Here is a 72,089-nt window from a genome sequence, read left to right as displayed (position 1 = left end):
TTACATAATAATTTTTTATTTATTAAATAACCACTCATTTCTGCTCAACCACACTGTCCAAAGCTATTCTACTCTTACGTTGTCCCATAGTGGTGTGGAACATCTAATATGCACTCTAAGTAGTAGCTCTTTCCAGGTGAAGTCCCTACCTAGGACTAGGTGCAAGCACTCATGTAAAAGCCTCAACACCTCGTTACATTGACAAATGCAAGTAATGAACATATGAGCTAGTGATTTAACCTCCTTAATGCATCTAGGATATAATCCACTTCTAATGCCAATTCTAGAGGCTCTTTCATTAGTCCACAAGGCTTTGTGCATTATTAACCATAGAGAGATGAAATTTTGGAGAACTTGAAACCCCACTGTTTGCTATTCCATAGTATATGCCATCTCTCATTCAGCATGCAATGAAGGATACGGCCTTGGTAGGGCAACCAGGGGATGGGGAGTAGATTACGTTGGGTTTTCGACGAAACGTCTAATAAAAAAGGGAGCCTTGTTCTACAGCATTAGAGCAATATTTGGGTTCCATAGCTCAATTCGGCTCTAAACAAGTTACTCATTCCTTCTATCTAGACAAAATTTTATTTTCAGCTTGTTGGGAAGGAGCCATATTTGATAACCTCTCCCCATAATACCTTTTTAAAGTAGATGATAATATCTTGTGTACTATTAGATTTCAATGCATGCATTATTTAGAATTTATACGATATTGCATTTGAATAGACCAATGTAATGCTTCTATAAGACATTTTGCATGATATGATTTTATTAAATCTATGATACATGGCAATCTTGTTATTTTTGTGATTGTTTGGTTATGCATTTTCTTTAATCATGTATATTATAGATGCAGACTTTCCTTGCTTTCGATGCCTAAGATTCTATATTTGAAATTAAATCTCACAATGTGAGAAGAATGAAATTCTAAGGTAAATTTTTTTTATGTTTGACCTTTGAGGTACTAGCGAGAAAATGTTTGTAGGGTCCAACATATCCCCTTGGTTACCAAAACATAAAGAGTTGATGGGTGTTAGCATTTAAAATATTTTTTGTGTGTCTACAAGTGGGTGTATAGTTTGAAAAGGGTTTATTTTCAAAGAAACTTTCAAGGTGAATATAGGGAGTGAATAGGTGGAATCATCTTAGGTGTTGATACATCCTATATATGACCAATCATATAGTGGAATCATCTTTGGTGTTGATGCATCCTATATATGGCCAATCATAGAATTTGACACCCTATTAGATATCCACTACATCACTTTGCTAGCTCTCTCATGCCACGACTTTAAACCCAGCTCCTTCTAGTCACTTAAAATAAACTCCCAGCATCCTTTTCCCATGAGGAAGTTTCTCATCGTGAACTTCTATGCTTGTCGCGAGGAAAGAGAATCATCAAGGAGTTAGAAGTGGCTGGGATGGAGACTAACTTTCAGGCATTTTGGAAATGACAGAGAGATCTCTATATTTTTATTTCTTCCCTAGGCTTTGGAAAGAAACGAATGTAACTAAGGATATAGATAATGCATCGTCCTCCAAATGCCTCATGTATAGGTACATCTCTTCATCACCACATCAGTAGCACCATCTTCATTGGCTACTTGTAGATGCTAATTTGGTATATGTGTTTATATTTGTTGATGCATGATACTCCTTGATAGATGGATAAGGTCCTTGTGTAGATTGGGTACTTTGGAGAGTATTCCTGTTAAAAAACATGGGTATCCCAAACATGTGCATGGCTATGGTGAGAGTGAATTAATCATAGACTAATTATAAGGTATGGTGAGGGTGAATTAATTCTACACTAATTATAATGTGATTACTACTAAGCTAAGGTGGATGATACCTAAGTGTAATCATAATGGTGAATAAACTTTTAGACTTAAGCAGCTTGCTTCATTCTTCATTGCTTGAAAATGATCCCTTTTATATGAGGTGGTACATAGGTTGCCTGGGCTCACTTTCTCGGGGATAAATCCAGCTTACTCATGTGACTTCTTTCTAGGTTTGGTACATGTTTGGGCTTACTCATACTCACTCCCTACCTTTCTTGTGCTTAGTGGCACCACATTTCTCAACACCTTCCCTTGGTGCCATATTCTTAGGCTATTGCAAGGTTGTTGGATGTGAGGTTTACAAATACTTCACCCCCCTTAATTTAGGTGGTAGGTAGATTAGATTGGCAGTTGGACTTGGACATGGGATATCTCCCTCGTGGGTGCTTGACTAGCTACTCTGAGGTGGTTAGAAGTGTTTACATTTGCATCACTTTCCCTAGGTACTCACTGGCTACTCTTAGATAGTAAAGCGTGCTTACAAACACATATATTTTTTCACTCATTTGGTGGCTAACAACATATAGATTGATTAGGTTAGGATAGTGGGCAGTAGCTCCTTTGTTGTTGCTTGAGATCTCCTTGATTTTGCTTGATGAACATCCCTTGTTGCTTCCTTGGCTCTCAATCTTTTGCTCTTGGCTTTGACTCCAGCTTTTGACTGCTTATCCTTGCTTGTCTTTGTGTCGAGCTTTTAGCATTGTCTTCTTCATTATGCCTTTGGTGTAGACTTTGCCTTTGCCACTTGATTTTGATGCTTCTGCTTGGTGCTTTGATTCTTCTTTCTTAAGTGCTATTTATGCTTCATTGCAAATGCTTTCATGTGTGGGTGCCATTGGAGAGTATATCCAAAGCATGCTCGCCCTAAAAGAGTTTATTGAATAGATTATTGCTAGGGTTCCTTGGTTCTTTTATGCATAGCTCGAAAGCATGATGTAATGGATGATCCTCCTTTTTCTGTTTTGTTAACATAATAGAATTGCCTTTTCTTTTCTTTTTTGAGGTCTCATGAACCATAAAAACAGTACATAAATTAAACTAAGTTCAAAGTATATTTATCTTATTTAGATGGAGATAGTCTCCATTTGGTGTGGGAAAGAAGGACAAAACCCCATGTAGTAGATGTCCTTAGCTGAAGCAAAACTCGTGTTAGCAAGTCATTGTGAAGAGTAGAAGGCAACCAAAAAGGATCAAGGGTGGTAGATGCATCATGGCACCCATTCCTACTTCTTGAATGTGCATGTAGCGACAATAAGAACACGAGACGTGGGCGCTTCAATGCTACTCAGATCGCCCACAACAAACTTGACACTGGTTGCAATGTTGAGATAAATATCGAATCCACATGCATCTTGCATGTACACGCAGTCGGCAGCATGAGGGATGTCACTCAAGAACCTTGTAACACGAGTGTCGGTGCATGCTACCCCATCCTACACATCAATGAGTCCCTAAGCATACACATCAATGAGTCCCTAAGCATGAAGAACCTTGTCACTTGTCAGTGGACAAGTTCTCAGTTAACAAGTAGAGATGTGTCGTCCTAGATTCCATGCTTTCCAACACTTCAATGGTTGCCATAACATTGATTCTTCTCAATCATGTGCTCAATTTGAAAGCTTTTAGAAAACATTTCGAAACGAGTGTACAAAGCACTCACTCGGAGTCCTAGCTTCGATATCCATAACCCTTGGCATATTGTAAGAATTAATACGAGTTCCAAGCTTCGATATCCATAGCCCTTAGCATATTTGTATGGTCCCTGGCTGTACGCAAGGAATCTAATTGTAACCTTAGTTTAAACTTCAATTCTTTTTTTTCAGGAGGTATACGAAAGCATCCAAATATAGAAAAATAAGATCTAAGTGGAAGCAGATCAAGGCATTATTCCCTCCCCCTTGTTGGGTGTTGGACTCACACACTCACACACACAAACCTGCACATTAGGGTTAGGTGCAGGGTAGAGAAGCTCACACACAGAAATGAGAGAGAGAGAGAGAGCCAAAAGTGTGGTATCCACAAAATGCAAGTCAACCCTTGCATGTGTGCCCACATGGAAAAAAGTGCCCTTGGTTAAGCCCTGTTCACACATAGCACTACCATAAGTGAGCATATGCCTACAAATCTCCCCTGTAGTGGAAGTGTGAACCTGTACAAGGTAGCAGATCACTCTCTGTATGAGAGTAAGCCCAAAGCTTTGTGGAAAGCTTCAAACTTTTCTCGAGGTAAAGCCTTTGTGAATAGATCTGCAACATTATCCTGTGTAGGGCAATAAGATAAACTGATCTCCCCTGCATGTAGCCTCTCTCTGACATAGTGATAATGAATCTCTATGTGCTTAGTACGTGCATGAAATACTGGATTTCGTGCCACGGCCATAGCACTCTGGCTATCAGTGAGAATGGTGGTGGGTGTCTGCTGACACTCACGAAGATCAGCCAATAGTCTCCTCAACCATACACAATCTACTGTAGCTGTAAAGACTGCCCTGTACTCAGCCTCACAAGTAGATGTAGCAACAGTGGGTTGCTTTTTACTTAACCAAGATATGCATGAGCTGCCAAGAAAAAAACAATTCCCACTGGTGGATTGCCTGGTATCGTAATCACCAGCCCAATCTGAATCACTGTATGCATAAAGCTGCAAGCTGCCCCCCCTGGGATAGAACAAACCAAGATGCAGGGTACCCTTAAGATAACGAAAAATGCGTTTGACTGCTTGCCAATGCTTTGTGCCTGGACTGTGCATGAATTTGCTCAACAAAGACACCTCAAAAGATATGTCTGGCCTCGTGTTACACAAGTAAATGAGGCATCCCACTGCTTGGCTATAAAGGCCGGCCTCAAAAGGCTCTCCAATATCATGCATAGTAAGCCGTACACCTGATTCTACTGGAGTAGAAATGGGCTTACATTCATCCATGTGAAACCTTTTTAGCAAACTTTTTATGTACTTAGTTTGCTGCATAACAATGCCATCATCTGTATGCATAAACTGTATGCCGAGATAGTAGTGTAAAGGCCCCAAATCTGACATATCAAATTCAGCTTTCAAATCAGCTTTGAAATCTGAAATTTGTGCTTTGCTTGTACCTGTAATGAGCATGTCATCTACATACAAGATGACTATGAGAATATCGGCATCAGTTTTCTTCACATACAATGTGCTTTCAGCTGGACTATTCTCATAACCTTGGCTGGTTAGATGAGCATGTATCTTATCATACCAAGCTCTTGGAGCTTGCTTTAACCCATACAATGCTTTGTGCAACCTGCATACTTTATGTTCCTCACCAGGAACTACAAAACCAATGGGCTGATTTACATATACTTCCTCCTGTAAATCCCCATTCAAGAATGCAGTTTTGATATCCAACTGATGCACTTTCCATCCTTTATGGGCAGCCAATGCAATCACTGATCTTATTGTGGTCATTCTTGAAGTAGGAGCAAAAGTTCCTTCATAATCTATTCCCTTTTTCTGGGAGTAGCCTTTAGCCACAAGTCTTGCTTTGTACCTGTCAATAGTACCATCAGACTTTCTTTTGACTTTGTACACCCACTTTGTGGCAATTACATGCTTGCCTTTAGGCAAGCATTGCCTTTAGGCAATTCCACAAGATCCCATGTATTATTCTTCATGATAGAAGAAATTTCAGCTTGCATAGCTTGCAACCAATGCTCATTCTCATGTGCTTCTTCATAAGAAGAAGGCTCTTCTGAATCAAAGAGACCACCCATTGCGAATGCAGACTCCTCACGATGTACATTCAAGGCATGGCTGGAACTAGCCCTTGTTCTACCTGTGAGTGGAGCTGCAAGTTTGCTTTCTTGCAAAGTTTTCAGCAACCATCTTGGCACTGACTTGGCTGTGTCTATGGCTGTTTGCTCTTCCCTGACAAGATCTTCCACTTCTTCCACAGAAGGGGGCTGAATGGCTGGCTGGTCCACATGTTCTATATGTGGATTTTCTTGTGTAGGGGCTTGCTGATCTGAATCCCCCCTAATTGCTATGGGTAAAAGTCCATCAAACATGTCATGTATGCCTGTATCATTGCTTTTATACAAGATGACCATGGGCTGTTCTGAATTTTCAGCAAATACCACATCTCTACTCACAAAAAGCCTTCGTGTAGTTGGATTATAAAGACGGTATCCTTTGGTTTCATTGCTGTAGCCCACAAAAATACATTTAATTGCTTTGTCATCAAGCTTTGTTCGGAGTTGTTCTGGCGCATGTGCATATGCCAAACACCCAAATGTACGCATATAATCCACTGTTGGCTTTCGGCTATACCAAGCCTCAAATGGTGTTATGGTTTTCAAAGCTTTTGTTGGACACCTGTTCAACACATGAGTTGCACACATTATAGCTTCCATCCAGAATTTGTGAGGCAACTTTTGTGCTTTCACCATGCATCTTGCCATCTCCATGAGAGATCTATTTTTCCTCTCAGCTACACCATTCTGCTGCGGTGTATAAGGCACAGTACATTGGTGTTTGATGCCCTTTTGAAGCATATAATCTTTGAATGCATTTGACATGTATTCTCCACCTCTATCTGAGCGAAGTGTTTGGACTTTACATGCACACATATTTTCAGCCATTGCTACAAAGTGTCGAAAGTATGTAAACACATCTTCTTTCGCTTTCAAAGGGTAAGCCCAAGCAAACCTGGAGTAGTCATCAATGAATGTGACGAAGTAAAGATGCCCCCCTATGGATGGTGTCCGCATTGGACCACATACATCACTATGTATGAGCTGTAATTTACTTTCAGCTCTAACAGCTCCATCTTCGGGGAATGGTTTCCGATGCATCTTTCCCAAAATACACCCCTCACATACATGTCTTGGCGGAGACTCAAGAGGCGGCATATTATCAACCATATGATGCTTCTGCAAAAGCATCAAACTTTGAAAATTTACATGCCCAAAACGAGCATGCCATAGCTCTGCATCATGCATAGCAGGAGTGTGGGCAGCCACTGTATTTGCATCATAAGTGCGCTTGTCATAGCTGTCCAGCTTATACAAGCCTTTGTATCGTGTTCCAGAAGTGACTATTTCATAACCCTTTGATGGGTCTTTTACCAAACACTTCCCATCTTCAAATTCAACCTTTAAACCTTGGTCGTTTATGGCTGAGACGGAGAGCAGATTTTTCTTTATCCCTGGAACATACAATACATTTTTCATACATATATTGGCACCATTGGCTGCAATTAAGTATGACATTACCAATTCCCTTTACTGGATATGTGGTATGATCTGCACATGATACAGTGCGGCCATTTGAAGCATAAACCAAGTGCTGAAATACATCTTTGCATGAAGTGATGTGGCTCGAAGCACCACTATCAAAATACCATGATGCATTCTTTCTGTCAGATGCAATGCAAGACATATCAGTGTCTGAAGCACCTGGTGTGTCACTAGTGCATGTGACCAAAAAAGTGTACTCTTCCTGGATTACATTAGCTGATTGATGTGCTTTGTCATCCGAAGAGTCTGCTACTGCATTGCCTGCTTCTTTCTTTTTCTCTTTTGCAATTCTTTTTCTACATTCACTGATGTAGTGTCCAGGCTTATGGCAGTAGTGACATTTGCCCTTCTTTTTGGGCTTGTTTGCATCCCCTTTGTCAGACTTTTCACCACTAGAAGAGGGCTGTCCATGACCAGCCTTGCTAGACTGTTGTCCCCCATGCTTAAAGCTCTTTGCTTTACCCTTATCCTTGGCTGTAAATGCCTTTTCTCCACCACGGTTGCTCGATATGTTTGCTCTTGTTTGCTCTTCCTGCAAGAGTAAACCCACGAGCTCTTCAAAAGTGACGGGATCACCACCTCCTCTCATCGAGAGGTTGAGAGAGGTGTGAAAGCCCAAGTAGGAAGGCGGTAAAGAATGAAGAGTGTTGGTGACCATCTGTCTGTCTGGGATAACCTCATCAATGTTGAGCAATTGTTCCTGCAAATCTTTCACTTTGGTGAGATGATCTGCCATGGAGTCACCCTCATCCATAGAAAGAAGATCCAATTGCCTCTTCAAGTAGGCAACTCTTGCCTTGTTGCGTACCTGATACATTGCTTCCAATGTGTCCCATGCAAGCTTCGATGTCTTGCATGAACGAATGTGCGGAATAATAGTCCTTTTTACTGAAAGGGCTATCAATGACATGGCCTGTGCATCTCTAGAGTCCCATCTCTTTTGCTCTTGTGTGGGAGCAGGATCTGCATCAGGAGCTCTTTGAGCACCTCCCCTTTGAGGCGTGGCTGGCTGAATGGTATGTGGGCGTGTGTCATCACCACACACGATGCCCCAAAGCCCTTTGGCTACCAGCAAATTACGGATCATAAAACTCCAGAGGGAGTAATTAGATCCATCCAGCTTGTCCTCCTGGGTGAGCACACCAAATACATCTGTAGCATTCTGTGCCATGTCAACAAAATATATCTACAAGCAAACCAAGCACAATGTGCACTGCCAGGCAACCAAATGTCCTGCGCAAATGTATGCCTGCAAACCAAAGCAAGTGTAAACCTGCACCAAATTGTCCAATTACACTCAATGTGTATACATACGCGACAAATCCCAGCTGTAATGCCCAATTACATGCTCCAATCAGAAAATCCCCAATTTGTATGCACTCCAATCGCTTCAATGTGCATCTAATTGGCCAATTTTCACAAAAGCCCCAAATTTCTGCAAATGTATGAGCTCCAATTTGCCAATTTTGACCTCAATTTTGAAAACCCCCAAATTTCTGCAAATAAGAGAGGTTCAATTTGCTGATTTTGACCTCAATTTCAAAAACCCCCAAATTGCAGGCAAAGCAGCATGCCCAATTTTCAATTTGTCCTGAAATTGGTAAATTCCCCAAATTCCACCTGCAATTTCTTTTCAATCTGATTGCACAGTATTTATTGTCTGCAAAATCGACATATGACCTGCACTGCAATGGCTGCAGATTTTGTATTTGGGTTTGATAAAAAATTTTGACAGAGAAATACCTTCAGGTTTGCAGAGTGGCTGGGAGCACACAGTCGAGTGGCCTCCTAGGCACACGGAGGTAGCTGGATGGTGGATGGCTGAGGGCAGCCGCCCGATGGGGAGCTTGGGTTGAAACGTATGGAGGTGATGGCAGAGGCGAAGGCGAGCTGCACCAGGCAGGCAACGAGCTAGTCGCTGGAGTTGATACCAAATGTTGGTGTCTGGCGAGCAGCAAAAGGAGGGAGCAGCACGCGCTGGAGTCGCTTGTCGAGCAGGCGGTGCAAAGGCGACGGGGCTCCCGTTGCTTGTGTCGAGCGAACAGGTCAGAAGCGGAAGCCACTTTAGTTGCTGGCGGGAGCGAGTCGGAACGGGATGGCAGCGGGCGATTGGGCCGGAACCGATGGGCGACGTCGACTGGAATGAAGACGGCGGACGGCAGGAGAGACGGAGCGCAGGGCGCTGCTGGGCACGCTGGTGTCGGACGCGCTGGCTCGAACGGAGGAGATGACGTGGGCGCCGTGGGTAACGGAACAGAAACGGCAAGTTCGAGACGGAGCGTAGGTGAGCGCCGTGGAAACGGATCTGATGCGAGCACCTGGCCCCGACGGTGCCCAGATGTGTGACGGAGCTGGGCGGCGCTGATGGTGGGTCGCCGGCTGGAGGGCGGTGCCGCCCGCGAGGCTGGGCGGAGGTGGTGGGCTCCCCACTAGTGCCGCCCGAAACTGGTGGCTGGACGGAGGAGCTCCGACGGAATCCGACGGACGGAAAAACGCAGGCGACGAAATTTTGCAGCCTGCGGACGGAATTTCGCAGAAATTTTTCCAGTAGCAGTTTTCCAAGGCCAGCAGCTCCCAGCTCTGATACCAAATGTTGGGTGTTGGACTCACACACTCACACACACAAACCTGCACATTAGGGTTAGGTGCAAGGTAGAGAAGCTCACACACAGAAATGAGAGAGAGAGAGAGAGCCAAAAGTGTGGTATCCACAAAATGCAAGTCAACCCTTGCATGTGTGCCACATCCATATAATATAGAAGTACAAAATATTATATGTTAGAGTGTCCTTTCACACTTGATGTCCAAGGGGAAAAACCACATGGGAAAAAGTGCCCTTGGTTAAGCCCTGTTCACACAGCACTACCATAAGTGAGCATATGCCTACACCCCTCTCTCTCTCTCTCTCTCTCTCTCGTATGGAGCGTGATGGCTACTCCTGTCTGTCTGTCAATGTGTTCTCTCTTTCATCTTTACCTAACACGGCATGTCCCAACAAAATGCCTCACTTCCTACATAACACTAATAACAAGCAGCATACACAATCCTTTGTTCAAAAAGAAACTCTATATAAAATCCTCCCTACATAGAAACTGGTTTTCTTTTTCTCTCTTGCCTATTTCTACATGCAATAGAATGCTTAGATGGTTGTGCATTTGGCTTCTCAATGTACATTTCAAAGGTATTATTACATGGTCATGATCTTCATATAAAAGTATTTTACCTTTTTTTTTCACCAATAAGGTGATAGCACAACACAAGTGGTGCAGGTATTTGCCTGGAACCAAGAGGTCTTGGTTCAAAACCCCCCTTGGTGCTTCCTTGGCATCATCGACGACAGGCAGATAATTAAGCGCCTGCCGGGGGGGTGGAAATTCAGTAACTACGTGAGGATCTTCGACCTAATGCTAGCTGGAAAAAAAATACAATTTTTTTTATTATTAACATGGGCCGACCAACATGACTGAATGTGATTGTATTATTTGAGAAAATATGCTTATGCTGCCCAGGTAGATATCAAACAGAAAAGAAAAAAGCTTTCCCATCCAACAACGAATTAATGACAATGCCATGTCTGATTTCTTTAAAAACAAAAGCAAGTAACAGTATATGAACAAACATTCAAGGTATGCATTCTGAGGAGCATCTTGCAAAATAAAACATTGCAACAATTAAATGAGTTATGATCATATAAAGAACTAAACAACGTGCTGCACAAAAGGTTTTTCATACATCCTACTCATTGTGCTTCTTCTATCACTTGATAATAAATGCTTTTTCTTCCCTTGCTTTGCTATACCAAAGAGGGCACGCATGCAAAAACATCACTACACATTTTCAATGTGATTCACATGTATAACCCTACTTGTATAGGAATAGCATGAACAACCAACAAACAACAGTCTTAAAATGAGTGTTTAGAGACACCACACCAAATAGCTAACTTCCAGTAAAACTTTGGTGCATCCAAATGCATAACCTTCCACACCTTTCATGCATTCAAATACTTCGAAAAAGATAATTTGGTTGTGAAATGTCTTGTAATGGGATTTCGGCTTTCACGTAGCTCACTAGCTGATTAGTAGGGTTTAATTCTTTTGGGTGTTCTCTCTTATTGGACCACAAATTTGGCCTAACATACCCATGAAAGCTTGGTGGGTTGGCAGGAGTAAGTAGACGAGGCAATCATATGCTTGGGAAGTAAAAAGAGATTGATGCCTTGGTGTTGCATTGGTGTTGACCGAAGCTTGTGCCCATAAGCATAGCAACCAAATACATTCATCTCAACTAAAAGAAATCTGATTTCATTTAATGAAAGAGAATGGATCCAACTAAAGAGGTCTAGACTACAGATGATTTCCTTTAGAAATTAAGGTTGACTGGCCATCTATTCCTGTAGGTTGATTTACACAATGCATCATCCCAACCTCCCCCCCCAGCGCACACGCGCACACAAAAAAAAAAAAAAGAACCCAACAAATTGTTGAAAAACCTGAATCCATATCACACAAGTTCCGAGCCAATGATGAGAGGACCCTTCACAGAATTCATTCAGAGGTGAATGTAGGCCTTCACAAATTTTATATACAGTGGCAGTCAGATCAGAGAGAGCCTCAAGATAACAAGCCAAAAACGAGTTGTTTCAATGAAGCCTATTGATTTCTTTTATAAAATAAAATAAAATGGAAGCATGGTCTCCACATTTGCTGTTACTGTTTTCTCAGCTCCATCCACAGATCAAAAGGCCTCTAACGTGAAGCTCCAATGACAGGCCTCTCATGAAGTCACTTCAGCACTGCATATTGGACAAACCTGCCAAAGTATCCGAATATCAAAAAAAAGAAGGGGGGGGGGGGGGGGGGGGGGGAACTATGCAAGCTGATATGCAAACTGACATGGCAGATAAAATTTAAAATGACTGTAAGGCCAGATTCACAGTCATCGCCCACCGCTGCAGGCAAACATGGCACCAGCAGACTGTTCAGAACCACAACTCTTTAACGATCTGCTTTAATCAAAGCAATCAATCGTGCTAGTATATGAGTGAATCTTTGCAACACTGCACCGACGGGAGGTATTTTGCATTTCAGCATCCGTAACTTGGCAAATTGCTAGGCCACTTTACTTCGTGTCCACACTGCTTGTTGTAAATGCAGTCAACAGACCAAGTTGGCCAATAACTTTTTGGCAGCGCCACACTTTCCTGAGGCTTTCACCCCTTTCTGACCCAGCCTAAGCTTACATGGCAGAAAAATGACTCTCTAAGCTGTATAATAGGGTTACAGACATTTGTGTGAGTCCTACCTTGTTGATCTGAAGCCAGTTCTTGATACAATCAGCATGATAGTGGTGTTTGCATGGTAAGGTTGACAACACATCACCATCCTCGTACTCGAAACGGCAAATGACACACCTGCCCCAACCAAAGCATACGGTCAATTTCTTGCATGAACAAAACCATCAATCAGCCTCTTAAAGCAGCACCTACAAATACTCTCAGCTTATACTGTCCCATGATCACATCCATTCAGAAATGAACACACCATGCACTACCCCTAGACAACTTACGGGTCTTCCATACTGGTGCTTGAGCCACCATCTTGGACGAATTTTGAGTAAGGGAGGGCAGCAATAACATCTGGTCTTAGCCCCCTGCTGTGCGTTCCAACTGCTTCTCCCAATGCCACCAGTTCCTGCAGACCATACAAAGGACCAAAATTAAACTCACCTCTTGCAAGATGCAGGCCTTCTTTCTTGGCACCCTCCTAAGAGCAAGCATATCTGCATTCCTTTTTCACCGTGACAATCGAGACCCAAATAAACTATCCATTGAGGAACATAAAAAAAGTTCACCTCATAAGACATGTTATCAGGATCTACATCCTGCCAGGAATCCTGCATTGCAATATGAAATGGTCATACAACAATATGACCTCAACAGAAAGCATGAAAAACATACACAGGACAAGGTAAAGTTCAAAATAACCTGGGACCCATAGCTCTCATCCTCGTCATCTCCATCAGCTGTACCATTGGTTGATTTTTTCACCCCCAAGAAATATGCAGTCAAAATTTAAAAAACCCACCAAAAAATCTCTCCAACTGTACCATCGACCAATTTTTTTCTTCAAGAAGCCACGACATATGCAGTCAAAACTTAAAAAACAGCCAAAAATGATAAGCAAACAAGTAGACAAAAGACAGCAGAACATGTTTGGCCTGCGAATTAGTTTTCAAATCCCAATCCAAAAACCTCATGCTCGCCTCTCTTGGACAGAGTCAAGCAAGGCGAGCTTGCAGGCCAGCTGGAGCTGAACCAAGAGAGGGACTCCTAGAAAGCCAGAGGTTAAACACCTCAAGGCTTTTACCAAATAATGACGGGCTGGGAACATTGACAGACCCTACCAAAGGCACTTATGCCCTTCATTAAAAGGAAGCTGTTAAGGATTTTCTTCCCCCCGTTGTTCAAGGAGGATAATACCCATTTCAATTCGAAGAAGACTTTTCTCTTTGTTAAGCAGCATTGTGCTAACATTTTCTCAACTCCCAGCTTTGTTGGAAATCCTGTTCACTAAGGAAGAGTTCCTGTCACCATTTGGCCACCCAATTGGTCCACCCGTGCTTTCTTATCATGTATGTACAGTGTCCATGGCAGTTGTTTATGCCGGGGATTGATGCCACTCATGTGATACTGTGGACTTGGCTTTCCGTTAGGACTTGTGCCTCTGTGTACATGCCCGGAAATGCTTGGTGGATTGGTGTTCCATTGGGTCTAGCACCTCGTGTACTTGCCTGGAGCATGTCTATTTTGGTATAGTCTCATGAACGGGGATTGTCCATACCAATGCTACATTGCATAGCATCTTTATGTGCTTGCTTGCAATTGAAATTGCATGCTGTTTTCATGCTTGTTTGACCAATGTGTAGTTCCGTGTAAGGGGACGCCCGCTCGCGAACCGTGAATGTGAAACTGTCTGTTGACATGGTTATGTGGCATGTGACAGGTGGTAAGTATTGGTCATAAACCTAGCCCTAGGAGTTACACTAATTTATAAGTGAGTGTGTACACACTTCATTAAGTTTTGGGCGACCAAAACTCACTTATAAATTATGACCAGCCTAATGTTCACACACACTGATATCCCGAGGTGGACATAACCCAATGTCCACCGCCTAGACCTTATCCCCTATGTACAAAGAAAGTAACCAGCCATGTGTCCACTCTAGCTTGCTCCGCAAAGCACCTCCCTGCCACCTTCACTAGACAACTCACCACCTCACTCCCTCTCCTCTCTAGAGATTGGCGCCTCCTTCATAAGGGCTGTTGAGCTGCATTTTTTGCACTTTCTCCTTCCCAACTCCATTTCCAAGCTTGCTAAGGTGTTTCTCAAGCTTCCAAGCATGTTTCCGGATGCTAATCACTCTCCTACACACTCCCAATGACTAAAATTCAACAAAACAACTCTCTTTATTGCTGTAATTTCTGGTCTTTTTGCTGAAAACCCTAATTTCAGCCCTCCTTTCTCAAGTTGAACCATAGGGGAAGCTTTCCCAAGGTTACTTTCATCCTCTTGAAGACTTTTGTTATGAAGAAATGCGACAAATCGAAGATCTCATCATTCCAAGGACTTCCATCGCAAAGACTTCCGCTGTCATTGACTTTACTAGCAATTGGTAAGCTTTTATACTTAAATATGGAAGCAAGTAGCAGGAGGGAGGAACCAGATTACAAGATCATATACCCTGTGTAGTATTCTCTTGTCCTACATGCTCTCTTGCAGATTGTTGCTGCCATCATGTGTTGGTGGAACAATAGAGAGCAGATGGTAGGGAACATGGGCACTTGAGAGGGTAGTGTGGATTGCAAGTCTACATCGACAACCACTTTTTGCAATACTGTATTCATATGCATTGGTATGGAAATCTGGTCAAAAATGCCCATGACACTATGTACTTGATTCTCCCAAGATCAATACACTTTATTTGAGGGAGAGGTCGGCCGTTCCGGCTCATTGTGTGTCTCTTGTCAATTCAACAAATTGCTTCTTGTATTTGAGCAAGTGTCCATCAAATCTTAGCGTATTTAAGTGTATTGATTAGCATTGTGTTCATCCAAGTTACATTGGTATCAGAGCATAGGGTTCTCTTTCACTTCTATCGTGGGAGACGATCACCGTAAACACTAGCTATCTCTACACTTAGAACATTATGGACAGCCATACAATGAATGTTGGAGATGCTAACGCAAGAGGCAGGGACAATGAAATGCATGCCTCCAATGCTTTACAGGATAAGCAAACTCGTATGGTGCACAATAGGGAACATGAATTTGTGGGACAGCCATCCCGTGGCAAAGAGAAGATGCAAGAAGAAGAGTCCATAGTCTTGAAGGCTGAACTTACTCGTATGCAGGCTCTTCTCCATGCACAACAAGCAGAATTGAATCTCTACCGCCGCGAGGATCCATTGGTACATGACCGTTTGAAAGCCAAGAAAGCTGAATCTTATATGCATCATGCAATGGCAATGATTGCTCAAGAGTTGCACATGCAACCGAGGGATGCAACACGTGCATACTTGGCTCGTACCGAGGATGCCTATATGCAGAAAAGGCAACCATCCCACATGTCTTGGAATCCCCACAAGTGCCCGAACAAGAACTTATGTCTAAGAGGATGAATCTCCATGCTATGGGAGAGGAACAATCAGTGACTTCACGCCATGTAGGAATATCTTATGTAGCCGGTGAAGGATACAATGTTTATGGTAGTGGTCAAAATGTGTGTCAAATGCCATTGCCGGTTGAAAATGTGCATGCATAACACATGCAACATAGACTACAATTTTCTGTTGCTGCAACACATGCAACACATGCAACATAGACTACAATTTTCTGTTGCTGCAGGTATTCCGCGTGTCTCTCATGCCACTCATGCCTTCGAGTGTGCTCGTAAGGGAGAAGCTATGGCCGAAAATGTATCAATGCATGTTGAGGGGCCAGCCATGCCTCATGCTTACAGGGCACATGTATCTATGCCTTATGCATCACCTTTTGGTCCTAAAATGATGCCAGTCACCACAGGGGCTGTCCCAATGGACAAACAATAGGAAAAACATGTTGAGATGCAACCACATGCATCAAAGTCTCGTGACTTCAAAGCCGGAGACAAATCTGTGAAGTTTGACGCATATCATGGGAAGAGTTCAAGGAGAAGTTCTATGCTCAATTCTTGCCTCCCCATGCATTGTGGCGCCTTTAAATGGCTGTGATGTATTGCTTGAAAAGCCTTGGCATACACGTATTGATCCGTGCAAGGCTTACAAGACCAACAGAATCACCTTCATGCAAAAAGGCTGAGAGCATGTAATTGATGCTGGTGAATAGGGTGATACCATTCCCCTTGTATCTCATGTACAAATTAAGAAAGTAATGAAAAACAGTGTTTTTGCGTACTTGATTTTTATACGAGATCATGTTGAGGAAAATAATGTACATGTAAACACTCTTAGTAATGATAGGCTGAAATTTTTGCAAGAGCACAATGATTGTTTTGCTGATGAGTTACCAAATGAGTTGCCACCCATACGACCGGAAGATCATCGCATTGATCTTGTGCCGGATAGCTCACCACCTAATAGGCCAGCCTATCGTGTAAGTGCATCCCAAAAAGAGGAGATCATGAAGCAGGTAAATGAGCTTCTTGAGAAGGGTTTGGTTCAAGCCAAGCTCTTCCCCATATTGTTCACCCGTCCTCTTGGTTCAAAAGAAGGATGGATCCTTTCGTATGTGTGTGGATTATAGAGCTTTGAATAAGCTTACCGTCAAAAATCGATTTCCGATTCCACGCATAGACGACATTCTTGACAAGTTGGATGGATCGACATGCTTTAGCCCAATTGATCTCACGAGTGGGTATCATCAAGTGCATGTAGTGCCTGAGGATGTACACAAAACTACTTTCAGGACAGCATTTGGGCTTTATGAGTATACTCATATTATGCCTTTTGGTCTTACGAATGTCCCGGCTACATTCAATAGAATGATAGATCGCATATTCCGTGGGTACAGAAAATTTACAGGTGTCTTCTTTGATGACATCCTAGTATTCTCGAACACCGAAGAAGAGCATAGAGCTCATTTGGCCATTGTTTTTGAAGAACTCTTCATAAATGCAAAGAAGAGTGAGTTCTTCTTGTCAGAGATACATTACATAGTGTGTCCAAAGATGGAGTGCGGATGGATCCTGCTAAAATTGATGCAATTCGGAATTAGCCCGAATTGAGTTCGGTGCATGAAATTCGTAGTTTTCTTGGATTATGCTCTTACTACCGCAGGTTCATTCGGCACTTTGCATGGATTGCTTCTCCTTAGCATGATTTGACAAAGAAGAAGGCCACATTCAAATGGACTAATGTAGAGAGGGATGCATTTCTCAAATTGAAAGATGCAACTACTCATGGTCGAGTGTTGATCATTCGAGATTTGCAAAAGCCTTTTAGTGTGGAATGTGATGCATCTGGAAATTGCATAGGAGCTGTCCTTAATCAAAAGGGACATGCCGTGGCTTATGAGAGCCGTAGATTGCATGATGCAAAGCTATCTCTTGGCATTTATGAGAAAGAGCTCTTGTCTATAATTCATGCACTTACTATATAGAAACATTACCTTCTTGGGGTTGATTTCACTGTGAAGACAGATCACCATAGTTTGAGGTATTTTCTTACTCAAACTAAGTTGTCAGAGAAGCATATGAGCATGGCCAATTTCCTCTCTATGTTTCATTTTCAGATCTTGCACACCCCAGGAAAGAAGAATGTAGTGGCCGATACATTGTCACGAAAGCCGTATGTAGCAACTATCTCCGTTGCCTCTCATGGGGACTTGTCTGCCATGCGTGATTTGTATCATACGAATGCTGATTTTACCACTATTTGGATTGATTTGATGGCTGGTCATGCACACGCCTCATATGTGATCAAAGAGAGTTATCTCATGAAAGATAATTGCCTATGTGTGGTGTCTGACATGAGGCAAAAGGTTTTGGATGAGTGCCATGCTCCTCTATATGGTAGTCATAGAGGCATAATGCCTACTACGCACATGATTGAGCGGTATCTCTTTTGGCCAGGTATGTGAAAGGACTCATGTGCACATGTACGTGCATGTATCACCTGTCAAAAGGTGAAATTTGATAAGCAAAAGGCACCAGGTTTGCTTCAGCCATTGCCTATTTCCACGCAGCCATGGGAAAGTATTACAATGGATTTCATTATGGACTTGCCACGCACCCAACAGGGTAATGATGTAATTTGGACAATTGTGGACAGGTTTAGCAAGCAAGCTCATTTCTTGCTGGTCAAAAAGACCATCAAAGCTGAGCATATAGTTAAAATATATCTTGCACAAGTGTTCAAGCATCATGGAATGTCGAAGTCCATTGTGGGGGATAGAGATCCCAGGACTACAAGTCTCTTTTGGCGGGCCTTATTTGATAACATGGACACCAAATTGGACTTCTCATCAGCTTATCACCCTCAAACAAATGGGCGAAGTGAGGCTGCAAATTCAGCCATGTTGGATCTCTTGAAATGTTATGTGGCAGATCAGAAGTCTTCTAGGGAGAAGTACTTACCACTTGTGGAATTTGCATACAACAACACGGTGCATGCATCTACGAGAAAGGCCCCATTTGAGATTGTTTATGGTAAGGTCGTTTTACCACCCATCCTTCACACAAAGGATGAGATATTTGCAGTTGATGAGTATCTAAGAGACTTGGATATTGCTTTTACTCGGATGCAGATAGTCATTGCAAGGTCACAAGACAAGCATAAAAAGGCTGCCGACAAGCACAGAAGACAATTGGATGTTAAAGAGAATGATTGGGTATTGCTGAAATTTGAGAAAGCAAAGACTTGCAAAGAGGCCTGGCAAAGAGGGTGCATATCCTCAGCAACCAAGTACTATGGGTCTTTTCAAGTCATCGAAAAGATCAATGAAGTAGCTTTCAGATTGGCATTACCTAGTCATTAGCACATACACAATGTTTTTCATGTGAGTCTCCTTCGCAAGTATATAGAGCCGGAGCCCAATGAAACAGTCATTGAAGATCCACCAGAAGTGGATAAGTTGAGGAGATCTTGCAGCCAGAGTAGATTGTGTATCATAAGGAACGCAAGCTTGCTGTGCAGGCAAAGTTGTCAAGCGTTACCTTGTCAAGTTTAAGAACTATCTTCCCATTGATGCTAAATGGGTAGATGAAGAGTTCTTTAGAGATTGCCTACATGTGCTTCAGATATATTTGGATGCTTTTCAATTGCATACAACGGAAGGGAGGGGAGGTCACCATTTGGGCACCCAATTGGTCCACCCATGCTTTCTTATCATGTATGTACATTGGATTGGTGTCCAAAGCAGTTGTTTATGCCGAGGATTGATGCCACTCATGTGTTACTGTGGACTTGGCTTTCCGTTGGGACTTGTGCCTCTGTGTACATGCCCGGAAATGCTTGGTGGATTGGTGTTCCATTGGATCTCGTACCTCGTGTACTTGCTTGGAGCACATCTATTTTGGTATAGTCTCATGAACGCGGATTGTCCATACCAATGTTACATTGCATAGCATATTTATGTGCTTGCTTGCAATTAAAATTGCATGTTGTTTTCATGCTTGCTTGACCAATGCGTGGTTCCGGGTAAGGGGACGCCCGCCGGCGAACCGTGCGTGTGAAACTGTCTGCTGACATGGTTATGTGGCATATGACAGGTGGTAAGTATTGGTCATAAACCTAGCCTTAGGAGTTAGCACTAATTTATAAGTGAGTGTGTACACACTTCATTAAGTTTTGGGCGACCAAAATTCACTTATAAATTATGACTAGCCCAGTGTTCACACACACTAATGTCCCGAGGTGGACATAACCCAATGTCCACCGCCTAGACCTTATCCCCTTTGTACAAAGGGAGTAACCAGCCATGTGTCCACTCTAGCTTGCTCCACAAAGCACCTGCCTACCGCCTACACTGGACAACTCACCACCTCACTCCTCCTCCTCTCTCTAGAGATTGGTGCCTTCTTCATGGGGACTGTTGGGCTGCATTTTCTGCACTTCCTCCTTCCCAACTCCATTTCCAAGCTTGCTAAGGTGTTTCTCAACCTTCCAAGAGAGTTTCCGGATGCTAATCACTCTCCTACACACTCCTAATGACTGAAATTCAGCAAAACAGCTCTCTTTATTGCTGTAATTTTTGGTCTTTTCAACTCTCCCCAAGGTTACCTTTATCCTCTTGAAGACTTTTGTCACGAAGAAATGCGACTAATCGAAGATCTCATCGTTCCAAGGACTTCCATCGCGAAGACTTCCGCTGTCATCAACTCTACTTGCAATTGGTAAGCTTTTATGCTTAAATATGTAAGCAAGTAGCAGAAGGGAGGAACCGGATTACAAGATCACATATCCTATGTAGTGTTCTCTTGTCCTACGTGCTCTCTTGCAGATTGTTGCTACCATGTGTTAGTGGAACAATAGAGAATAAATGGTAGGAAACATGGGCACTTGAGAGGGTAGTGTGGATTGCAAGTCTACATCGACAGCCACTTGTTTGCAATACTGTATTCATATGCATTGGTATGGAAAATTGGTCAGAAATGCCCATGACACTATGTACTTGATTCTCCCAAGATCAATACACTTTATTTGAGGGAGGGGTCGGCGGTTCCGGTTAATTGTGTGTCTCTTGTCAATTCAGCAAATTACTTCTTGTATTATTTGAGTAAGTGTCTATCAAATATTAGTGTATTTAAGTGTATTGATTAGCATTGTGTTCATCCAAGTTACAGTTCCACAATGCAGTTTTGTCTATGAAGAATAGCAAGAGCCTTGGCATAGACAAATTACCTGCAGAATTTCTACAAGATGTGATACTTTGGGAAACTGAGTCAAACATGCCACTCTACCCTTGACATTAACATAGGGATTATTAAGCTGAATCATAATAAGGGAGAAGAGGATATCCTCTCCAATTCGCGTCCTCTAATTATGCTCACCACAATATATAAATCAATGGCATAGCAATCATATGGCCGTGTGGATTCGCCTAGAGTGTTAAAGATTTGTTAAAGAAAGGTGTATATTAGATGCCATAATTGCCTTGTAAAAAGGCATCGATACAAGCAGGTCTTTTTTTTTCAATTGACTTTAAGAAACCTTGTGACAAAGCTAAAATGGTGTTACTAGCGTGGGCATTTCCCAATATTTCTACACTTGGGGCTCTAGAGGACACCAAGCCTCCCAAAAGACCAAGGTTGTACAAGCTTTCGGAATGAAAGACTCACCCAGTACCAAGAACCATGGTGCCTAGAACTTGGGCATAAGATCTTGTTCTCACGAGAAGCACTCTTAGCAAGCCCCAAAACCCTAGCGAAGGATTCACACGTGAATGTTCAATGAGTGTCACAAAGTGGACATTGGATAGTTGTAATGAAGTGTCACGTGCACACCCATCAGGTGTACAAGTGGCATGGCATCATCAAGCATTAAACAAGACATTTAAGTATTAGTCAGGCATATATCAGCATAAGCATGTATATGGGGGTGTTTCAGCACCAACATCAGCACCTTAGTCTTCATGACCATGTAAGGCATCAGGTCGGGGTTGTTAGCACCAGCCAACAGCATGGTATGCGCAGCCGACAGCCTTGTAGGCATTTATGACAAGTGGTGATCATCTGGGGGGCTGGCCGACTGCAGCAAACTGGCCAACCAGCAGCCATGTTCACATATAAATAGAAGCGCATCTAGTTCAGTTCATATATCTCAGTTCAGCAACGCATTGATCATCCTATCCTCAGCGTTTCCTTCTTAGGCAACAAGGAGAGCATCAGTTCGTCATCTGTTTATCAATTCAGCATCAGTACATCAGCATTTCAGCATACAGACAGCATCGCATCAGTTCTAAGCATTCCCTTCAGCGTTTCCTTCCCAGGAGACAAGGGAAAGTCAGTGGGATAGAAGTTCATCTAGCATATAGGCAGCATACAGCATATAGTTCATCATTCCTACCTCCTACATAGAGGGAAGCCGGCATCGAAGGGTGGACCTCAGCATTGGGGTGTCCTCAGCATCAGCAGTCAGCCCATCCATCTCATCCCGAGAAGGATCCTCATCTAGGACAGCATCATAGATCTACTTAGATCTCATTGTGCACCCATTCATCTAATATAGCTGCATTGCATTGCATTGACACTATACGTCTCTCTCTTGAGCATCATTAAGTGCAGTTTAGTTAGCCTAAGGTTGTGTTTACGACGGTCAATCCCTCACATATCACATGAAGGATGGACAAGTTATAACTTCAGCTGTGGCACACCTTGCCTTAGGGCTGAACTGGAACAACCAGGTAGCAACAGCAAAGTTGTGTGCAGCCAATACACGCAGCGAGTCAAGTGTGTGGGAACCTCCTCTTAGAAGGACCTTATATAAGCAATGATGTGTAAAGGTGACACCTCTTAGGGACACTCGGCATCATGCCTAATAGAAATATGCTTGTCCGCGATTCCTTTCCTTAATCCATGTTTATCCCCTTAATCGCTTCGATTAAATGCTGTTAATCTTTGTACATCTGCTAATGACCTCTCTCTCGCTTCCATGTGGACCTTAGATTAAGGACACAGACATGAAGTTAGGGGAAAGGAGTTGTGGATAAACATATTTGTATTATGATAACTGGCCCTTTTTATAGGAGAGGCCCCCTCGGCAAGGTGTGTGCATATGCTGCCACCACACATGCCACATGTCAAGGCATGATGCCAAGTGTCCCTAAGAAGTGTCACCTTTACACATCATTGCTTATATAAGATCCTTCTAAGAGGTTGTTCCCGTACACAAAGGAACCCACACACTAGCGGGTTGTTCATACACTAGAGCCACATTATTAAACCTAAGCTCACACACACTAGAGTGCTAGTTTACACAACCACCTAGCACTAGTTTATTTCCACATTAACTCCTATTAATATTTAGCATTTTCACATTAATTACTATTAATATTTAGCATTCCCTCCCATAGTGAAAATGTGGCTAGAAAGCCAAGCCATCATTGACTAGGTTTGCTTTCTCTCTCTCTCTCTCTCTCTCTCTCTCTCTCTCTCTCTCTCTCTCTCTCTCTCAGCACACTCTAGTGCTTATTTGCTTCCACTCTGTGCACTCATTCACCGTATCAGAGCTCCCGGTTCTGAGTTCTCTCTGCTGCCCTAGATTTTGCCTTACCGCCCCTTCACCTCTGCATTTTTTCTCAGATTTGCAGCCCTCTGGTTGCTGCGTTTTGTGGACAGTTGCTGCTGGTCGCTCTGCCTTCACTTGGGCTTCATCGCTTTCAGCCTGAAGGTAGTTTTTCATCAGCGTTTTTCTCTCCTAGGAGTGTGGAACTGGTCAGCCTGTATTTTCAGGTCTGCAGTCCCTTGTTTGGCTGGGTTTTCCTCTCCAGTGTGGACATTACGGTTTACCTATTGCAGAGGGGGTCTTGTGGTGATTCTGGCTTTGGTAGCTCTTGAAGGAGCGAGAGTGCGCAGAGATGGCCCAGCTGGCCGCCTTCCACAGAGCCCACCATCCCTTCAACCCATTCACCCGTAAAGGGTGGTGGAGGGATATGGGAGGCCTAACGGTCCTTTGACCCTTATACTAAGGGTTTTCAACACTTTTCAATGCATGTGGGAGAATTCCCTTACGCGTGTCAGCTGAGGAGACGGCTCTTCCAACACCTTCCCTGGCGTCGAACTCGGCTCCACGGCGGCAATCGCGACAAAGGCTGCAACGTCATGCGATAGCTTGGCTCAGGGGCTTGACAACGGCTTAGGCTCAGAGGCAACATTCGCTTGGCCATGGCAGCAACAGCTTGGTCAGGGGCCATGGCGAGCTTGGGCGCAGAGGCTTTACGAAGAGCTTGGCTTGGCTCAGCCCAGCAACGTGTACACACAAGCAGGAGCAGACCACAAGCAGAGCAAGGCGTGATGGGAGAGGGAACAGCAATTAGGGTTAGAGTTCATTCATGGGAGACATACACAGAGAAGCAAGGGAGAGAGAGAGAGAGAGAGTTGTGGGGATAAGTCAACTCATGAGGCATGAGTGTGTGACTCCCCTATCACACATGTATATTGCACTAGTACACATAGTGCACTTAGTACATTAAAAGTACTAAGTGTACTATGTACTATAACTTATGGGCTTGTACACACTATAAGGGTGGGCATAACGCCTTTACCCCAACAACCTCCCACTTAAAGGCAAAGTGCCCTTAAATGAAGGAAAAGAAAAAATCAGCATGTACATGATAATATACAAGGCCATATCAAGGCTGAAACTGGCCTCATCCAATGCCCATCAAGTGTCTGCAATGAGCAAACCGCTCCGGAGGCAAACTCTTTGTCAACAGATCAGCCGGGTTGTCATCCGTATGAATCTTAACAAGCTGAATTTGCTTGTTCTCTATCACCTCTCTGATGAAGTGATACTTCACATCCACATGCTTCGTCTTTGCATGAAAGACAGGGTTCTTTGCCAACTGGATGGCACTCTGACTGTCACAATGCAACAATGGAATATCCCCTGTATAGCCCAAATCAACCACTAACCGAGATAGCCATAATGCCTCCTTGCAAGCCTCTATGGCTGCAATATACTCGGCCTCTGTAGTAGATAAGGCTGTGCACTTCTGCATCCTGGATATCCATGACACAGCACCTCCTGTGAATGTAAATACATAACCGGTAGTAGACTTCCGGTTATCTGGATGACCGGCATAATCCGAATCCGTGTAACCATGCACTAATGCATCCTGTTTGCCAAAGCAAATGCACAAATCCTGTGTGCCCTTCAAGTATCTCATGACACCTTTCGCTGCTTCCCAATGCTTCTTGCCAGGGTTGGCCATGTATCTAGAAACCACTCCCACTGCAAATGCAATGTCCGGCCTAGTAGCAACCATGGCATACATGAGACTGCCACAAGCTGAAGCATACGGAATCTTGGCCATATCAGCCCTGTCTCTATCTGACTGTGGGCTGTCCATAGCACTGAGTTTCACATATGGAGGCAAAGGAGTACTAGCCTTCTTCCCCCCGTCCATATTGAACCTCTGCAAGACTTTGCCAATGTATTCCTTCTGAGACAAACACAACACATGCTGATTTCTGTCCCGAAGTATCCGCATACCCAAAATGTGATTTGCATCACCCAAATCCTTCATATCAAAGGTTTCATGCAGCCTCTTCTTCAAAGCATCCATCTCTTTACGAGATTTCCCAACAATCAACATATCATCAACATACAAAATGAGAATCAATAGACTGCCATCCAAAGCTTTCTTGGTGTACAAGCAGTGATCTATGTCACTTCTCCTGAATTTCTGTGATTTCATGAATGTATCAAATTTATGATACCATTCTCTCGGTGCCTGTTTGAGCCCATAAAGACTCTTTTTCAGCTTGCATACAAGCTTCTCCTTTCCACTTACTACATAACCCTCTGGCTGCTGCATATATATCTCCTCATGGAGATCACCGTGAAGAAAAGCAGTCTTCACATCCATCTGAATCAAGTCCAGATCATCATGCGCAACCAAAGCTAACACAGCTCTAAGTGTGGTCATTTTGACCACTGGAGAGAAGATCTCATCAAAGTCCACACCATATTCCTGCTTGAAGCCCTTAGCCACTAACCTGGCTTTGTATCTTGGCTTTGCATCTGGTGCAACTTTGAGCCTGTAAACCCACTTGCATGGCAAAACCTTCTTGCCTGCAGGCAAATGCACCAACTTCCAAGTTCCATTTTTATGCAGAGAATCCATCTCTGACTTCATGGCACGCTCCCATAGAGCTTTGTCTGCCCTCTGTAAAGCCTCCTTGTAACATGAGGGCTCCCCACAGTCAGTAAGCATCAAATAGTCAACCCCTGGAACAAACCTGTCAGGGACTCTGGAGGGTCTTGTGGACCTCCGTACCCAATGACCATCATTTGCAGGTTGCTGTCCAGCCTGCATATCACCCATTGGTGGCTCCTGTTCCATGCCATAAGGCTGAAATATCATGCCCGGTATCTCCTCTAACTGTGGTATATCCATAGGGATATCTTCTGCCATCTCTGGCTGTCCATTTGGACCATTTTCAGCACCATTTAAGGGCTGGTTTTCCTGCTGTAATGGCTGATTTACAGCCCTTTGTTGTTGTCCATGATGTCCATCATCATCAAAGATGACTCTGCCAGGCTCCTGTTGCCTTGCAGGCTCCTTATACATGCATGTTTCATCAAAAATGACATCATTGCTGCGTATGATCTTTCTATTCACGGGATCCCAAAGTCTATACCCCATTTCACCTCTGTCACCATATCCTAGGAATATGCATTTGTGAGACTTAGGATCAAGTTTGGTGCGCATTTCCCTGCGTATGTGCACGTACGCAACGCAACCAAACACTTTCAAGTGCTTGTATGACGGAGGCTTCCCTGTCCATACTTCTTCTGGCACTTTCCCACCAAGCCTCGTGTTAGGTGACCTGTTTATAAGGTGAACGGCTGTCATAACAGCTTCAGCCCAAAAACCATGAGGTAATGCAGCATGTGACAACATAGAACGGACCTTCTCCTGAATGGTCCTGTTCATCCTCTCTGCTGTCCCGTTTTGTGGAGGATCATAAGGAGTAGAGAGCTCCCTCTTGATGCCTTTAGCATCACTCTTTCTCTTTGTCTTTGCCTTTTCCCTTTTCTATTTGATCATTTTTCCATTTGTAGCATTGTTTTTTGATGTGTCCCTTCTTGCCACAATAATGGCATTCCAAATCCTTTTTGGAGCGAGACTTGCTCCTTCCCCTTTCTTGGCTTTTCCCCCTTTGCTGGGATCTCCCACGTGCATTCATTGCATTGGACTTTCCAACAGAGTTGTTTTTCCTGTTCATCTCTTCTTGAAGAAGAGCACCCTCAACATCTGCATATGACAGCATAGCATGCGAATTGCTAGTGGCTGTCTTGAATGTGTCCCAACTCTCTGGCAAAGTGCATAACAAAAAAGTGGCTTTGAACTCATCGTCCATTGCCAGCTTTTGATTGATAACTTGGCTGACAATACCATTAAACTCATTGAGATGGGCTGTCATAGATGCCCCTTCCTTCATCTGAAGACCTATGAGTTTCTTCAACCAATACACTTTGCTTGAGGCACTTTGTTGGGCATACAAGTCCTGCAATCTCTGCCACATTCCCCAAGCTGTCTTCTCTTCACGAATGCTGAAAAGTAATGAGTCTGACACAGACAACATGATAGTAGATCTTGCCAGCTCATCCATATCTTCCCACTCTTCAGCAGTAAGAGAAGCGGGCATCACACCCCTTTCTTTGATAGGCTTGTGCTGCTTTTTCTGGAGCAACACATTGTAGCACTGGGTTTGCCAAATATCATAATTATGCGAGCCTTCAAGCTTCTTGATGTGAAGCAATGAAGAGCTCTCACCTGTGGTTGCCATAGCAAAATGCAACCTGTCAATGCCTGACTCCCTGCAAAATGTGCAAACACTGCACCAAAAGCACACAAAGTGCTCACAGTTTTTCTCCCAAGCTTTATCTCCCACTGCGGAAGCAAGAATGCAACTTTTCTCCCACTTTTTGTGATGAAAACACCAAAATCTGGTTGCTGCAGATTTTGGACAGCACCTTAAATGTGCTCTTTTGCCCTTCCAAAGTACTGTACAGCAGTACCAAGTGCTCACCAATGATGTACCAAACCTGTACCGGCAAGTTCAGCAGCTGAATTTGAACCTTTTGGTCACTCAAAACAGTGTACAGCCATGCCAAAACATGCACAAAGCTGTGCCAAATCTGTACCAGCAGGTACAGTAGCAATAAATGCTCTCCTGGCTGTCCAAATGAGTGAAAATCAGACTTTTACAGTCCTGTACACTGCATACAACAGTCCCGAACAGAAATTGGGCAAAAGCCCCTTGACTGCAAGCTGATTTCTGAGGATTCAAGGCATAAATGTCTTGCCTGCTGGTTTGCCAAGCTCAACAAGCATACAAACTTGAAAAGCCCCTTGATTTGAGATCAATTTCTGATCATGCATGGTACATTGGCGCACATGAAGGCATCCAGAGTGTTCACGATGCTTCCCCTTGGCCACATATACATCAAATACATGAAAGCCCCTTGATTTACAGGCACATTGAGTGCTTGTAAGGCATCAGCACATTATCCACAGCATCAAATGCGATTGCCTGCATGCAAATCAACCAAATCGGCACAATAGCCCCTTGATTTGCACTACAATTTGCTGCAATTTTGCCCAAATGTGCGATTTTTCACATCATACAGCATGTATGAGTGCTTAATTGCACAATTACATTAAAAGCCCCAAATTTCGACATCCAATTTCCTGCAAATTGATCCTGATTTGACCAATTTCCTGCAAATTGATCCTGATTGTGACCAATGTCACCCAATTTTGCCAATTTTGCTCAAAAATTGAGCAATTGGGCACCTGTACCTGCTCAATTGTTGATTGTACTTGCTCAATTGCAAATCCCAAAAAAAAATTGAGGCAAATACCTTTTAATTTCTGATTTTCCTTCAATTTGCAGGCTGTTGCAGGAGATGGGGGCAATTCTTGCTGCTGCAGATTGTTGGTGCAGAAAGAGTGCCTTTTATTATGTTTCCAGACGAGTAGGTGCTGCTGCTGCCGCCTAAGGAACTGCTGCTACTCTTCCTCTGACCTAAAGATGGATGCAGGCAAGATCGCACAGCTGAAGGCTTTCATTCAGCTCTGCAACTCCAGCCCAGCGGTCTTGAAGGACCCTTCTCTGCGTTTCTTTTGGAATTACCGGTCACGGCAGAGTTCAACAAGCAAACACGTACGGTGGTGCACGTCAGTGGGGGCAACAGATGGCTGAGGCGAGGGCGGCTTTGGGCCACGCGCTGATGATTAACACGCCTTCGCCAATTTTAACGCCCGCCAGTGCTCCACGCTCGACGCCTACACGATTAGAGTCGCTCACATAGCTGCTTACGCTTTGCATTCGCCTAGCTTCGCCTTGTACTGCTGCCTTCGCCAAGCGCTGGTGCTACACGCAACTTGGGCTGGCCTGTTGGGCAGCGTAGGCTACTTGCTGCTGCCGCCTAGCGCTGGCGCTACACGCAAGGGGGTTGGTGATGCTGCTTTCGTTCACGCCCAGCACTGAGCTAACACAAGTTTTCTTTGCTCGATCAAACAGAGAGGACGAGCCTGCTCCAGCTTCAGCTTCAGCTACGCGATTCTGAAGAAACTCAGCGTCAACCCCTAGTCGACCTGCAGGCTCTGATACCAGTTGATGGGAGAGGGAACAGCAATTAGGGTTAGAGTTCATTCATGGGAGACATACACAGAGAAGCAAGGGAGAGAGAGAGAGAGAGAGTTGTGGGGATAAGTCAACTCATGAGGCATGAGTGTGTGACTCCCCTATCACACATGTATATTGCACTAGTACACATAGTGCACTTAGTACATTAAAAGTACTAAGTGTACTATGTACTATAACTTATGGGCTTGTACACACTATAAGGGTGGGCATAACGCCTTTACCCAACAAGGCGAGGAGAGCGACCCGCTCTGATACCATGTTGAAGGAGCGAGAGTGCGCAGAGATGGCCCAGCTGGCCGCCTTCCCACAGAGCCCACCAATCCCTTCAACCCACTCACCCGTAAAGGGTGGTGGAGGGATATGGGAGGCCTAAGGGTCCTTTGACCCTTATACTAAGGGTTTTCAACCCTTTTCAATGCATGTGGAATAATTCCTTACACGTGTTAGCTGAGGAGACGGATCTTCCAACAGTGGCAACCTTGGTACTTGTGGTGGACACTTCTTCTTCTGAGATTGAGCGTTTTTTTTCTTGAGGAGAGCCCGAGCTACAGTCCTAGTTGATGCCTTTTCCTCTTGCACCCTCTTACAACATATTCCCATGCCCTGTGTGGCTACCTTTTCTCTCTATATCAAATCTGCATTTTTCGCTTCCCTCTTCTAGTGGCCTCAAAGGTTGGAGGTACGGTCGACAGAAGCTTCTACACCCTCTTACAACATATTCCCATGCCCTGTGTGGCTGCCTTTTCTCTCTATATCAAATCTGCATTTTTCGCTTCCCTCTTCTAGTGGCCTCAAAGGTTGGAGGTACGGTCGACAGAAGCTTCTACGTTTTTTGCTACAGGAGGATTTTTGAGTGCTGTCCAGCCTCTTAGGGCTGCGTTTTGGTGGGAGGAAGGGACCTACATCAACATTTTCTGATTTGGACAGTTTTTTATCTTATGAGGTTTGGTCCTATTGGTTGGATCAATGATGACAGCTTCAGATTTGGCTCCCATACCACTTTCTTGTTATTTCCTACATGAGACAGACAAGTTGGATGGTGGTAACTTTCAGTCATGGAAGTTGCAGGTTACCTCTATTCTCAGGGAGTATGTTTTGATGGAGTTTCTCTCGTACAAGAATCAATGCTTGCTGACCCTTGCCTCTGCGGAGGATGTGTGTCGGTGGAGGAAGACTGATGGACAGATCTATGGCTTTCTCCTCCTGAATTGTCAAGATTCACTTCTTCGACACTTCATCTATGCTCCTAATGATGCTTCTGCTTTCTATGTGTGGCAGTTGCTTTGTGACCTGTATGGTGACGCCAGTGATCGGCAGATGGTTTCTGCTTCTGGGTGCTATGCACCCAATGATCTTGTGGATACTTCTTTTGGAGATGTTCTTGCAAAGTGAAGGATAGCGGGCTAGTTTTGCTCATTGCATCTGAGGAGTTTGTTTCTCCTGTTACCTTGCCTTCAATTTCAACTTTCTGTGCATACTTCTCCTTGCCAGGATGATATCTCTGGTAATGTTTTTGAGAAAGATAGTGGGCTATCTTTGCTCAAAGCTTCTGAGAGGGATTTGTCTCCTATTGCTTCGCCTGCGACTCTTTCTTCGACAACCAATGACTAGGATGTGTTACTGGTCCCTTTGCCTTCTATGGAGGAGCCTGCTTCTACGCTGTGTGATGCTATTGAGGAGGCTACTACTACTTCAGTTACCACTATTGTGAATGTTCCTATTTCTCTTGCTCTGTGTGAGGATTCTCGATTGTGGTCAGGTGTGTCCGTGACCGTGCTTGGGACACAGTGGTACTTCCAGGGCTTGAAGGATTGGGATTTGGATTTGGTTGGGCTTGTGGAGTCCCGACATCAGTTTTCAGAGGGGGTAGTTGAGTTCTTACATCTGGCGATGTCGCCCTTCGAGGAGGATGCTATTGTACAGCATTTGGCTACTCTTGGTACAAAGTTGGCGCAGATGGACTCTATTTATTTTAAGGGTCTTATCTTCTTGGAGCTACAGGCTTCTGGGGATTTCTATGGCACTGTGTTTACATTTGGGTTTGGCATCGACACTTGGAACAGCACGACGCACCCTACATGGTTGTTTTCTTCTAGTGGAGCAATGTACCTGGTAGCTTGTTCTGTTGCTTTTGTAGCTAAGTTGCTGAGAAGATTGCTTGTGGAGCTTTCCTCGTACCTGTTGTTGCTGCATTCTTTTGTCTTTGACAGAGGACGACTTCTTCGGATTTTCAGAGTTTGTTCAACATCTGGTGCTGAGAGGGGGTGTTAGCATATTCATCTCCATATTCTGCCCATGTATTGTGTCCATATTTGATCCCTTTTATGGCCCTTGGTTGTGGGTTGGCAACCCCTATTTTCTTCCCATTTTTTTGGTATTTCTCCAGTTGGCCATATTATTTGTGCTCCAGTCAGCCAGCCCTTCATGACCTATATATAGGTGGGCTAGCCTCTTCACTTTTGTCATAGCCTAGTCTTTCTTTTGCTCCATCACTTATGAGACACTTTCTGTCTCTTGCTTGGGACTGTATCATTTCAGTATATTCAGCATAGTTGCTCCATCTCTCTCTCTCTCTCTCTCTCTCTCTCTCTCTCTCTCTCTCTCTCTGCTCAGCACTTACTTGCTTTTGCTCTGTGCACTCATTCAGATGTGGCCACTGTCGACTATTTCTTGCTCAGCCATGATATACATGAACCACTAAGAAAGAAACAAAATCTGTTTTTGATGTCGTAACATCCTGCCCAATCCGAATCACTAAAGGCATGCAAATGTGACTCAACCCCCTGGGATAGAACAATCCCAAGAACTGTTGGAAAGCCATAGCAAGAGAGAGAGAGAGAGAGTGTGTGTGTGTGTGTTACAGTTTCAGCTCACAGCCAAAGTAGACAAAGTTAACATATTTGTGAGAGTGAGAATCAGTAGAGGTGATAGAGTCAACCATCCACATATATCCATCCATAATAATGATATGAAAGTACAAAACAATAGATAGACTGAGATAAACTTTCCACAAAGACCAGGTCTCAACCAACCAAACACTAAGAAGCAAGATAGTAGAGATGGTACCCTTTGTTCTCTGCGCACTATAGCCCACAAAAATACATTTCGCTACCTTGTCATCAAGCTAGGTGCAGTGTTGATCACGCACAAGAGCATAAGCCAAGCAATCGAAGCAGATTGATGCCGCCAGAGCTCGAGCTGTAGCTCCTGCTACCCACCTGCATTTCCAATCTATGTGCCACCCCCCCTCCCCCCCAAAGCGGCAACACCGCACGCACGCACGCCCTGGTTTCACCTCCGCCCCTTCCCTTCCCTTTTTATTGCAATGTTCGCTCCTATGAAGGCCTCCTATGCGCCGCCCTAGCTCCTTTCCTCCTGTGCGCTCTTTTGCCCTCCTCCTAGCCCCCCTCTGCCTTCCTCTTTGTTGCCACCCCCTATTGGAAAATGCACAAGCGGAAGCCTAAACAAAACAAGAGAGAAAGTAGAGAGAACTTGTCGACAAGATCACCTTTCATAATAGCTTGAAGCTTTACAATGGCAATAGCCAGCAAGAGAATGTTTAACTTGTGCAAGGGATACAAGTGAATATGAGAGGCCCTTATATAGTGAGGACAGAAGCTGGCCGACGGCATGATGAAGCTGGCCAACTGGCCCAAAACAAATAATCCATGTGAAAATAGATAAAATGCCCAATAAATAGGCAAAGTCCCATAACACTGAGATGCACAATTCTAACACTCCCTTTGTAGCTCAGAGTGTGCAAGAGTCTGAAGAAGATAAGCTGATGAAGATGCAACCATGGACCCTCCAGCACCACGAATACTGGAATCACCTCGGAGAGAGCACCCACCAACTTGTTTCCTCGAAACAAAATGCCACCATGAACAACAAGGAACTTTGCTTGGCTACGAATTCCCACACAAGTGTGCAGTGAACTCCAAAAATAGATGATGAGCTATTTGACACACCGCGCCCATAATCCCCAGCAATCGACAGAAAACACATCACGTCCTAAAAGCCACGAACAATGAACTCGGAACAGATCCAGTTCATAGTCTCTGCTACACAAAAGATAACCATGTCCTACCAGATGTCTAATGCTTGGAACTCCAAATCACAGTCCCCATGCACCAATAAGTGGAGCTGTAATCAACTCCCTCTCCCGCCCACAAGCCTCCTCTGGCTGGAAGCACAAGGGGGGGGGGGACTGCATGTGTACTAGAGAAGTACACCATATGGTCCTCCTGAGCCAGAAGTGCTTTGGGAGCCCTAGAAGTGGTAATAGAATCTGTATCACTGTCGTGTGTAGTGCATTTGCCCTTTCTCTGAGATGAAACCTTGCCCTTGGTCTTGTCCTTCTTCTTAGACAAACAATGCTTGGACAGATGTCCTCTTTTGCCGCAAGAGAAGCAGCGACTTCGACCTTTCTTCTAAACTGAGGAAAGTGCCTAGTCAAAATTGTTGACTGACACCTTCAACTTGTGAGACGAGGATGGACTCTTCCTCCAATAGTAGGGAGCTAAGATCATCAAAATCCAAATGAGTGGATGTGACCTGGCACCACAAAGATCGAGAAATCACATCATAGTTCAAGGGAAGCTTGGTGAGGATAAGTACAGCCAGCTAAGCAGAGGACAAAGCAGCACCCCATAGCCAGTAACTGGTCATGGATAACCTTGGTCTTCATGAGAAACGATTGCATGGAACTACCTTAAGGGAAACTGCCCTCATCGATGAACCTCAAGCAAAGAGATCCTCCAATTTAGACCATACCTGATGAGCGCTGGTAAGAGTTTGCACGACCAGTGAGACCTCCTCTCTGATGGTGCACACAAGCACTGAATGCGCCTTCGAATCCTGATTCTCCCAGTATTGTAATTCCGCAACGAATTCATCCTCTTGATCCTAAGTCCACCTCCTAGAGTTCTAAGGACGCTCGGGCTTCCTCTCAGTGCCCTGAACAATATCCCACAAACCCTTGTGGATAAACTAGATCCGCATTTGAAGCTTCCAATGGGCATAGTTGGGTCCTGTCATCTTGTCATCCTTGTTCGTACAAGGGGGAGCCATATCCAATGGGCATAGTTGGGTCCTTTCAACTTGAAGCTTCCAATGGGCATAGTTGGGTCATTTCAACTTGTCATCCTTGTTCGTATGGGGGGGAGCCATATCCACAGTAACAAAAAACACAAATCTGAGCTCTCCAAGACTCCTCTCAAGTGCTTTCCAACAAAGCGAAGCTCCAAAACCAATCAGCCCCCTCTCAATTCTGAGAGAGGCAGACACTGGACAGAAGCAAAACAGTCCTAGAAACCACCGGGAACCTCCTACCGGAAGGGTAGGGACTCGTGGAGGAAGAAGATGTACAGCCACTTGTCTAGCAACTCCACACCAAGAAGCTCACCACAACTGATGCTGAAAACAGAAAACGCAGCCAATAACCCCAACGCTTGCTTCTGGAGAGCAAAACACAACCTGTAGGGCTGGCCGACAGCAACAAGAGGGCTGGCTGGCTGGAGCAGAAAACACAACAACCAATATGCTGTTCTGCAGCCAGAGAAGCTATTGAAGCAAAACGCACAGCACAATAGAAGACGGGGAGCAGTTTGCAGAAGGATGAAAGAACCTAAGTGAATGATACCATGTTAGAGAATGCACAAGCGGAAGCATAAACAAAACTAGAGAGAGAGTAGATAGATCTTGTGGACAAGATCACCTTTTATAATAGCTTGAAGCGTTACAATGACAATAGCCAGCAAGAGAATGTTCAACTTGTGCAAGGAATGGATGAAATACAAGTGAATATGAGAGGCCTTTATATAGTGAGGACAGAAGCTGGCCGACTGCATGATGAAGCTGGCCGACTGGCCCAAGACAAATAATCCATGTGAAAATAGATAAAATGCCCAATAAATAGGCAGAGTCCCATAACACTGAGATGCACAATTCTAACACCTCCGCCTATGGGCTTCCCCTCTCCTGTGCACAGGCAGAAGCATAAACTGAACAAGAGAGAGTAGAGAGTGCTTGTGGACAAGATCACCTTTTATAATAGCAAATAGCTTTACAATGGCAATAGCCAACAGAAGTGTTGAACAATGTGCAAGGGATTGGATAGATGAACAAAGTGATGAGGGAGGCTCTTTATATAGGGAGGCCAAAGCTGGCCCAAGACCCATAAATCATGTGAAAAATAGATAAAAGCCCATAAAATAGGCACTGCCCAAATACATTGAGATGCATAAATTCTAACAACCCTTCTGCAACTCAGTGTGTGCAAGAGTCTAAAGAAGATAAGTTGATGAAGATGCAACCATGGACCCTCCAGCACCGCAAATACTGGAATCACCTCGGAGAGAGCACCCGCCAACCTGTTTCCTCCAACCAAAATGCCACCACAAACAGCAAGGAACTTTGCTTGGCTACGAACTCCCACAAAGTGTGCAGTGAACTCCAAGAATAGATGATGAGCTATTGGACACACCATGCCTATAATCCCCAACAGTGGACGAAAAACATATCACGTCCCAAAAGCCTAGAACAATGAACTCGGAACAGATCCAGTTCATAATCTCTGCTACACTAAAGATAACCATGTCCTGCAAGATGTCTAATGCCCATGCACCAGTAAGTGGAGCTGCAATCAGCCCCCTCTCCCACCCACAAGTTGGAAGCACATGGAAAAAACTGCATGTATACCAGAGAAGTACACCATCTTGGTTGTCCTGAGCCGAAAGCGCCCTAGGAGACCTGGATGTGTTACTAGAGGAATCTGTATCATTGTGGTTTGTGTCACCAACCTAGATATTTTCCCGTATGAAAGGGGTCTGATGGACTCCAGGATGTCTAAATATTTGGAAAGTACAAGCTTTGGGAATGGGGGATTATCCTCGAATACAAAGGACCACACTCCTAAAATTTAGGAGAGTTGCTATTTTTGGCCCAACTTCGATGGAAATTCTGTTCACGTCATTACATCTGGAATTGAGTAGATACCAAGAGTTGGCAAAGTGCATATGACAGAATGTCTACTAGTTGGGATATTTTTAGAGGTAAAGATTATGGGAGAACCCATCTCTTAGATTGGGACATGTGGCAAGAAAGTGGATCAAAGTGAGACAAGTGACCTCACACTTGTCAGAAAGTGGATCAAAGTGAGACAAGTGGCCTCACACTTGTCACTCCAACTATTGTGTGGCTCTCCACTTGTCATTGTAGCCTTCTCTTGCCATTTTAGCTCATGGGAGGCCCAAATCTATAAATTGGAGCCCTCTCTCTTCATTAATCAAGGCTCTGTTGCTCCACACTAGCCTCTACCACCGTTACAAGCTGCCCTAATGATGGCTACTCTTTCTCTCTCTCTCTCTCTCTCTTGAAGGCTGCCCATGAAGAATACCGGCTGTTGGGGACTATTTTGGAGGGTTCCATCGCGAAGAAATACTGAAGGCAAGGGTATTTAATCGTTTATTATGATTTCTAGCCATTGTACTTGTTGTACCAGCCAATGTACTTACTGTACCAGCCACTGTACTAGCTATACCAATCCTTGTACTTACTGTACCAACCACTGTACCTATTATACCAATCACTACCAACATTTGTACTTGCTGTACCCGCTGTACCAGCCACTGTACCGACTATACCACCAACCACTATACCTGTTGTACTTGCTGAATGGAGCGTTGTACTTGCTGTACCAGCTCTATTGCATGAAGACCCGTGGTTTTTGGGGAAGAATCAGTACCACATGGAGGTATATGGATTATATTATTGGCTCGGCATTTCTACAACCTATGGTCCGGCTTGGTTGCCTCGTGTTGGGCTGTGTTATGGCATTTGTATATGGATAATCCGGCATCTCCCATGGGGAGAGTAAGGCCCTCAAAGCTTGTACATGATATTATTCTCCTTGGGTAATAAAATACTCAAGGGAGAAGGTCGGCCCATTCCGGCCTCTATGCAGTGTCACATGTGCAAGCTCCATTTTCAGCATTTGTGGATGTTTTGTCCAGCTTTTATGTTTTATGCAAAGTGATGATGGATATGTGTTAAGGTTGTGGCCATGTTTAAATGTTTTAATATGCATTGATGATATCAAGTGTGTCAAAGGCCCTAGTCTCCCGGGCACTACCGCGAGTTACAGTTTGTCATGTCTTTGCCCTTTTTTTGAGATGAAGACTTGCCCTTGGTCTTGTCCTTCTTCTTGGACAAACAATCCTTGGACAAATGTCCTCTCTTTCCACAAGAGAAGCAACGACTCCGATCTTTCTTCTGAATTGTGGAAAGTGTCTCGTCAGAATTGTTGAGAGACACCTTAATCTATTCTTGGAGTTCACTCCACACTTGTGTGGGACTTCATAGCCGAGCAAAGTTCCTTGCTGTTCCTGGTGGTTAGCGGGTGCTCTCTCCGAGGTGATTCTAGTATTTGCGGTGTTGGAGGATCGGTGATTGCATCTTCATCAATTTATCTTCTTAAGACTCTTGCACACTGTAGAGGAGGTGTTAGAATTTGTGCATCTCAGTGTATTTAGGATGCACAAATTCTGACATCCTCTACCTCTGCGCCCCTTTTAAATCCTCTGCCTCCTTCAATTTGCCATCACCCCTCCTTTCCCTTTCGACATTTTTCTTTCAATGTATGTCCCATGCTGCCTCCAACGCTCCCCACTTCCCTCCAACCCTCCCTCATCCGTCGCCCATCTCACTTCGCAAAAGTGGTTTGCTTCCGGGTTGTTCTTCATCAACAAGAGTAGGCCCTTCTAGTTCTCACCTTCCAAGAGGACTCATGGTCGACGCTTTGTCATCCCCGGCCAAGGCCACCGTCCATTGCCTTTTTTCATAGGCGGACCTTCAGCTCTTAGCTTCAACCGTATCCTCCCTCATAGCCACTTCGTTGGTCTACAAGATCGTAGGAAGCCACCATGCAAGAGAGACCCAAATCAGGACTTCCCTTGGTAAGAACTCAAGAGCATCCAACTTCAAGAACTCGGGACAATGCACCGAAGCTTATTACATATATATATATATATATATATATATATATATATATATATATATATATATATATATATATATATATATATATATATATATATATATACCTCGATGAATCCAAGAACATGCCCAAATACACCTTTTAGGAACGTGCATGTTATATACTCATGGTAGTCAACCCATAAGACTATATAACTATCAACTCCATTATGCATAGTATGGACTAGATACTACAACATCCCCACTAACATCCAAAAGGCCAAGGAGGGTAAGACTAGAGGTAAACTACAGTCCAGAAGGCCAAGGAGGGTAAGACTAGAGGTAAACTAAGCCAAGCAAAGAAGGCCAAGTGACAACGCAACAAGCGTTGTTTTTGTATCTAGTAAGGCATACATTGAAGACCCGCCCCAAAAAGACCCTATCTCCTACCTCCACAACAATGGTGAGTCAGCCCCCAACTATTCCCACACTGATTCCGCAAGGGACCCCGGTCTTCTCAGTTCCCAATACCTTCGTTAGCACCATCGTTGGTAGACCATGGCCGAGAGGTAGAAGAAGAGCACGAGGGAAACCCATGTTAGAAGTCATCTCCTGTCTAGTTTTATACACCAGGGCCTTTGTTGTGGGTGTGCCCGCCCTTATGAGGTGTTTTCCCATTTTTCCCCACTCTCCGCATTTTTCCCCTATTTTTTCCCATTTTTCTGAGGCTTGGGAGGGCTACCAGATGATGCCAGGAGCACCCCAGTGCTGGCCGACTTGATCTTCATCAGTCGTGGCCGACTGCTCTTTACCAGTCGTGGGCTTCATTATGCTGGCCGACTGCATTTATGCAGTCGTGGGACATATTCAGCAGTCGTGGGCTTTTCTGTTGCTGGCCGACTGCCCTCTATGAGAGGTATATATATGTCCTCAGCCCCCATACCTTATTTGTATCATATTCGGGATCTTCTTGTGTATATCAGAGCAGAGTTACACGCCTACATCTCTCTTTTTTTGTGCTGTTTTTTCTGCCTGCGTTTTTGCTCTTGTGTTCCCAGATTTGGTCATCATCTCCGCTGCATATTCTGACATGGTATCAGAGCCTAGGCTCTAGATAGGTCTTGGGATTTGTGTGAGCAAGAGGGGGCTGTTTTGTGGCTGATTGGTGGACTGTTTTGGACTGTTCGGGAAGAGGAGAAGCAAGAGGAAGGCGGGCTGATTTGCTGGACAGCCACTTGCAGGTATCAGTTCTTCTTTGTTCCCACCCACCCACCCTTTTCAGAGTACATCCCCGCTATGGCAGATCTGTTTGAGATGGCCGAGAGACATGTGAAGATCCCGACACTCCCCACGTTTCCGGTGGACCGTCAGTTGGACGGGAGCAACTACGGCATATGGAAGGTGATGATGGAATCCGTTCTGGAGTCCTACGATCTCGCCGATTTCGTCGTTGTTGGTGTTCCACGGTCGGAAGTAGAGGAAGGGGAGTTACCGTCAACCCGAAAGGACCGGGAGGCCCAGACGCAGATGTGGGATCGCGTCAACGCCAGGGTCCGTTCGTTTATTTTCCTCAACTGCACACCGCAGGTAATCAATCATGTCAAGCACATGACGCTGGCCAGAGGTATATGGCAGCATTTGGCCTCACTTTATAACAGGGTATCGCCCATGAAGAGGATTTCCTTGGAAGTACAGATGCGGGTTATGAGCCCTGCAAAGTCGGCGACGATGCGGGAGCATATTAACAAGCTGCAGGCTCTTCAGCAGGAAGTTCTCCAGGCTGGGAAGGAGATATCGTCAGAGGACATGGCCATAACGTTGCTCAGCATTCTACTCTTCGTTGATTACCAGTGGCAGGCTCAGCACCATCACGTGGGAGGAGCTTGTGCCCATGGTCCTGGACCAGGAGGAACGATTTACGAACCCTCCTCAGGGTGGAGGTTCGGAGGCCTTTACTGGCCAACGGTCGAAAGGCCGTAACTCGGGCAAGGGGAAGGCTTCATCGGAGAAGTCTTCTGAGAAGATGTCCGACGCTGACCGCGAGAAACTAAAGGCAGAGAGGACCTGTAATGATTGTGGCGAGAAAGGCCACTACTGGAGGCAGTGTCCCAAGCGGAAGACCGAGAAGGGTGAAGACTCCTCAGCAATCATGAAGACTCCGGCTTTTGTGCACCTGGAGGTGATGGACACCGATGCTTCATTTTCTTCAGGCAGGGAGGAGATTGGAGGATTCTCCGCAACGGATACTCGGGAGTGGATTCTCGACAGTGGTGCTTCCAGGCACATGACTCCTTCCCGTTCCGGTTTACAGGATCTCTGCAGGCTTTCTGGTCATATTCTTACTGGGGATACGTCCACTATCCCAGTTCACAGTGAGGGCAGGATGGAGATAGTTCCCGATGGCAGAGGGGGGAAGCATTCCTCCCAGGTGTTGTATGTTCCGGCACTTGGTTTTCATCTGTTGTCAGTGCATCAGGTTTGCAAGACTGGCGTACGGGTGGAGTTTGATGAGCATTTTGTTGCTCTCCGGGACAAAGCAACAGGCCAAGTGGTTTGGGAAGGTGGAGTGGAGAATGGAGTCTACAGGCTTTCAGCACTCTCTCTCCCAGGTCCTCAAGATTGTGATGAGTGGCAGTATGGTAATAGCTACTCAGGTGTGGATACGCTGCAGGTACGGGCTTTCCGGGACCAGATGGTGGATAGCTTGCCAGTAGATGGCAGCAGTTGGCAGGAACTTTCCAGTACTGAGGTTGGTAGTTCTTGTGTTCGTGAGTCAGAGGAAGCTGAACAGGTCACTTATGCTCTGATGTCTCGTCGTGTTCGGGACATAGAACTTCCCGTAGTTGAGGATGTTCTTTCCACGGGGACCTTTCGGAAAGCCAGGCAAGTGACAGGTGATTACTTGCAGAAGGAGGTGGTTTCTCCAGGCTTTGTGGTTTCGGATTCAGAGGGGGTGGTTGACAGGTTTCATCAGGTTTCCAGGACTTGCTTGTGCACCGTAACAGGTGTTGATCCTTGTGAGCAGTGTGATGTCTCTGTGATTCAGAAGCTGTATGGTTCATGGATCTGGTTGATGGACACCGGATTGGACGGGAGCTTCCTGATGAGGCAGTTGAGCTCTTGGTTGCAGATGTCTCTTTGTGAGGCAGGATTGCGTTTCCTGTGGTTTCTGCGGCATGCGAAGGATCATGGACTCTTGTACACAGGAGGGGGATTGTTGGATGGAGTCCGACTCCGCGGTTGGAGTGACTCGGTTTGGGGAGGAGATCCGGACACGAGGAGATCTACTTATGGCCCAGGAGCAGTTTTACGGAGCAGGAGGAGGTTGCATGGCAGGTTTGGGCTTCCATTGGAGGAACCCTTGGTCATCCAGAGGCACTTTGTTCGTGAACAGATTGTTGCTGATGACATCTTGCTGGAGTTCTGTTCGACGGAGGACAGTACGGTGGACCTCTTCACGAAGTCGCTCTCAGGATTTGCTCAGGCGGCACCCCAGCTCCCAGTGGTTGGTTACACAGCCAGGAGCTGAGAGGGGGTGTTAGAAGTCATCTCCTGTCTAGTTTTATACACCAGGGCCTTTGTTGTGGGTGTGCCCGCCCTTATGAGGTGTTTTCCCATTTTTCCCCACTCTCCGCATTTTTCCCCTATTTTTTCCCATTTTTCTGAGGCTTGGGAGGGCTACCAGATGATGCCAGGAGCACCCCAGTGCTGGCCGACTTGATCTTCATCAGTCGTGGCCGACTGCTCTTTACCAGTCGTGGGCTTCATTATGCTGGCCGACTGCATTTATGCAGTCGTGGGACATATTCAGCAGTCGTGGGCTTTTCTGTTGCTGGCCGACTGCCCTCTATGAGAGGTATATATATGTCCTCAGCCCCCATACCTTATTTGTATCATATTCGGGATCTTCTTGTGTATATCAGAGCAGAGTTACACGCCTACATCTCTCTTTTTTTGTGCTGTTTTTTCTGCCTGCGTTTTTGCTCTTGTGTTCCCAGATTTGGTCATCATCTCCGCTGCATATTCTGACAACCCATACCGGGAGTATAAGCGCAGTAGGGCATACATCCGAGACTTGCTCCAAAAAGACCAACCAAATGGTTGTTGTCGCGTTATAGTGGCAACACAGAGGACATGATTACTCAGCACGCCACTCGGCAAGCCCGTATATTAGTTTGACCCTGGTGTACTAACAAGTGGCTGGCCCCACTAGGTATAAGTATGTGCATCTCACACTCACGAGTGTGCACGTGACGTCCCCTCTTGCTTAACTCGGAGCACGGGTGCAAATGATACTCCACAGCTCCAACCCAGTATGGATCTTCTCACTCTCTACTCCACACACCCGTCCGAACTCCAATAGCAACTATCTCCAATGATGTCTCCGCTAGTGTCTCCTTGTGAACAACTAGCACTAGAACTAGCCCCTCTTGCCTCCTCTAGATGCCCAACTAGTATGGTAGACACCACTACAGAATCGCCCATCTCATCATCTTCCTCAATGGATTTGGAGAGAAAAGTCAAGACTAAAGTTCACTTGTTGACTCCTCTTTGTCCTGGGAATCTAGAATGGACTCTGGGCTGGGTAGTCTAAACTGTCGGACAGGCAGTTCATGACAAGGTAGCTAGAGGGTATGCAGCTTTAGATTTACTTGTGAGGCAATGTCACCAGGCGCATTTTCAGGAACCCCGTACAAAGGGATGGCTTTTAGATACCATGGTCACACCAGCCTTGATGTATGCATTCCCCATTTAGGCTCCAGGACTATCAGCGAGCGGATGGCGAGGTTTAGAGCGCCCACAGATACTTATGTTCTCATGGATGATTCATAGTAAACCTTGACACCATATGAGAGTTTGGGCAGAGTTTGCGTCTTCGCCCATGCTAGTGGAGGCACTCTTTCAGACAATGACATTTATTCAACGGGTTGGACACATGCCCCTAGATTGATTACTCAGACAGGCCCTACAGTCATCAAAGCGAGTAGCAGCATCATGGCGACAATCATGGTATGCAGAGGTTTTACAGTGGTTTTCACTACATGGGATGAATATGGACAGGCTCCCCCCGTTTCAATATGATGACGACCATCCGTCTCCGACCATGAGACTCTCCCGTGTGGGGAGGAGTCGATTGATACGTCAGGATTTGATACAGCTATACACACGCCATACATGGATTGATCCTCTACAGCTATACACACGTCATACATGGATTGATCCTCCAGAGCCTCTTCTTCTGAAGAGGCAGCACTACCATGATCATTTCTTACAGCTCACAGAGTATGGGATTGTGCAGAGACCGGGGTACATGGATGTATATATGTCTCATGCCATGTGCAATACTATTGGGCAGCTTCGGGTATCTTCACACTCTAGAGATAGAGGCAGGGAGAGCTACACGAGCCCCAAGGGAGACGTATCTGTAGATTGTGCCACATAGAGGTGGAGACAGAGGAGCATTATGTTTGCCATTGCCCAGTAGAGATTCAGGGGAGATACCACTATCTCTTAAGGGAGGGATTTGGTCCACTCAGCAAAGTTATGCACTTTCATGATCAGAGATGCTTGGGGGGATTTTTGATGGAGTTACAAAATCAGAGAGAGCAGCTATTACAACACCTCCCGCATTAGAGGGATACTACATCTCAGACACGAATTGTAATGGCCCTGTGAAAATGGAACAGCACAAGTGTGGGCATGGTGGTTGCAGAGTCAGAATATTTTATGATTCACATGGGGGGTGCCCGGACAGAGTTTAAGATGTGTGGACATCCCTAGGTGTGAAGGGGGGAACTAGAACATTAAACATGTAATGTTTATAAAAGTTGCCCCTAGGCCTTAGTGGCCCTAGGGAACTTTTAAAAGTTTGGGGCCCTAGGGATTATTTTGGGGAGGAGGGCCACTCCACTTTTGGAGTGTTTCTCTCTCCTCTCTCTCTCTCTCTTCCCTTTTGGGAGTCGTGGAGCAAAAGTGGGAGTACATGCGTGGAAAAGTGGAGAAAACTGAAGTCGACTGCTGAAGGGGGCTGCGGCTGCTGTATCTGTGTGCTGCTGCTGTTTTCTTCTGCATATTCAGTCGTACTTCCCACGTGTGCAGTCCGTACAGCACTGTACGACTGCAAGTACAGTGTTGCTGCTGTAATCTGCTACAGATTCTTCACTGGGTGCAGTCGGCGCAATCCTTCAGGGAAAGTACAGAAGCTGTACGGCAGGTTCTGACACCTGTACGACTGCTGGCAGGTGGCCATACAGTCAAGTACAGTTGGTGTCTGCTGTACAACAGCAAGTACAGGTGCAGGCGCCTCCTCTGTTGCAGTCGGCGCAGGCGACCAGTATCAGGACAGCAGGCTGCGTGTGCAAGTACAACTCCTGGCACGTATCCCAAGGAAGTACAGACGGGTACGTGGCTGTTTTTCAGATCTGTACATTCAAAGTCAGCATAGAGGTGAACACAAGGAGGAAGGTACAGGCAAGTACGTGCACATGTGTGAAGCAAGATTGTGGAAACAAGTGCCTGCAAGTACAGATTGGTACCATTGCTTCCTCCAGTGCTGTTTCACGAGCTGAATTTGGTAAGCTCCGTTTCTGTTCATCTCTCTCTCTTTCTACTGCTTGATGTCTGTTGCAGATATGAGTTATCTGGCCCCTTGTGAGAGGAGGGGTATGGCAGATTGACAAGGGTTGAGACAGAGTTTGGACTGCATATGTATGTATGAGCTGAGATGATGTATCATGCACTTGAGTTATGCCAGATGTATGCTCATGGCTGCCCTGCTTAATGATCTTGGCTGATCAGAGGGAGGCACAGTGTGTTATTTGGAGACACAGATCTGTGTGCATAGATCCTCTGTGCTAAGAAGGATTTGTGGGCCATCAGATTGGACATACAGGTGTAATCTCTTGGCTGATTTTTGTTGTACTCAACCATTCATATTATTTCAATTAAATATAGAAATACCGCAAGGGGCGCCAAGCTTTGGGGCCAACAGGTGTCGCTTTGTTTTCAGATTTGGGCACTCTAGCTCCAATTTGTTTTGTTCACATCTAGACTACAAGTGGACGGGTGACTGCTAGTCTACCGCACTCTGGTTTCTATCAGAGGCCGGTTTCAAGGTTCCGTCGCCGGGACCAATCATCAACTTTCTGAAGGGGGTGAGCTCGTGGTTGCTTTGAAGAAAGCCATCGCTGAAAATTCAGCAAACATGTCTGATACAGAGGATGAGTACTTCTATCATGAAGAAGAAGAGCAAGAAACTTCTCCTGAGAGAGATGTATTTGAGGATATTTTTGCAGGAGAACAGGCTGCAGATGTTGAGCCCTATGAGGATGTAACACAGCGAGAAGATGTGCATGGTAAAGAGGATGATGATGCTCGGTTCAAAGATCGCTTGGCTAGTGTTATGGATACTTTTATGCAGCTCACACAGAGTGAGAGATTTGCTGAATTTATGAGATCTCGCACAGAGCCCCGCACAGAGCCCGAGAAAAAGAAGTTGTTCGTTCAAAGAATTTTCCTCAGGGTTATAGTGGTGCCATCCCACAGGAACCATCTTTTGGCCAGTTTCCGAACATGCAGCATGCTTATGGTGCAAAATCTCAGAGTTCCTTCTATGGACAGCCACCTATTCCTCAGCAGAATATGCATCCAGGTTATTTTGGTGGTGGTTCGGTGTTCCAATCCATGACTGGGGGTTACCCTCAGGGAGGCATGGGTATGTATGGGCCTTTTGGAGCCAATTTTCAGCCTGGCATGCAAGGGAATATGTATGGTGGTATGCAGTCCGGTATGCAAGGAAGTATGTTTGGAAGCATGCAACCTGGGATGCAAGGCAATATGTTTGGTGGTATGCAGCCAGGTATGCATAATGGAATGTTTGGAAACATGGCTGGAATGTATGGTATGCCTGGCATGGGAATGGGAAATGTTGACCCAATGATGGGTATGAATGTTGGGGGCAGCAATCTTGCGAAACCACTTCCATATGATAATCTAACGCCTATGGGAAAGGAAGGATTACAAGAAAGGGGGAGCTGCAGTGAAGTTTGACACATTCAGTGAAGAGGATAAACTTAAAGCACTTACCTTTTTACAGCAGTTTGATGCTACTTTTTCTGGTGGGAATTACACAGAGTCCTCTAAGGTGAGAAAAGCTGCCACTTTTCTCAAGGACAATGCTTTGCAGTGGTGGTCTACTCTTCTTTTGCAGGGCATAGCACCCACCACATGGGTCCAATTCAAACAGGTTTTCTCTTCTGTATGGCTCACATCTACATTTGAGGTGGATGTTATGACCGCATGGCACAAGCTGGATGCTTCAAAGTGTGATAGTTTGGAGGATTATAACAAGAAGTTTTGGGAAGCTTTACTCCAAGTGACTTCTTATCGTGCGGTGCCACTGTCTGAGCAGGTAGAGAAGTATTGTTGTGGGCTGCCAAAAGAGGTACGAGATTATTGTATAAAGACAAGAGTAACGAACATGTCACAGATGATTGAAAATGCCATGACAGCTAATGCGTTACTCACAGGTGGTTCATCTGGGTTTAAAGGCAGTAAGAAATTGAGCAAGAAAGCTGAAAAATTTGGGCATGCTTCTCGTGATGCTAAAGGGTCTTCAGAGACAAAGTATAAGAAGTTGCCAATGCCCAAGAGGACTTCTGAGGAAAGATAGGCTTTGAGAGATGCTCAAAAGTGTTTTTACTGTACTGAAGAGGGGCATATGTCATTCAATTGTCCCAAAAGAAAGTCCCAAAAGGACCCTGACAATAAAGGAGAGCCCAAGCCAAAGAAACCAAAGCCGTCTGCAGGCTTAGTTCCTGATCTTGTGGGGGAGCAGCTAGGTGGTGAAGCTACAGAGTTGTGCAGGGCATGGGGCAAAGTGAGATCAGAATGCTTTGATCTTCTTTGACACAGGTGCTAGAGCCAACTTCATTTCACCAGATTTGGCTGGCCGATTGCAGAGGAGATGGGGCCGTTACATGAGGCTAATATGGCTTGTCCAGGGTATGCAGAACCCGTTACTCCTATTATTGGGAAGCTTCGGCTTCATCTGCAGGGTTATGTGGACAGCGAAGAGTTCTTCATCATGCCTTTGGATGGTTGTGATGTTTTGTTGGGGATGCCATGGTGCCACAGGGTACATGCGGTGGTGGATACTTACAATAGGAAAATCACTCTGACTCATAGAGGGAAAGAGCATGTATTGGATGTAAAACTCAAAGGGGAATCTGTTCCTATTGTATCCGCTTCGGCGATTTCATCAGTAATGAAAAAGCATCTTTCCGCGTACTTGATTTATATAAAGGATGCACAGGATGATGAGTCTAAGTCTAATTTGTCTATGTTAGATAAGGACAGGACTGATTTCTTATGTGGGTTTCAAGATTGTTTTTCCGAGTCATTGCCAAGAGAATTACCTCCTGAGAGGCCAGAAGATCATGCCATAGATCTGATTCCTGGTAGTACTCCACCGAATAGACCGCCGTACCGTGTTAGTGCAGCCCAACAGGAAGAGATTATGAGTCAGGTGCAGGAGCTTTTGAATAAGGGGTTGATTCAGCCTAGCTCATCACCCTTTTGCTCACCTGTGCTCTTAGTGCATAAGAAGGATGGTTCTTGGCGCATGTGTATTGATTACAGGGCGCTGAACAAGAATACCATCAAGAATCTATTCCCCATACCGAGGATCGATGACATTTTGCACCGCTTACAGGGCTCCACAGTCTTTAGTCGTATTGACTTGAAAAGCGAGTATCATCAGATACGCATTAGACCCGAGGATGTGCATAAGATAGCATTCCGAACCACGTTTGGGTTATATGAGTTCTTGGTTATGTCCTTTGGTTTAACGAATGCGCCTGCCACATTTAACAGAATGATGGACAGGATTTTCAGGCCTCATAGAGAGTTTGTGGGCACATTCTTTGATGATATGATTGTGCATTCACAAACTGAGGAAAAGCATAGAAGGCATTTGGCCATTGTGTTTGCAGAACTCACAAACCGTAGGTTGGTGGTTAATGGCAAGAAGAGTGAGTTCTTTTTACAGGAGATACATTTCTTGGGACATATTGTGTCTGGTCATGGAGTCCGTATGGATCCAGCAAAGGTGGAAGCAATACTTAATTGGCCAGCTTTGAGAACAGATCATCAGACCTTGCGTTATTTCCTCACGCAGACTAAGCTTTCAGAGAAGCATATGCGTTGGGCAAACTTTTTGTCAATGTTTCACTTTCAGATTGTGCATGTGGAAGGCAAAAAGAATGTAGTGGCAGATGCTTTATCACGCAAGCCACAGGTCTCTGCAGTTTCACTTGCTTATCATCATGAGCTTGATGAAATGAAAGAGCAGTATGCCCATGATGAGAACTTTGAAAGGTTGTATGATCAGATGTCTGAGGGTCAGCGGCATGAGCACTATACTCTCAGAGATGGGTTTTTATTGATGCATGGCAGACTGTGTGTTACCAGGCCATTGCGACTCAAGGTTATGATTGAAAGTCATGCTCCACCGTATGCAGGTCATAGAGGTATTGACGCCACGGTCAAAGCAGTGGAGACTTTCTTTTATTGGCCAACCTTGAGAAGAGATGTTGATGCCTTTGTGAGGCAATGCATCGTATGTCAGAAGGTAAAGTTTGACCGTCAGAAGACACCTGGGTTATTACAACCTTTACCTATTCCGGATAGACCTTGGGAGAGCATTGCCATGGATTTTGTATTTGATCTTCCACGAACACAAACAGGAAATGATGGCATCTGGACTATCATATGCAGGTTCAGTAAGCAGGCACATTTCATTCCCGTGCGGAAGACAATTAAAGTGGATCATATGGTGAAGTTGTTCATGGCGAACATCTTCAAGTATCATGGCTTGCCTACGTCTATCATTAGTGACCGTGATCCACGGATGACGAGTTTGTTTTGGAGAGGGTTGTTCGACAACATGGGTACAACTCTCAAGTTTTCATCGTCATTTCATCCACAGACAGATGGTCAGTCGGAAGAGGCTAACTCTACAGTGTTGGATCTTCTCAAGTGTTATGTGTCAGAGCACAAGCAACAATGGGAAAAATATCTTCCTTTGGTGGAGTTTGCATATAACAACACTGTACATACCTCGACAGGCAAGGCGCCTTTTGAGATTGTAGGAGGAGGGAAGAAGGTTCCACCCATTTTGCATACAAAGGATAAGATCTTTGAGGCTGATCAGTATGTGGATAGCTTGGATGAAGCTTATCGGAGAGTTAAGTTGGCCCTCCAGAAAACTCAGCAGAAGCAAAAGAAAGCCGCAGATCGGCACAGACGTGATTTACAGTTTGCATTGGGTGATTGGGTGCTTTTGCGCTTTGAAAAGGCTAGACTCAAGAAGATGAAGGGTAAAGAGCGCTTATTCCCTAAGTTGAGTATGCGATATTATGGGCCTTTTCAGGTTTTGGAAAAGATTGGTGAGGTAACCTATCGTTTGAAGTTACCAGATCACTGGAGGATTCACAATGCTTTTCACGTGAGTCTTCTTAGACCTTTCCGTGGGGATGTGCCTGAGGATGTATCAGATGAGGCTCAGCCGGAAGTTGAGGAACTTGATGAGGTTCTGATTCCAGAGCAGATACTGGCACATAAAGAAAGGAAGGTACGAGGTAAAGTTTCCCGTCGCTATCTTGTGAAGTTCAAGAACTATTCACCGATGGATGCGAAGTGGATGGGGAAAGTGTTAGAAGTCATCTCCTGTCTAGATTTATACACCAAGGCCTTTGTTGTGGGTGTGTCCGCCCTTATGAGGTGTTTTCCCATTTTTCCCCACTCTCCGTATTTTTCCCCTATTTTTCCCATTTTTTCTGAGGCTTGGGAGGGCTGCCAGAGGGTGCCAAGGGCAGTACAGTGCTGGCCGACTGGGTGTTTATCAGTCGTGGGCACTCTTGCTGCTGCTGGCCGACTGGTTTTGATCAGTCATGGGCACCAGATAGCTGGCCGACTGCATTTATGCAGTCGTGGACCTCTTTTCTTCAGTTGTGGGCACTTTAGTGCTGGCCGACTGCCCTTCCAAGGAAGTATATATAGGTCCTCAGCCCCCATGCCTTATTTGTATCATTCCTCGGGATCTTCTTGTGTATATCAGAGCAGAGTTACACGCCTACATCTCTCTCTCTCTTGTGCTGTTTTTCTGCCTGCGTTTTTACTTTTGCTCGTGTGTTCCCAGATTTGGTCATCATCTCCGCTGCGTATTCTGACATGGTATCAGAGCCCTAGGCTCTAGATAGGTCTTGGGATTTGTGTGAGCAAGAGGGGGACTGTTTTGTGGCTGATTGGTGGACTGTTTTGGGCTGATCGGGAAGAGGAGAAGCAAGAGGAAGGTGGGCTGATTTGCTGGACAGCCACTTGCAGGTATCAGTTCTTCTTTGTTCCCACCCACCCACTCTTTTTCAGAGTACATCCCCGCGATGGCAGATCTGTATGAGATGGCCGAGAGACATGTGAAGATCCCGACGCTCCCCACGTTCCCGGTGGACCGTCAATTGGACGGGAGCAACTACGGCATATGGAAGGTGATGATGGAATCCGTTCTGGAGTCTTACAACCTCGCCGATTTTGTCGTTGTTGGTGTTCCACGGCCGGAAGTAGAGGAAGGGGAGTTACCGTTAACCCGAAAGGACCGGGAGGCCCAGACACAGATGTGAGATCGTGTCAACGCCAGGGTCCGTTCGTTTATTTTCCTCAATTGCACACCACAGGTAATTAATCATGTAAAGCACATGACGCTGGCAAGAGGTATATGGCAGCATTTGGCCTCACTTTACAACAGGGTATCGCCCATGAAAAGGATTTCCTTGGAAGTACAGATGCGGGTTATGAGCCCTGCAAAGTCGTCGACGATGCGGGAGCATATTAACAAGCTGCAGGCTATTCAGCAGGAAGTTCTCCACGCTGGGAAGGAGATATCGTCAGAGAACATGGCCATCACGTTGCTGTCACATTTGCCCTCTTCGTACTCAGCATTTTACTCCTCTTTGATTACCAGTGGCAGGCTCAGCACCATCACGTGGGAGGAGCTTGTGCCCATGGTCCTGGACCAGGAGGAACGATTCACGAACCCTCCTCAGGGTGGAGGTTCGGAGGCCTTTACTGGCCAACGGTCGAAAGGCCGTAACTCGGGCAAAGGGAAGGCTTCATCGGAGAAGTCTTCTGAGAAGATGTCCGACGCTGACTGCGAGAAGCTAAAGGCAGAGAGGACCTGTAATGATTGTGGCGAGAAAGGCCACTACTGGAGGCAGTGTCCCAAGCGGAAGACCGAGAAGGGTGAAGACTCCTCAGCAATCATGAAGACTCCGGCTTTTGTGCACCCGGAGGTGATGGACACCGATGATTCATTTTCTTCAGGCAGGGAGGAGATTGGAGGACTCTCCGCAACAACGGATACTCGGGAGTGGATTCTCGATAGTGGTGCTTCCAGGCACATGACTCCTTCCCGTTCCGGTTTACAGGATCTCTGCAGGCTTTCTGGTCATATTCTTACTGGGGATACGTCCACTATCCCAGTTCACAGTGAGGGCAGGATGGAGATAGTTCCCGATGGCAGAGGGGGGAAGCATTCCTCCCAGGTGTTGTATGTTCCGGCACTTGGTTTTCATCTGTTGTCAGTGCATCAGGTTTGCAAGACTGGCGTACGGGTGGAGTTTGATGAGCATTTTGTTGCTCTCCGGGACAAAGCAACAGGCCAAGTGGTTTGGGAAGGTGGAGTGGAGAATGGAGTCTACATGCTTTCATCACTCTCTCTCCCAGGTCCTCAGGATTGTGATGAGTGGCAGTCTGGTAATAGCTACTCAGGTGTGGATACGCTGCAGGTGCGGGCTTTCCGAGACCAGGTGGTGGCTAGCTTGCCAGTAGATGGCAGCAGTTGGCAGGAACTTTCCAGTACTGATGTTGGTAGTTCTTGTGTTCGTGAGTCAGAGGAAGCTGAACAGGTCACTTATGCTTTGATGTCTCGTCGTGTTCGGGACATAGAACTTCCAGTAATTAAGGATGTTCTTTCCACGGGGACCTTTCAGAAAGCCAGGCAGGTGACAGGTGATTACTTGCAAAAGGAGGTGGTGTCTCCAGGCTTTGTGGTTCCGGATTCAGAGGGGATGGTTGACAAGTTTCATCAGGTTTCCAGGACTTGCTTGTGCACCGTAACAGGTGTTGATCCTTGTGAGCAGTGTGATGTCTCTGTGACTCAGAAGCTGTATGGTTCATTGATCTGGTTGATGGACACCGGATTGGACGAGAGCTTCCTGATGAGGCAGTTGAGCTCTTGGTTGCAGATGTCTCTTTGTGAGGCAGGATTGCGTTTCCTGTGGTTTCTGCGACATGCGAAGGATCATGGACTCTTGTACATAGGAGGGAGATTGTTGGATGGAGTCCGACTCCGCGGTTGGAGTGACTCGGTTTGGGGAGGAGATCCGGACACGAGGAGATCTACTTATGGCCCAGGAGCAGTTTTACGGAGCAGGAGGAGGTTACATTGCAGGTTTGGGCTTCCATTGGAGGAACCCATGGTCATCCAGAGGCACTTTGTTCGTGAACAGATCGTTGCTGATGACATCTTGCTGGAGTTCTGTTCGACGGAGGACAGTACGGTGGACCTCTTCACGAAGTCGCTCTCAGGATTTGCTCAAGCGGCACCCCAGCTCCCAGTGGTTGGTTACACAGCCAGGAGCTGAGAGGGGGTGTTAGAAGTCATCTCCTGTCTAGATTTATACACCAGGGCCTTTGTTGTGGGTGTGCCCTCCCTTATGAGGTGTTTTCCCATTTTTCCCCACTCTCCGTATTTTTCCCCTATTTTTCCCATTTTTTCTGAGGCTTGGGAGGGCTGCCAGAGGGTGCCAAGGGCAGTACAGTGCTGGCCAACTGGGTGTTTATCAGTCGTGGGCACTCTTGCTGCTGGCCGACAGGTTTTGATCAATCGTGGGCACCAGATAGCTGGCCGACTGCATTTATGCAGTCGTGGACCTCTTTTCTTCAGTCGTGGGCACTTTAGTGCTGGCCGACTGCCCTTCCAGGGAAGTATATATAGGTCCTCAGCCCCCATGCCTTATTTGTATCATTCCTCGGGATCTTCTTGTGTATATCAGAGCAGAGTTATATCATTCCTCTCTCTCTTGTGCTGTTTTTCTGCCTGCGTTTTTGCTTTTGCTCTTGTGTTCCCAGATTTGGTCATCATCTCCGCTGCGTATTCTGACAGGAAGGTGACTTAACAGATTCACCTCAGGTTTTGCAGCTTTATCTCGATGCCTTTGAGTTAGAGCCGACTCTTATTGTGGCTCATTCAGGTTCAGCAGAGCATGGGTCTGGAGCATTACCTGATGCTCAAGAGGGGGGTAGCACCTCCACTCCCTTGATACAAACAGGCTCAGATGACATCTAGAGGTCGCTTGGTGCAGTTTTTATCTCACCCGAAGGTACTGAGGCTGACAGTACATCTGTTTATGGGACTTCTATGATATATGTATACTAGTCACATGAGATTTTTGTGGATATGTATGGTTCACAGTGGTATACAACTTGGACTACTACTATGCCATTGGTTTGCAGTGAATGTTGATACATGTGTATGGCTTAGAGAGATTGGGACGCTGATCTTGTCATATTGTATATTTCACTTTGGATATTTTGATGCATCGCCAGAATGCAATCGAGGACGTTTGCCATTTTTCAAGAGGGGGGTATGTCATGGCCCTGTGAAAATGGAACAGCACGAGTGTGGGCATGGTGGTTGCAGAGTCAGAATATTTTATGATTCACATGGGGGGTGCCCAGACAGAGTTTAAGATGTGTGGACATCCCTAGGTGTGAAGGGGGGAACTAGAACATTAAACATGTAATGTTTATAAAAGTTGCCCCTAGGCCTTAGTGGCCCTAGGGAACTTTTAAAAGTTTGGGGCCCTAGGGATTATTTTGGGGAGGAGGGCCACTCCACTTTTGGAGTGTTTCTCTCTCCTCTCTCTCTCTCTCTTCCCTTTTGGGAGTCAAAAGTGGGAGTACATGCGTGGAAAAGTGGAGAAAACTGAAGTCGACTGCTGAAGGGGGCTGCGGCTGCTGTATCTGTGTGCTGCTGCTGTTTTCTTCTGCATATTCAGTCGTACTTCCCACGTGTGCAGTCCGTACAGCACTGTACGACTGCAAGTACAGTGTTGCTGCTGTAATCTGCTTACAGATTCTTCACTAGGTGCAGTCGGCGCAGTCCTTCAGGGAAAGTACAGGAGCTCTACGGCAGGTTCTGACACCTGTACGACTGCTGGCAGGTGGCCGTACAGTCAAGTACAGTTGGTGTCTGCTGTACAACAGCAAGTACAGGTGCAGGCGCCTCCTCTGTTGCAGTGGGCGCAGGCGACCAGTATCAGGACAGCAGGCTGCGTGTGCAAGTACAACTCCTGGCACGTATCCCAAGGAAGTACAGACGGGTACGTGGCTGTTTTTCACATCTGTACATTCAAAGTCAGCATAGAGGTGAACACAAGGAGGAAGGTACAGGCAAGTACGTGCACATGTGTGAGGCAGGATTGTGGAAACAAGTGCCTGCAAGTACAGATTGGTACCGTTGCTTCCTCCAGTGCTGTTTCACGAGCTGAATTTGGTAAGCTCCGTTTCTGTTCATCTATCTCTCTTTCTACTGCTTGATGTCTATTGCAGATATGAGTTATCTGGCCCCTTGTGAGAGGAGGGGTATGGCAGATTGACAAGGGTTGAGATAGAGTTTGGACTGCATATGTATGTATGAGCTGAGATGATGTATCATGCACTTGAGTTATGCCAGATGTATGCTCATGGCTGCCCTGCTTAATGATCTTGGCTGATCAGAGGGAGGCACAGTGTGTTATTTGGAGACACAGATCTGTGTGCATAGATCCTCTGTGCTAAGAAGGATTTGTGGGCCGTCAGATTGGACATACAGGTGTAATCTCTTGGCTGATTTTTGTTGGACTCAGCAATTCATATTATTTCAATTAAATAAAGAAATACCGCAAGGGGCGCCAAGCTTTGGGGCCAACAGGTGTCGCTTTGTTTTCAGATTTGGGCACTCTAGCTCCAATCTGTTTTGTTCACATCTAGACTACAAGTGGACGGGTGACTGCTATTCTACCGCACTCTGGTTTCTATCAAAGGCCGGTTTCACGAATCACTACCTTCTTCCAGCCACTCAGTTGTGGGACATCCTCCACAGCTCGGACACACCCCAAATTGGTCTAGCACAGATTGGGAGATATCTTACCCTTAACCCGATGTATGACATCCTACACCCAGTCATAGGCATCGGTTGGAGCTAGATGCTTTATTGGATGTATTTACCCCCTCCCTCCCAACCAACCCACAGTAGTTAACCAGAGCCCTGTATGTGATTTATCACCACAATACAGAGTACTTTGTACTTTGTTAGTTTTTGTATCCACTTGATGTCCATTGAGAAGACATGATGATGATGTACACAGGTTTTGTCTCATAGGCCATTTTTTGGCCTTAAGAAGACGTTAATAAAATCTTTCTTTCTTTCTCCATCTGTCTGGATCACCCCCAAGCTTGGTAGTGTCTACTCCCGGAGCTCGTGTGAATTAGCAGTAGGACTGTACATGCACAGCTCCACGTGCATTTGCAGCAGCATAAGATGAATAGAAGTCGATTCTTCACGTTAAAGAGTAGCTCAAAGCCAAAGCTCTGATACCATGTTAGCAAAATGCGTAGTTATGAGAGAGAGGAGGAGAGATAAACACTTGATTGCATGAACACGCGCCTACACGAGAGAGAGAGAGAGAGAGAGAGAGAGAGAGAGAGAGAGAGCACAAGGGAACTTGCTTCACCTTGATTGCACTTGTCAATATTGTAACATGAGGGTCCTTTATATAGGCACTGGACTAGCCTCAAAGTGAGTGCACTAAAGTGTATTCACACTAACCGTACACTTGATTAAGAGATTGTTCACACGCCCATAAATATAACACTATACGTATGCACTACTCCGATGTCCCCTCAAGGAGGCTCACAAGTGGAGATGCACCATAAACCCCGCATTCAATAAGCAGGAGGCCAAGGACAGCGCCCAGTCCTTGTAGGCCGCACATGTGAAGATGTCCTCTTTTCAAGTCCAAGCCTACATGTTGGTCGGCCAGCTCTTCCAGCCCCATAGCCCCTATATAAGGGTGCTCCAGCCCCATTTCTCAGCATCTGAAGTCTTTGCAATACCCGCATAGAGTCCATGTCCCAGGCAGCCCACAGGCGAAAATGCAAGGAAAGGTGGTCTGAAAACAGAGCGACCAGCAGCGTTTGCAGAAACACAGCACATAGAGGTCTTCAGGAAGACAAACCCAAGTACCAGGTGCTGCCTGGCAGTACAGCAGACAGGTGGCCAGGACAGCCCCTCTCTACAATGCTCTGCATGCGCCCACATCAGTGTTCTTGGTGCTGATTTGTAGCCAACAGTCAGTCACATACACATTTAGCAATACAAACAAATACACCTTCACAGTGGGGGGCCCTTCTATCGGAGCCCCAATACAGTGTACTCTCTACTGTCTCTCTCTCTTTCATGGGTTCATGTGCAAATTGTCAAGTTTATGAAAGCTAAATTATGCTCTGATCAAGTTGCTGATTCGTCTCCAAGCTTCCACATGCAACACAGTGACACACCCAGTCCCCCTCAAGGTAGTAATGCATTGGTTGGTTTCAATTGAAACATCTGACATGCAGGAAAGGCACAACCCCTCAAAAATGTAGGATTTTGCAAGACTCCATTTGATTCTCTGGGATTTGCAATCTAAATCTACCCATGGATCTCCTGAAACAAGCCTATCTCCTCAATAGGAAAGGCTTTAGTACATGGGACAACCTCTGGGAATCCCAACATAACAGATAGATCCCTTGGCTTGAACTACAAAGAATGTGCAATATCAACTGAAGAAACAGAACCCTTCAGGTAGAAAGGATTGCCTTTTGGATCAGTCAAGACCTCCTGGACTCACTGAAATGGCTTTCCCATCCATAATTATAAATGGATATACCAAGCCAAGATTCTGGCTATCCTGGAGCTGCAACCGGAAAACCATGCAAACATTCAGAATGCAACTCTAACTGGAAATTCAGCTGGCTCCTGATCAATGGTATGACAAATTCAGAACGATCTGGATCTCAATCATTCTAGAAAAGAAAAGTTGCCTCGTTTGGTTCACATTGCATCAAGTAATACGAACTGTCCACAGCGGATTGGAATGCATTGCATGTATTTGGGGCAAATCGATATCAATCTGATGCCCCAAAAATAAGGCAGTGTGATCTCATGCATGCATTAATGAAACCAGTTCATGGTTATGCTCCAGTGGAAGAAAATACTGCTTGACGATCCTCATGGAATGTCCTAATGTATCAAGGTCTGAAATACTATGACAAATGGGCAATTTGGATTGCTAGGAATAGCAAAAAAAAATCAAACAAGGACATTAATCCAAATTTTGCTTTTGCAATGGGTTGCAACTTGCAGATGAAGGAGATACAAACTTGGGAAGAGACTACAGCGCAAAAGTCCAATAAAAAGGACATGAAGAAGACCCTAACACAACCCCAGTCTCTTTGTGATGGCCACATCTACCAGGCCACCCAGATTGCTGTCACTCCAGAACAGTTCCAGAACCAGCTGAAGGATATATAGATCATGTCATGGCAGGTGGTGCCATGGGACATGACCTCGTCCAAGGGATCCCTTAATCATATGCAGCCTTTACCTTTTAGATATGTCAGGACTTTTCAAGTTGGCACTTGTTGTTAGCGTTTTGTATATCCTTTTGATATAGGCACTCTGTTCTCTATCGGACTTGCCAGGTTGTCCTTATTATCATTTTAGTATATTTTTTTATCTTTTCCCCTTTTTAAAAAAGACAAAGAGAGAGAGGTTGTACATGCTGGAAAAGGTCATACAAACATACATGCAAGGGATATATGTATGTATGTATGCACGTACGTACATACGTATCTAGGCGTGCGCATGCGCACAAAATGTATGTAATGTATGTGATTGATGTGTCTAATGTATGTAATGTACTTGACATATATGTATGTGCCTTCATGCGCATGTGCGCACGCATATTAGTCTCTGTGTGTGTGTGCGCACGTGCGCAAATAAACATGAACAAAATTACAGTCAAAGCAATAGGAATTGACCTAGCTGCTACCAAAATCTCACACACAGTCTATATCAACCTAATATTTTCAAAGTGAGTGAGAATTGCACATACATCCGTCGACACCAATGATGCCCATCATGTAAGCGGTTGCGTCATGGTGCTCAGCCTCTTGTAAAGCTCTAGCGAAGGCCTCATCATTTTCATAAAGGGACCCATCAACCGCCTCTTCCTCCTCCTCCTCCTGTTCATCTTCATCCTCCGGGTGGCTTGCAAGCGAGAGACCAAGCTCAAGTGGTGGTTGCACTGAAGGCAACTCAGACACATCCTCTTCCTCATCTTCCTCATTAACATACTCATAGTCAAAGCTGCCACTGCCAGATGTATCATATTCACTCCCTTCATTACCAATATGGAGAAGCAAGTATGCATGTTCCTGTCAAGAAAACAAACTCACCCATGAATCAAAATTCATGCATGCATCCCATGATGTCAGACGTGGAAAATTTTGAGTACTGAAAAACAGTGATTGCAAAGACAACACATCCAAATGAATCTCTTGTGATGCTTACCATCTTCTAAAGCCCCAGGAGCTCAGTATCCCACAGCTAGCTAGCAATAATGCAGAAGGCCTTATTTGTGCTTCTAGACGCCCCAGGATAATAAATAGAGATTTGATTGAAATCTGATAGGGCTTCTAACATGTCAGGCTGGAGAGGGACAGAGTATGAGTAGGGGTCTTTACACAGATCCCCGCCCATTGGGCAGGCAGGGGTTGGACGGGGGAGATTCTCTGCCCATGAAGGATGAGCAGGTGAGATCTCCCTATTTTTATGTGTGTAAAGACCCAACATGGATTATAAAAATACAGGAGCAGCTTGACAGAGATGTCAGGAAGACACATAGAGGCACATCCTTACTGCAGTTTAAACTTTAAGGGCCCCAATACGATCCTAGGCAGCTTCAAATGAGACATCCCATGGGCACCCAAACAGTGCCCCAAGTATATGGAACCACTATAGCTAATATGATATCTTCCTCCAAGGCACCATGTCATGACTGATTACCAATTTTTATGTCATGACTGTTAGCATAATCATGGCATATAAAACAGTTTGTTGTTTGGATCACATGCAAGGCCCTGTTTGGTCTTCTATCCAGCCCAGCTGATGGGCAGCTAACCAAAGTCAGGCTATAGTATATACTCATTAAACTTGCAGCTGGAAGCAAAAACCAGGACAGTTTTGAGGCACCTATCCAAACATTTAAAAGTTTTGTGATCATCCAAACACCTCTTAAATTAAGGCTTTGACACATGGACCCTTCAAACAAGCACAAACCTGCAGTATGTGAATGAAAAAACCAGGATGACTCTGAGGCACTAACTTGAGTCCTTAAAGACATACAAACCGTCTTAAAACTGAAGGCTTTGACATATGCACGGTCCTTCTTGCACCACCTACTCCACCCATTCAGCTTACTTTTCACCTCCAATGATTCCTAAACTTGCTCTACTTGCCCCATTGTTAATGCTCTCTCTTTGCTACCTACCTATACCCAATACCACCTTAATACTTAGATGCCTCTAAAGTTTAGTTAAGATTCTTAAGGTCTCCTCATCCTCCTGAACGTCCAGCCTCCTCAGCATATCAATAACTTCCTGTAAACCAGAGAGTTCCTCACCCTCAACTTGCTGGCCTTCTGATACAAAGAGAGCATGGCCATCCTTCACATGGGACTCATCTCTGTGTTGAAGTGGACCAACATACCTATCACAAACTTCATAACCATCCAACCACCTGTCCTATGCCTGCTTGCATTGTTGTTCCAAGATGGTGTTTAGGGCTGAAAGTAGACTCCTAGAGGTTCGGCATGTTACATTGGTATCAGAGCATCAGGCCTGCAAGGCTAAACACTGATTCAATTGCACAGTCCAAGGAAAGGAACCCAAGACATGGAAGAGGTTCCCAGGAGGTTGGCTGGTGGTGTTCAAGGGGAATGGCAGTCCTGTGAGTCGGGTGGATGATCCTCCAAGGGGTGGAGCGGGAGTGGCAAACTCAATACTCAAGACCAGAGAATGTGTTTAGGGACGGGGCATGAAGGGCTAGGGGACAAGATGGAACAGATGCAAGGATCTTCGGCAGATTCGGAGTGGATTTCGAGACTGGGCAGGGTTTTCAATGAAAAGGTTGCCAAGAAGGAAAGAATGACAGGTTTGGGACTCCAGGAACAGACAATGGGATGATGACAATCATCCAAGAACAAAAGTTGGAATGCCGTCGTAAAGTTTAGTAGAGGGGGATGTCATGTGCATGCACATGTACATACTAGTCCCAAGGCTGATCCTTGAAGGGCAATAGATAAAGAACAAGATTAGGACCAGATTTTGCTGCTAGTACGGGCAGGAAGACCTTGTGGAGGACACAGGAGGCTGTTAGGCTGTCGGCCAGCTCATGAAGGGGATATGACTCTGTCGACTACAATACTAATATGATATTTTGTCTAGGACTTGGCCAACAGCAAGTCAGCCAGTCCACAAGGGGATTCTTGACCTATAAAAGGGCTTGCTCATTGTTAGCACATTCAATCCTCCATGGGCTGAGTCATAGAATAGGCTTAGTCTAGGTGAAGTACCACCTTTTGAGGGGAAACCAAGGGCTAGCCAAGAATGTACCTTTTTGTACCATATGAACATACTAAAACTCAGCTCTCTCTCTCTCTCTCTCTTCTCTCCTTCTCTCTTGGTTGCGTTTTGCATCAAGTTGTTCCAGGATGGTGTTTAGGGTTGAAAGAAGACTTCCCCAGCTTCCGCATGTGACATTGGGCCAATAGAATGACCTCTCTAACTCCTCCAAGGTACTGTTGATACCTCTATGACCCCAACAAGAGAATCATGGGCTGATATCATGAAGAAGAACTTGGCACTTTTCTTTGAGTCCAGATAGATGGTTCTTGAAAAACAACTAGCCGTCTTGTATACTGTAGTGGCCTGGTTCTGAACTAAGGACCGGCTGATACTGAGTCCCGAATTCTTCCAAATCCGGATACTGTGCCTTCATGCTTTCCAAGTCTTTCCCTTGAATTTCCAATGCAGTTGACTCTTGCAATGTTTGAATTGTGCCTTTACGATTGAGAGCATCGCCAACGGGGTTATTCTTACCATGAACGTATTTAATCATTCCCCCAAATTGTTGGAACAATTGACTCCATCTCGACTGCCTATCACTCCATTGGGCACTAGGCATGGTTTGCAACCATTAAAGTGCTTGGTGATCTGTCTTAACTATGAAATCTCTCCCGTAAAGGAAATGTTTCCAATGTTTAAGAACTATCACTTCCCCCAAAGGCTCTTTGTCATATACCGAATAATTCTTTTCCGCGGTGTTCAACTTGCAGAAGCCGCTAGCCTATCACCTTGTTGAAGAATAGCTCCAAAGGCTAGGTTGCTGGCATCGGTAATCACCTCGAAAAGGATCATCCCATGATACCAACTTTAAGACTGGTGACCCAGAGGCAACTTTATTCATTGGTTGGAATGCCTCTAAAGTCTTTCTCATGACGGACACTTTTTGGCGACGAGTCTTCACACCCTTGCACGAGTTGGTGAGAGGTGCAACAAGGTCAGAAAACTTGTCCATATGTGTGATATAGGCTTGACAAAGACCCACAAATGAGCGGATTCCCTAGGCTGTTTTGGAAATATCCCAACTGAGTATGGCTTGTACCTTTCAAGGTCCAAGGTAATACTTGATGAGCTAATAATGTATCCCAGATAATGTATTTCCAATACTCCAAACTCACTCTTCTTGGCATTGATAAACAACTCATTGTCTTGCAGGAGTTATAAAATTTTTCCCACATCTAGCTCATGCTGCTCTGCACTCCCTGAGAAGATAAGGATATCATCTAGAGAGATAGTCACGTTTGCCAATGAGATCCCGAACAGAATGAAGGGAGGTCCGACATAGTGCTACAACCAAGTGACATGAAACACATCATGCATCGTCCAACTGGAAGGTAGCTTCAACTTCACGGACACCTCATTGATCTTCTTCACAATGGGAAAAGGTTTGAAACTCTAAAATGACAACTTTGGGCATCGCTTGCCCACATATTTCAGCCTTTGTTTCATAATCCTAAGATATACCCAATCCCCTTCTGAAAATTTCACATCCCTTTTTGTCCTTGTTGGCTTGCCAAGAATAGGCCTCCTGTGCTTTAGCCAACCTGTGCTTCACAAACTCCAAAATCTCCTAGTAATTCTCCGTCACTCTATTAGTGTCGGACACCAGGACGATGTTTTAGTCAATGAGTAAAACCGTCTTCCAAACGTTGCCTTATATGGAGTCCTTCCAATAGCTTAGGCATTCAAAGCACCGTGAGCCAAAAGGTAAAAATTATCCCCACTTACATTGCCAGTCATGGACATAACACTTCAACACATAATGCCTATTGATTGTAAATCTCTATCTAGCCGTCCATCAGTGGGTGGAGGAATGTACTGGAAAAGTTCAACTTAGTAGTAATGGCGTCGTTGGCGTTATGGAGAACAATTGCCTAAACTGCTTTAAGACACAAAGGCAACATTTGTAGAAAAGCCAAACATCTCGTATCAAGAAATGGCATGGTCCTATGGCCTCCAATGTCTATTCCCATTGATTACCAAATTCATCAAAATCCGTATACTTATGCTTCATTTCATTTAGTCCTGTAGTACGAGCTCTATCCATGTCGATCGGATGTAGGAAACAATTTCTTTCTTGCTCGATGCATCGGCCCACGGGGTTGGTCTTGCCTGGAAGATACTCGATCATGCCACCAAATTGTTGGAAGATCTGGCTCGAGCGGTGTTGCTACTAGCTAGTCACTCCTTTGCGCACTTAGCATCATCTAAAGCCAGCGCAAAGTTTGCTAATCAATACGAACCTCAAAATCGTGTCCATATAGGAAATGTTTCCAATACAAGGAGTTTCCAATCATAGGCCGAGTAATTCCTCTCTACAAAATTCAACTTACGCGACATGTCACATAGGCCGCAAAAGTGAGGCGAGTCCTCTTAGGTAGAAACCTTCCACTTTATCTGTTCCACTTTTGAATCTACGCCATCCCCGTCACACCACCTCCAATGGAACCCTCAATCCACAAGACCCACACGGTTGGAGCTTGTCAACAACATCGCAACCTAGCATATCTAGCAAGCGCAATGCTTTGAAGCCATTGAGGACACAAGCAAGGATACAAGCACCCACCAATTTGGCAACTCTGGAAGGACACAGGCAGCCCCCACCACTGGGGTCGATCAGCTGCATCTGGACGAACCTTTCCACACCCTTTGGGGGAGTTTGGAGCACCTAAGGGTGCTTGGGAGAGTATGCAGCAACATCGGCCGGCTTCTTTCCGCATTTGGGGCTCAGACCACTTCCTAGACGGCAGCGTCACCTGGCCCTTGCGGCCCTCTATTGTGAATATCCTTCATCCCCCACAAATGTAGTCTCCCTCCGAGAGCATCCAGCCATGGAGGTAGCCCCCTTCTGTTTACTACATTCTACCTCCTTGGAGAATTGTAGTCCACCCACGAGCAAACACCTATTTTTATTTTTAAACTACTTGGGGGATCTTTTCTCGGGACAAAAAAGTATGCTCCATGATTGCAGTGCATAGTCCATGCATAGAAAGCCATTAAGATGAAATCCACAGGCATTGAAAAAACATTTGAAGTGATTCGAAGGCTTCAAAAAATCTACCTGCTGCTGAAGTGCCCGAGCTAAGGCGAGGTCTGCATCAACTTGACTCAGGCTGGTGAAAGGCTGCCTTGTTGAGCTGTTTTGTGGAGAGGACCCTCCTTCTGCAGCAGCTTCAAGCACCCCATTCACCGGCAACTCTTCCGGCAGTTCCCCTCCATCCGATAGCTTCTCTGCAGACCTTTCCATGGCTCCGAAAGGCGTGTTAGCCCTTGTAATTTCGGCTGCAAACGTTGAGAAAAGGCATGGCCAACGCGGAATAACAAGATCAGTACAAAGTCTAACCCTAGTTGGATCGTCTTAACCCCAACACTAGCTTTAGTTAAATAACCTCAATCGGATCGTTGTAGCTCTAACCCTAAGCCCATGTAACCATAGCCCTAACCTATTCTAACCCTAATCCTAACTCTACCGTTGACCTGACCTCAGAACAGATGCAGCATTCTCAAAAACAAGGAAAGCAAATGGCGGTGTGCCAAGCTCTGCAGTGATCGGAAGAAGGCGAAGAAAACAAGACATAACATATGTACACATACCTGTGCACGCGGAAATGGCTTCGCACTGCTGAAAAACCGCAGAAGGCAAAATGCAGATGATGGAAAGCTCGGATTCAAAGGCAAGAAGAGCAAGAAAAGAAGAGGATTGGAGCCGAGAGAGAAAGAGAGAGAGAGAGAGGGAGGGGGGCTTGTTTCATAGGAATTTCGATAAGCGAGAATTGTAATTAATTCATGCTTTCTAGTGAAATGATGAAGATGAGATTTTCTGTCGGCACTTTCTCCCACGGTAGAAAGTTAGAAATGTGAGATTTTCTGTCGGCCCTGTCTCCCATGGTAGAACGCGCGATACACGCTTTCAAACGGGCACTTCAATTAAAATGATTATTTCAAAACATTCCCATCATGTGTACACACTTGGCCCACTCACTGCACTAAAGCACTCTCTAATTTCTCACCCACGCGACTCGCGACCATGTCAACAAACACCATTTTGACTGTCCTGATGAGCATCCATGGAGTAGCCAAACAACCTTTTGCGTCTCGAGCTTTGCTCTGCCTTACGTGGACCTCTTTCTACAGTTGAGAGTAAAAGTGCTTGAAGGTAGGGTAGTGTGGACTTCCTCTCTTGCGCCTGACGTACCTCTTGGTTTGACAATTTTAACGTCGACAAATTCATCCTCCAACTGTATGTTCTAATACTTTGGTCTGAGCTTTTAGCATGTGGATTGGAGCAAATGTCTAAGAGCTTCTCATGAAAATGTTTTGCCCAACTATAATTTTCAATGTGATTCACCCTACCCAATGTGCCCAATTTGTAATTGTTATACATGTTACTCCATCGAGTGCCTGTGTGATTAGGGAAAATACTCGTGCTAGCATCACAAGTTTTTTTGCCATAAGAGACTCCCACATAACTCTATCCATTTTGTCACTTCCATTTGTCAACTCACAACCCATTTGGGTCCTTTGATGAGTCATGTATTGCTTTAAGGAGCTAATGGAACCATGCTCACATCCAGACCTTATGTTGGTAGTTGTGCTAGTCCCACAAGGCTATTGTTAATCCAATGTGGGAGTTCCTTGTATGGTATAAGACCTTGAATTTTACCTCTTTGCCATTCTTTACATGGGAATGAGCATTGTGTCCTTGCAGCTATGAGACAGCACATTTGGGCCCAATGTTAGTGTTTTTAGTACTCCTCTAAAGGCCCGGCCTTGTAAACCTTCAATTCCCTAATCTTGGGAGCCCTTTTATAAGGAGAATCCTATAAGGAGCTCTTTGGGGAGCCCAAGGGGTCATTGATGCCTGACATGATGTTCTAGATGGTGAGGAGTGGTTGTGTGCTTTAAGAAGTTCTGGGCTGAGTGTGAAAATTTACAAGAGTTTAATTATTTGTGAAGCAAAAATGTGAAAATAAGAAGGGGTGGACTCCTTTACACAGATTTTGATAGTGATATAAATATGAAATGTTGATTACAATGTGTATACCTTCTCACCATTAAGATTTTCAAGATCAACTCTAGAATGCAAGATATTTGAAATGTTAATTACAATGTGTTCTACCTTCTCACCATTTAGATTTTTAAGATTAAGACTAGAATGCAAGATATTTGCATTTCTATCTTGCAGAATTGATTTCAAGGTTTCCAAGCATGATACTATCTTGCAGAATTGATTTCAAGGTTTCCAAGCATGATACTATCCACCTCTTAAGATATAGTTTTTTTGGGTGTTTTAGAGACATTTATGGAGAAACTTATGAAGATTATTAATGTGGGGATCTTTTTAATTCATTAAAAAAGTTGAAGTTATGGTGTGGTTTAGAGGCACCTAAATTGTAGAAAATTAAGAACAATTTAGTTACAGTCATAATCATCAAAGCATTTAAGCAGAATGTGGGGATCTTTTTAATTCATTAAAAAGTTGAAGTTATGGTGTGGTTTATGTTGGAATTAGGGTTGCAGGAATGCACACACAACTTCAAGAAGATGAGGAAGCTTGAGCACAACACAGTAGTGTATTATGAGTGCCAAAAATGAAAAAGATTACAAGCCCTAGAAGATCATGGGCGTATATACAATGCACGGGGGAAAAAACCTCCTAGTGAGGGAAAAAGTGCCCCGGCGGTCCTAAGTGTGTTCACACACATCACTACTATAATATGGTAACAAATCCCCCTTGGAGTGATGCGGTGAACAAGAGCTAGCACTCATGTATAGGGAAGTGCCTAGCTATGTGGACGAATCCACAAAAGGGAGTAAGCCCAAAGCTTTGCGAAAAGCTTCGAACTTCTCACGAGGCAGAGCCTTTGTGAAAAGGTCTGCAAGGTTATCCTGTGTTGGCACATAAGCCAAACTGATCTCTCCTGCAGAGAGTCTCTCCCTGACATAATGGTAGTGCACCTCAATGTGCTTCGTACGAGCATGGAACACTGGGTTCCGCGCAACTGCCAATGCGCTCTGACTGTCAGTGAAGATGGTGGTGGCAGATGGCTGCCCAACACCCAAATCAGCCATAAGGCGTCTGAGCCACACACACTCAACCGTAGCTGTGAAAGCTGCCCTGTACTCAGCTTCACAACTAGAAGTGGCCACAGTAGGCTGCTTCTTGCTCAACCATGATATGCATGAGCTTCCAAGCATGAAGCAAAAACCACTCGTGGACACGCGTGTGTCATAACAACCAGCCCAGTCAGAATCTGAAAAAGCATGTAAATCTGGCGGCAATGATCCCCCCTTGGGATAAAACAACCCAAGATGCCGAGTACCACTCAAATAGCGAAAGATACGCTTCACTGCCTGCCAATGCTTAATGCCTGGGCTATGCATAAATCTGCTCACCTGTGAGACTGCAAACTGAATGTCTGGCCTCGTAATGCATACATAAATGAGGCAACCAACAGCTGTCTGATAGAGTGTGACATCAAAGTGATCTCCAGCATCGTGAAGACTCAACTTCAAACCTGTCTCCATTGGAGTAGCAATAGGCTTGCAGTCTTCAAGGCCAAATCTCCGCAACAATGTTTCAATATACTTTGTCTGACACAAAGCAATACCTCCATCACACTGCTTAAATTGTATCCCCAAATAATGATGCAAATGCCCCAAATCTGACATCTCAAAAGAGGCATTCAAATCAGCCTTAAAATCAGCAATATGACTCTCATTTGGTCCTGTGAGCAGCATGTCATCGACATAGAGAGCAATGATTAGATGTACACCATCCACACGTTTAGCATACAAAGTGCTTTCTGTTGGACTATTCTGAAACCCATGTGCAGTCAAATATGCATGTATTTTTTCATACCAAGCTCGTGGAGCTTGCTTTAAACCATATAAAGCCTTTTTTAACCTGCACACTTTGTTTTCCTGCCCTCTTTGAACAAAACCACGAGGCTGCGATACATACACCTCCTCATGCAAATCTCCATTTAAGAACGCAGTCTTTATGTCCAGCTGATGTACATTCCAACCATTATGAGCTGCTAATGCACAGATGCTACGAACAGTGGTCATACGACATGTGGGAGCAAAAGTCTCATCAAAATCAATGCCCTTCTCTTGAGCATAACCTTTTGCAACAAGCCTAGCCTTATGGCGATCCACTGTGCCATCAGGCTTACGCTTCAATTTGTATACCCACTTAGTGCCAATGGCCTTCTTGCCAGGGGGCAAGTCACATAAAGACCATGTACCATTCTTCATAATAGCATCATATTCTGCTTGCATAGCAGCCATCCAATTTTCTGAACTTTGTGCCTCATCAAATGAAACAGGCTCACTTTCATCGCACATACTAGAAACAGCCAATGCATAACAATCTGACGCATAAGAGGCACCATGAGAGCCAGAACGAGTGCGACTAGACAAAGGGGCATCCAACTTGCTGTCACGCAAAGTCTGCACCAGCCATCTAGGCATGTTCCTAGAGCCCTCAATCTCTTGTCTCTCATCCTCAAGTGCATCATGCACATCTGCATCAGATATAGGCTGATCTGTGCCATCATTTAAAACCTGCATAGGCTGAAAAACTGCCTCATGAGGTATTGCACTTGACTGTGCACCACTGAAAAGAGGCAACAATGTATCATAGACATCACGTGAGCTAATATCTGTCTCCTTAGTACATGAAACCAAGGGCTGAACTGCATCTTCCACAAATACAACATCACGGCTAACCAAAATGCGCTTTGTCTGTGGATGATACAAACGATAGCCTTTGCTCTCAGCACTATATCCAACAAAAATACATTTGACAGCTTTGTCATCCAATTTTCTGCGATGTTGCACAGGCACTAATGCATATGCCAGGCAACCAAAAACACGTAAATGGCCAACAGATGGCTTGCGGCCATGCCAAGCCTCATATGGAGTGACAACCTGTAATGCTTTGGTGGGACACCTGTTTAGTACATAAGTGGCACACATGACAGCCTCAAGCCAAAAACCATGTGGTAGACTTTGACTCTTAACCATACATCTTGCCATTTCCATGAGAGACCTGTTTTTTCTCTCAGCCACACCATTTTGCTGTGGTGTATACGGCACTGTACATTGGTGTTTTATCCCACGCTCAGCCAGAAATGCATTAAATTCTGAAGACATATACTCCCCCCCTCGATCTGAACGGAGGGTGCCCATCTTACTTTCTGACACATTTTCAGCCATAACCAAAAACTGTTTGAAGCACAAAAACACTTCGGACTTTGCCTTCAAAGGATATACCCATGCATGCCTGGTAAAATCATCAATGAAAGTCACGAAGTAAAGGTAGTTTCCAAATGATGGAGTTTGCATGGGACCACAAACATCACTGTGAACAAGCTGCAATCTGCGTTCAGCTCTCACTGATCCATCTTTGGGAAAGGAAGCACGCTGCATTTTACCCAATATGCAGCCCTCACAAACATGCTTGACAGGTGCCTCAAGCTTAGGCAAAGAAGACACCATTTCAGATTTCTGCAGGCGCAGCAAACTTGCAAAATTCAGATGACCAAAACGTGCATGCCACAGTTTTGCATTTGAAATAGCCTGCGTATCCATAATAGCACATGCTGAATCCTCTACACATTTGCCATCCATATTGAGCTTATACAGCCCTCGACATAGTGAACCAGATGCTACAATGATGTCACCACAAGAGAGATCATGAACAGTACATCTGTCATCCACAAATTTTATAACCAAACCTGTTTTGGCAAATGCGGAGACTGACAGCAGATTCTTTTTGATCCCTGGCACATACAATGCATCAAAAAGTGTAAAGGTGTTGCCATTTGCAACATTCAGCACAATCTTTCCAACTCCTTTAACGGGATAAGAGGAGTTATTGGCACAAGTGACAGTATTCCCTGTGGGAGCAGACTCAAGGAAAGTGAATAAACTGCGCTGCGAGGTGATATGCTTAGTGGCACCACTGTCAAAGTACCATACATCTGAATCTACTACAGACATACATGTGTCATGCAAAGATGGGTCATAACTGCACTGCGCATTGAATGCCCATTCTGTATCTAGCACAACATTAGCAGATTCATTGTTAGAAGGAGAGGCATCTGCAACAGCCATACCAGCCTCTTTCTTCTTAGCCTCTTTCGCCGCCAGCTTAGGACACGCTTTGATGACATGATCATTTCCCTTACAGTACTTGCAAAATGTCTTCTGTTTGTCACCCTTCTTCTCATCTTTGTCTTCCTTCTTTGGTTGCGCAGCATTTGCAGATTTCTGCTTACTAGAAGAAAAGCCAGCTTTACCTATCCCGCTTCTCTGACTAGCACCGAAAGCTTGATCTGCGACACGCATACTATTCCTGTTTTGCCTTGACTGGTCTTCTTGCAGCAAAACAGAAACTAACTCCTCAAATGATAAGGCATTGGGATTGCCTTTCATCATCAAGCGAAGAGTGGAAGCAAAACCCTGATAAGAATCTGGTAGACCATTCAAAACAGTCTGCACAAGTGAACTGTCTGACAGGATTTCATCTGCAGAAATGAGCTGCTCTTTGAAATCCTTGATCTTTGTCAAAAAGCTATCCATAGAATCACCTTCGTTCATATGCTCATTCTCCAACTGTTTTCGGAGATAAGCAACACGAGCCTCATTTCTTGCCTGATACAATGTGGCAAGTACATCCCAAGCATCCTTAGAAGTCCTGCAGGAGCGAATATGTGGGATAATGGTACGTTTGACAGACAGCGCAATCAAGGCATGAGCCTGCGCATCTCTACCATCCCAACGAATCTGCTCTGCTGAAAGTGGTGGTTCCCGAACAGCTGCTACAGCACTTGTGCCTGCACCATCATCAACAGTACCTGTTTCTGATGTGTTTGCAGCATTCCCAGCCACAATAGGACGTGCATCAATACCCTGCACAATGTTCCATAACCCCTTTGCTACCAATACATGTCGCATCATATATGCCCATAATGGATAGTTGGTGCCATCCAACTTATCCTCAGCAGCCAACATGCGGAATACATCATTGTTGTCAGCCATGGCCAATGACTGTACTACTAGATGTAAATGCTGTCTGTAAGAGGTAAACCTGTATAAAATCGACCTGTGCTATGTAGCACAGCCCAAAACAGACGAATGGGCACCTGTCCTGCAGATTTTAATCTTGACAGAAAATCTGCACAGCAGGACGATTTTGCCTGCGCAGTACTTGGAATGCAAAAAATGGAGGGCGAAATGACTCCAGATCAAAATTCTGAAAAAACCGAGCCCTACGGGCTCTCCCACGGCATATACTAACCTGCAGACGCTCGTGAAACCTCGTTGCAATCGGAGGAGATGAAGCGGCAGGTGCCGGTGATGCTGCCCGGGAGGAGGAAGCCTGCTCTGATACCAATTGTTGGAATTAGGGTTGCAGGAATGCACACACAACTTCAAGAAGATGAGGAAGCTTGAGCACAACACAGTAGTGTATTATGAGTGCCAAAAATGAAAAAGATTACAAGCCCTAGAAGATCATGGGCGTATATACAATGCACGGGGGAAAAAACCTCCTAGTGAGGGAAAAAGTGCCCCGGCGGTCCTAAGTGTGTTCACACACATCACTACTATAATATGGTAACAGTTTAGAGGCACCTAAATTGTAGAAAATTAAGAACAATTCAGTTACAGTCATAATCATCAAAGCATTTAAGCAGAATGTAACAACTGTGCATATATTGTTACAATGTTGGGTTGATTAGAGTTCTTTAACCTTAGGATTCTCCTTAGCATATGGTGATTTCTTATAGTAAACA

General features: G+C 45.1%; 1 protein-coding gene across 1 annotated transcript; it reads right to left on the bottom strand.

Annotated features, from left to right (window-relative positions):
• Positions 1-11,624: 11,624 nt before the first annotated feature.
• LOC147609821 (E3 ubiquitin ligase BIG BROTHER-related-like) lies at positions 11,625-65,060 on the bottom strand. The gene is made up of 8 exons (XM_086786717.1): positions 64,879-65,060; positions 64,346-64,566; positions 58,716-59,037; positions 13,095-13,132; positions 12,962-13,003; positions 12,677-12,801; positions 12,413-12,521; positions 11,625-11,920 (listed from the first exon to the last, which is right to left on the bottom strand). The coding sequence occupies exons 2-8, from the start codon at positions 64,529-64,531 to the stop codon at positions 11,885-11,887; spliced, it is 858 nt and encodes a 285-aa protein (XP_086642843.1). The 5' UTR covers positions 64,532-64,566; positions 64,879-65,060; the 3' UTR covers positions 11,625-11,884.
• Between the last annotated feature and the right edge of the window lie 7,029 nt (positions 65,061-72,089).

This window comes from Cibotium barometz, chromosome 50 (assembly GCF_041138505.1).
Source record: "Cibotium barometz isolate CiBa-2024 chromosome 50, ASM4113850v1, whole genome shotgun sequence".
Taxonomy (NCBI): Eukaryota; Viridiplantae; Streptophyta; class Polypodiopsida; order Cyatheales; family Cibotiaceae; genus Cibotium; species Cibotium barometz.
Note: the sequence above shows the minus strand (reverse complement) of the source record. Positions and strands in the feature narration are given on the sequence as shown.

Coding starts and splice junctions, on each gene's coding strand:
- LOC147609821 (XM_086786717.1), bottom strand. CDS start 64,531: ATGGAAAGGTCTGCAGAGAAGCTATCGGATGGAGGGGAACTGCCGGAA. Junction 12,802..12,961: donor CTGATAACATGTCTTATGAG/GTGAACTTTTTT, acceptor TATGGTCTGCAG/GAACTGGTGGCATTGGGAGA. Junction 11,921..12,412: donor ACTGGCTTCAGATCAACAAG/GTAGGACTCACA, acceptor ATACTTTGGCAG/GTTTGTCCAATATGCAGTGC.